Source organism: Procambarus clarkii, chromosome 74 (assembly GCF_040958095.1).
Source record: "Procambarus clarkii isolate CNS0578487 chromosome 74, FALCON_Pclarkii_2.0, whole genome shotgun sequence".
NCBI lineage: Eukaryota > Metazoa > Arthropoda > Malacostraca > Decapoda > Cambaridae > Procambarus > Procambarus clarkii.
Genome location: NC_091223.1, coordinates 9,747,228 through 9,819,316, shown reverse-complemented (window position 1 = coordinate 9,819,316; position 72,089 = coordinate 9,747,228). Strand labels below are relative to the sequence as shown.

The window sequence follows — 72,089 nt, the reverse complement described above, 5'->3', positions numbered from 1 at the left end:
ATATATGAACCTCTGATTTGTTCATTGCCCATGATGTTGCTATAATAAATAGCTGTCTTTAATGTCTATTTTTGTAGTCATGTAAACACTGTTATCTTCTTAAGTTGAAAGTTTAAAGTGGGTGTATAGTACTGCGCTTACTTGGGCTGTACGTAAGGGATCCTCCGTACCTGTGCCAGGAGGAAAATACAGAAGACCAAAGCAGCTAGAATGAAAGTCTTCATGTTGGTAGCGTACAGCTGGGACAGGAGGAGTGGGCTGCTACTGTCTCTACTGCTACTGCTGCAGGGGACTACACCGACGTGTAGCAGCAACAGGGGCTTGGAGCACAGTCCCAGAACGTCCGCTGACCGGCCAGGGACTAGATGCACTAACACCGTAGGTTGCTCGAAAGTCTTTTATACCAGATCAGGACATGCATATGAAAGCTCGTTGCATTAATCGGCAGGTGTTGGGTTCCGTGACACATGGTGCACAAGGCACACCCCTCGCCAAAACCCTCATTGGTTATTCAGGCAGTTGTCACGATGTGAAGGGAGTCCAATTTATCCACGCTTACTAAACAGAAGCAATTTTAGGAACCTATTCCCTCTCACCTAGTCATATATATATATATATATATATATATATATATATATATATATATATATATATATATATATATATATATATATATATATATATATATATATATATATGTCGTACCTAGTAGCCAGAACGCACTTCTCAGCCTATTATGCAAGGCCCGATTTGCCTAATAAGCCAAGTTTTCCTGAATTAATTGTTTTTCGACTACCTAACCTAACCTAACTTTTTCGGCTACCTAACCTATAAAGATAGGTTAGGATAGGTTAGGTAGGGTTGGTTAGGTTCGGTCATATATCTACGTTAATTTTAATTCCAATAAAATAAAATTGACCTCATACATAATGAAATTGGTAGCTTTATCTTTCCATAAGAAAAAAATTAGAGAAAATATATTAATTCAGGAAAACTTGGCTTATTAGGCAAATCGGGACTTGCATAGTAGGCTGAGAAGTGCGTTCTGGCTACTAGGTACGACATATATATATATATATATATATATATATATATATATATATGTCGTACCTAATAGCCAGAACGCACTTCTCAGCCTACTATTCTAGGCCCGATTTGCCTAATAAGCCAAGTTTTCATGAATTAATGTTTTTTCGTCTACCTAACCTACCGAACCTAACCTAACCTAGCTTTTTTTGGCTACCTAACCTAACCTTACCTATAAATATAGGTTAGGTTAGGTTAGGTAGGGTTGGTTAGGTTCGGTCATATATCTACGTTAATTTTAACTCCAATAAAAAAAAATTGACCTCATACATAGAGAAAAGGGTTGCTTTATCATTTCATAAGAAAAAAATTATAGTAAATATATTAATTCAGGAAAACTTGGCTTATTAGGCAAATCGGGCCTTGAATAGTAGGCTGAGAAGTGAGTTCTGGCTACTAGGTACGACATATATATATATATATATATATATATATATATATATATATATATATATATATATATATATATGTCGTACCTAGTAGCCAGAACTCACTTTTTGGCCTACTATTCAAGGCCCGATTTGCCTTATAAGCCAAGTTTTCCTGAATTAATATATTTTTTCTAATTTTTTTCTTATGAAATGATAAAGCTACCCATTTCATTATGTATGAGGTCAATTTTTTTTTATTGGAGTTAAAATTAACGCAGATATATGACCGAACCTAACCAACCCTACCTAACCTAACCTAACCTATCTTTATAGGTTAGGTTAGGTTAGGTAGCCAAAAAAAGCTAGGTTAGGTTAGGTTAGGTAAACGAAAAAACATTAATTCATGAAAACTTGGCTTATTAGGCAAATCGGGCCTTGAATAGTAGGCTGAGAAGTGCGTTCTGGCTATTAGGTACGACATATATATATATATATATATATATATATATATATATATATATATATATATATATATATATATGTCGTACCTAGTAGCCAGAACGCACTTCTCTGCCTACAATGCATGGCCCGATTTGCCTAATAAGCCAAGTTTTCAAGAAATAATTGTTTTTCGGCTACCTAACCTAACTTTTTCGGCTACCTAACCTAACCTAACCTATAAAGATAGGTTAGGTTAGGTTAGGTAGGGTTGGTTAGGTTCGGTCATATATCTACGTTAATTTTAACTCCAATAAAAAAAAATTGGCCTCATACATAATGAAATGGGTAGCTTTATCATTTCATAAGAAAAAATTTAGAGAAAATATATTAATTCAGGAAAACTTGGCTTATTAGGCAAATTGGGCCTTGCATAGTAGGCCGAGAAGTACGTTCTGGCTACTAGGTACGACATATATATATATATATATATATATATATATATATATATATATATATATATATATATATATATATATATATATATATATATGTATTATATGTTGTTGAATATGACAAAAAGGGACATATTTAACTATTCCTCACTCACTCCCGCATCCCCTCGTCCTCTCCAACAATCCCCCCCTTCCCCATCCCTTTGTCCTCCCCACTCTACCGTGTCCTCGACCTTCTAATAATTTCCCACTCCACTGTTCCCTCGTCTTCCCCACAATCTTCCACTTCCCCGTCCCCCTCGTTCTCCCTACCATTCCCCCACTTTCCCATCTTCTCGTCTTCCCTACCATCCCCCACACCCCTGTCCTCTTATCCTCCCCACCATTTTCCACTACACTGTCTCCTCGACCCCACCATCCCCAACTCCCCTGTCCCCTCGTCCTTCCCACCATTACCCCCTCCCTTGTCTCCTCGTCCTTCCCATTATCCTCCCCTCCTGTCCTCTCGTCCTCCCCACCATTCCCCACTCCGTCGTCCGATGCATTCCCAAATGATCTAATGTTTCCATCAGAAAATTGGGAACATCAAATGATCTGATGTTCCGATCACTTAAATTTAAGAAAAACAGTTAAAAAAGAAATGAAAATTAATGAAAAAAAAAAATAAACTATACTCACAAAATGAACTGTATGATAAACAACACAGCTCAATTCGAATGCAATTTCACACAAAATAAATGAATCACAATGAAAAGAAATAGAAATCTATGAAAATTTAATTTATCAATGAAATTGGAAACATTGAAATGGAATCAAAACATATTTAGTACAACGTGTTTTGCTCTTACGTGCAAAAGATGGCGCTGTTTCTTAAAAATGAATGTGTTTACCTGGCATAGGTGTGGCATCTATACTTTTACTTATGAAATGAACGGTATGGTAAGCATCACAACTCAATTCCAACACAATGTCACACAAAATAATTAAATCAGAATGAAAATAAATCGAAATTATTTGAAAATTAAATCGTACCTATTAGCCAGAATTGAAATCATTTGAAAATTAAATTTATCAATGAAATCGGAAACATTGAATTGGAATCATAACATATGTAGTATATCGTGTTGCTAATATGTGCAACAGATGGCACTGTTTTTCAAAAAAGCGTGCTTTTACCTGTCACAGGTGTGGCATCTATATAGCAGGTATATAAAAATACGAACGTATTCGAATGGAATATTGTGTTAAAATTTCAAGCAATCAGTGAAGAACTTTCGGAGATTACAGCCTGTTGTGCTTTTACGTCCAACAGATGGCGCTGTTATAAAAAAAGCATGTTTTTTTCGTGTCACTGCTAAGGCATGTATATATATATATATATATATATATATATATATATATATATATATATATATATATATATATATATATATATATATATATATATATATGTGTGTGTGTATATCACGAAAATAAACACGTGATTAAGAATGTGACAATGTCAGACCACGAAGGAAAACTGAAACAGGAAATTTCCTTAAGTACTTTCGTATATTAAATACATCTTCAGAAGGTCATTTTACAGATCGAGTGATGGGTATAAATAGGCAGGAGAGAGTGGTGAAGTAAGGTGAGGTACAATACTTGGACAACGCAGAAGGCCCATTGGCCCATCAGATGCACCCAATTGGCCCATCCGATGTAGCCCAATGGCCCATCTGATACAGCAGACATACAAGCATAATACATAGGTAATTATAACATAAAGAGGTAAATATATACAATAAATTAGTGAGACAAATGTTTTTCAATGATTCTACTTAAATCGCCCTTTAGCTGATCTATTAGAAATGGATCTAAGTTATATAGACCACTGCTAATATTCAAATTACTTTCTTTGGTGATCTGTATCAAAGCGGATTCAATTATGTTTCTGTTATAGGTGCTTTTACAATTTGTTATTGAAGACGCACTCTCCCAATCAATTTGGTGAGCTTTTTCTGACAAATTTGTCAGAAAATATATATATATTTCCTCCTATATATATATATAATTCCTCCTGTTTTGCGGGTGAATTCCGTGGGACTAGCATTCTCGTGCAAGGCTGGTTATCCGGCCATTGAGTTGGTGATGTGCGACATGCTTCGTGTCCCGGTGGAGGCTGTATATGGAGTTGAGCTTGTTACGGCCCACCGGAGGTGGAGTATCCGGACTTCCTCCGGCGGAACGAAGGGCGTTCGTTGCAGTTGCCGGATGGCGCCGGCTCCGTTACGGTCTCGGACCGAAGTGGGGCCCTGACATATGTCAGTGTGCACAGTGCGCCCCTGGTGATGATGTGGCGATTCCGGGTGCTTCGCGCTCTACGTCGCTGGTGGTGGCTGATGTCCATGTGTCTGCTGTTGACGATGGTTGTGCGTCTTGACTCTCAAACCGTTAGAGGTGGGGGGGAAGTGGGGTGAACGTTGCCCCCCCCACCCACCAAGTGAGACAGTGCGCCACTGTCTTTAGGCCTCCCCCTCCTTGTGACGTCATGGGACGCCTGAGGGTGAGTGAGGCCTGTGATTGGGTTAGGCACCTCTGCTCCGAGCTGATTTTGGCGCGAACAGCTGTTATTGTAGGCGGCACCATGGTGGTGTGCCGGCTTCCTTCTGATTGGTCAAGACAAAGTAGGGGGGAGATATGGGCATTTTGAGTTTCCCTAGCCCGCGAAATCGGTAGTTTGAGCTGGGTAGCAGGTGGAGGAGGACGTAGATGGGTGGAGGTGGGAGTCTCCCATCTCCACCCACGTTAATCACGGACGTTACCATGTTGTCCAGCAGGTATGGCACTCCTGCCATCCCGGGTTGTGTCTAGGCCCAATTTTCGTGAAATTTGGGGCTGATGAGGTACGGAAGGACCAGTAAAATAGCCTCAGAGACAGTGGGCACCCATGAGGCAGCTGGCAGAGCCTCATGGTGTAACAGGTGGTTCAAATAACCTGTCTAGTGTGGATGGACAATTGGTGGAATCAGGGCAGTGTAATTGTGGTGAGATTACAGGCCCCTGTTGGACTTTGAATTCCGCCAGGCGGCGTCAGTGTGGTGACGCCGCCGGCCATTGTCACCCGAGTGTACGAGCGAGCATGCTGAGGATGGGGTGTAAAGTGATCTCCCCAAACACGTGTGTATGCTAGTGGGCGCCAACCAGCCGCCCGCGGGGCCACCCGCGCCACCCACTTTGGCCAGCAGCCTGGAGGGGGGGGCACCCACCCAGGTCCCCCGCGCGGCCAAACCCCCAGCTCAGCCGGGTGGCGTGCTATGACGTCATGCGCTACCTGTGGTCACTCCTTAGGGCCACGTGGTTAGGCCACCTTCCCCTGGACATTCTAGGGCCACACCTCGCACGAGGAGCGAGCTAGGTGTTTACAGCCAGAGAGGTAGTGACCAGGAAAAGGATTGTGGTGAATACCAGGAGCCGTGAGTACTTTTAAAAGTGTTACAAGTGAGGGAGCAGCTGAGTGACAGCTGTCAGTGGCACGTCCAGGTGACTGGTAGGGCGGTACCTGGAGATGGATGTTGTACACGGTACCACACTGTAGTATAAAGTTGTATATAAGTGTGTAGACTGACTCGAGTATGTAACCGGTCAGTGTAGAGATTACCATGTAAATGATCCAGTTGTCGATTCTATATAATCGGTCAGACTGGATTAGTGCGATGGAAGTACCAGCATGTAAAATTCAGCTCCTGCAGATGTCTGATATCAGGTACCTGTGTAAAAATGTCGTCAACATACCTGCAGTATATGGCCGGTTTCAAGTTCATGTCGACTAAGACTTTTTGCTCGATGGTACCCATGTAGAAGTTTGCAAATAGGACACCTAGGGGAACAAAAAAAACGGCCAGCCTACTCATGAGAAACTCTCCAGACACAAAGCAGAACGCTTTAAAAGAGACCAACGTCGTCTATGCCTTCAAATGCCCTCTTGGGGACTGTAAGCCTCAAAAAACTCAGTATATAGGCAAGACAACAACATCTCTTTCCAGGCGTTTAATGATGCATAAGCTACAGGGCTCCATTAAGGAACATATAGTCTCTTCCCACAACCAAACCATCACCAGAGAAATCTTAGCAAACAACACAGAAATCATCGATAGATACAGCGATAGCAGGCGGCTTGACATCTGCGAGGCACTACACATCAAGAAGTCAACACCAGCAATCAACAGCCAATTAATGCACAGCTATATTCTACCCACTTCAAGACTCCACTCCAATATAGAAGCATCAAGAAATATGGGCCAATAGGCCCTTTGCAGTTACTTCCATTCTTCCCTTTAACTTACAAAATATTATACCCATTGTTTCGTGTTCTGTCATGTGTTGAAAGTTTGCTTTCACCTCATCCAAAACTGTTGTAACATATCACCTCATCCAAATGCAGGTATAAAATCGAAGATGTTTAAACTCTGTTCAGTTATAGTTGTGTGTGTGTAAACAAAAGTCTTTGAAAATGTAATAAGTTTTACGAAACGCGCTCAAGTGTCGCGTCAGACTAGAAATAAAAATGAATTTTGGAGAATTGATTTTTGAATTACCATCAACGGTGAAAAGAAACGTAAGAAAGATCGAGAAAATTCGTGAAGAATTATTAATCTTACTTTTTCGGTCATATTTAATAATATATATATATATATATATATATATATATATATATATATATATATATATATATATATATATATATATATATATATATATATATATATATATATATATATATATATATATATATATATATATATATATATATATATATATATATATATATATTTATATATATATATATATATATATATATATATATATATATATATATATATATATATATATATATATATATATATATATATATATATATATTAGTATATTTTGGTAGCAGTCTTTCCTGTAGACATATATTATTAAATATGACCGAAAAAGTAAGATTAATAATTCTAACACGATTTTTCTCGATCTTTCGTACGTTTCTTTTCACTGTTGGTGGTAATTCAAAAATCAATTCTCCAAAATTCATTTTTATTTCTAGTCTGACGCGACACTTGAGGGCGTTTCGTAAAACTTATTACATTTTCAAAGACTTTAGTTTACACATACACAACTGAATAGAACTTACACATCTTCGATTTGTTTATATCTACATTTGAGTGAGGTGGATGGGGTGAGGTGGTATTAATAGGGTATTAAATTCCTAAACACAAGACAGAACACAAAACAATGGGTATTGAATGGAAGTGATTGTAGAAAGCCTATTGGTCCATATTTCTTGATGCTTCTATATTGGAGCGGAGTCTTGAGGTGGGTAGAATATAGTTGTGCATTAATTGGCTGTTGATTGCTGGCGTTGACTTCTTGATGTGTAGTGCCTCGCAGCTGTCAAGCCGCCTGCTATCGCTGTATATTCAGGACCCGGTCGGTCGACATAACCGTGTCGACCGACCGGGTCCTGAAAGATATTGTTAATAGAAACGTTATCCCTACAGACAAAAATCAGAGGGTACAACTGACGATTTACTATAAAACCAGAAAAACGGCCAGCCTACTCATGAGAAACTCTCCAGACACAAAGCAGAACGCTTTAAAAGAGACCAACGTCGTCTATTCCTTCAAATGCCCTCTTGGGGACTGTAAGCCCCAAAAAACCCAGTATATAGGCAAGACAACAACATCTCTTTCTAGGCGTTTAACGATGCATATGCAACAGGGCTCCATTAAGGAACATATAATCTCTTCCCACAACCAAACCATCGCCAGAGAAATCCTAGTAAACAACACAGAAATCATCGATAGATACAGCGATAGCAGGCGGCTTGACAGCTGCGAGGCACTACACATCAAGAAGTCAACACCAGCAATCAACAGCCAATTAATGCACAACTATATTCTACCCACCTCAAGACTCCGCTCCAATATAGAAGCATCAAGAAATATGGACCAATAGGCTTTCTACAATCACTTCCATTCAATACCCATTGTTTTGTGTTCTGTCTTGTGTTTAGGAATTTAATACCCTATTAATACCACCTCACCCCATCCACCTCACTCAAATGTAGATATAAACAAATCGAAGATGTGTAAGTTCTATTCAGTTGTGTATGTGTAAACTAAAGTCTTTGAAAATGTAATAAGTTTTACGAAACGCCCTCAAGTGTCGCGTCAGACTAGAAATAAAAATGAATTTTGGAGAATTGATTTTTGAATTACCACCAACAGTGAAAAGAAACGTACGAAAGATCGAGAAAAATCGTGTTAGAATTATTAATCTTACTTTTTCGGTCATATTTAATAATAATATATATATATATATATATATATATATATATATATATATATATATATATATATATATATATATATATGTTAAGATTTCTTTTGTGATGGTCTGGTTGTGAGAGGTGATTATATGTTCCTTTATGGAGCCCTGTTGTTTATGCATTGTAAATCGGCTGGAAAGAGATGTTGTTGTCTTGCCTATACACTGAGTTCTTTGGGGCTTACAGTCCCCAAATGGGCATTTGAAGGCATAGACGACGTTGGTTTCCTTCAAGGCGTTCTGCTTTGTGTCTGGAGAGTTTTTCATGACTAGGTTGGCTGTATTTTGGTTTTATAGTAAATCGTCAATTGTATTTTCTGATTTTTGTCTGTAAGGATAACTTTCCTATCAACAATATCTTTCAGGACTCTTTCCACCGTTTTATGAGCTGTCGAAAAGAAGTTCCTGTAAAATAGTCTAATAGTAGGTACATGTGTTGTGTTAGTTGACTCTTCAGAAGTTGCATGGCATTTTACCTTTCTTTTTATGATGTCTTCAACAAAACCATTAGAGAAGCCATTGTTGACTAGGACCTACCTTACCCTGCAGAGTTCTTCATCGACTTCCTTCCTTCCTGAGCTGTGGCTGAGAGCAGGGTCGACATAAGCGTTTACAACACTCCTCTTGTACCTGTCTGGGTAGTTACAATTGTCATTGAGACACATTATTATGTTTGTGTCCTTAGCGTAGACTGCAGTGTGGAAGCCTCCGCTCTTTTCCGTGACTGTTATATCTAGAAAGAGCAGCTTCCCATCCTTCTCCATCTCGAAAGTGAAACTCAACACAGAATTCTGCTCAAATGCCTCCTTCAGCTTCTGCAGACGTCTGACATCAGGTACCTGTGTAAAAATGTCATCAACATACCTGCAGTATATGGCATATTTCAAGTCCATGTCAACTAAGACCATCTGCTCGATAGTGTTCATGTAGAAGTTCGCAAACAGGACACCTAGGGGAGAACCCATGGTGACCCTGTCTACTTGCTTAAACGTGTGCCCATCTGGGCTCAAGAAGGGTGCCTCTTTAGTACAAGCTTGGAGTAGTTTCCTTAATCTCTTTTATGGTATGTCAAGAGAAGCCGGATCACGATACACTCTGTCCGCTATCATCCCGATTGTTTCATCCACAGTTACGTTGGTAAACAGTGATTTTACGTCCAACGAGGCTCTTATCCATGTTGCCCGTGTTCCCCACATTAAATCAACAAATTCTTTTGGAGTCTTCAGGCTGAAAGCACAAGGTACATACAAGGTACATGGTCAGCAAGCCATTGAGTTGCTTAGCCAGTCTGTACGTGGGTGTGTGTATCTGGCTGATGATTGGCCGAAGTGGGTTTCCAGGCTTGTGGGTCTTGACATTTCTATACGCATACCCAGGTTTGTATTCCCCAATAACCTTTGGCAGGTGGAGTCTGGATTTCTTGGCGTTAACAGTTTCGATTACTCTGTTTACCTTTGAGTTCAATTCGGCTGTAGTGTCCTGTACCTGTACCTTGGTCCTGTCCCAAAGCGGCCTGTACTCCCACTTTGAGCTCGGGGGGACAGTATGTTGCTTCTGTATTTGCCTCGAATCTTTCCTCCTTTTGCAATAAGTTCTGCCTGCAAGGTGTCTTTAGTGGTAACCTTCTTTTGCGTCTCGAAGTCGAATATGTCGTCCATTAGGATCTCCGACTCCACTTTCCAGGCCATCTCACTTGGTCTGGATATAACGTGACAGTTTATATTCAGATTTAGGAGAATGATTTGGTCCTCAGTGAGGTTGATTCCAGCTAGGTTCAAGAAGCCATCTCTGGGTCGTGGAATTGCTGTGGCTGTTGCTGAGCCACAGCAACCTTCCCCTGTCTCCCAGTCCTTCCCCACCATTCCCCTCGCCCTCCAAACCATTCCTCACTCCTCTGTCCCCTCGTCCTCCCAACCATTCCCCACTCCCCCATTCCCTCGTCTTCCCAACCTTTCCTCACTCCCTCGTCTCTTTTTCCTCCCTATCATCCCCCACTCCAGCATCCCCTCGTCCTCCTAACCATTCCCCACTCCACCATCCCCCTCATCCTCCCCACTATCTCCTACTCCCCCGTCCCCTCGTCCTCCCAACCATTTCCCTCTCCTCCATCCCTTCGTCTACCCCACTCCCCTGTACCCTTGTCCTCCCCACCATTCTCCATTCCCTTGTCCCCTCGTCCCCACCATTCCCAACTTCCCTGTCCCCTCGTCCTCCCCCATCATTACCCCCTCCCCTGTCCCCTCGGTCTCCACCATTCCCCACTCCCATCCCCTCGTCCTTTCCACCATTCCCCACTCCCTCATCTGATGATCAGATGATCTGATGTTCCCATCAGAAAATTGGGAACATCAATTCCCAATTCTGTTTAAGGCTATTTTGATTTATAGATGTATAAGTATATAGATTCATTTAAATATGCGCAGTTTGGGTATATTATATACGCATTTGCGTATTTAAATATACGCAATCCCTTCCCCCAATACTTTGGGGGAGGGATTTCTGGTCTGTATTTCATCTGGGAATTATGTATTGTGGGGCTGGGTTTTCATCTAGTAAATCGAGGCTCTTGGGCCACCAGCTGTGGGAGCGGTGCGTCTCACCTTGGAGTAATCTTACTGACATTGGGCCTTCTAACATTTTGATATTGTTCCACACCCTGATGGCTTGATGCTGTAGTCTGATGTTTAGTAGCTATATGTTCAGGAGTTCATGGAGCTCCTGGATTGTCTGATCATATTGTGGACGGTGTTTAGCTGCTCTCCTTAATGCCTTATTTTGCACTTCTTGTAGTTTTTGCATGTTAGTTTTCTTTAAGGTGTGTAGTGGTTCTCGGGGATATTCTAGATGCGGCGAAACTAGAGCCTTATATAGGTGTATGTGTATGTTTGTACTGAGGCTTCGGAATCTCCTCAGTTTTCCTAAGGCTGCTTTGGCTTTGTTTTGTCGGTCCCTTACGAAAATTTTGATCCCTGTTCTATTGATTGTGAATCCCAGTATTCTGCCAACCTCCGCATATTGTATAGGACGATTGTCAAGTATAATGGGATTCGGATTTCTTTTTGCAATGGGTATTATCTGGAGGGAAGGAAGGAATTATCAGGAGAAAGCGCCAAGCCATTATGAATATATAGCATGTATTATCTGGAACTTTTGTTTGTGCTAATATTCCATTGCTTCTTAAAGTTGTTTATGAATTCAATTGCTGCCTTGGTCTTGTTGGATAGTAGCGGCTTTGATGGTCTTGGTTTGCATATTATTTGGGTGACATCGTCAGCGTATGTGATGTATTCTCCATGCTGGGGTTGGGGTAGGTCAGTTGTATATATGTTGAATAGAGTGGGGGAGAGGCAGTTTCCTTATGGTACTCCACTTTTAAATTCTATGAAGTCACCCAAGCAGCTGCCGATATTAAGCCTAGCAGTTCTCTTCTCTATAAAGCTGCAGAGAGTAGCAGTAAATCTCTGTGGGAGTCCTAGCTCTTATATCTTATATTTCAGGCCTGTGTGCCAAACTTTGTCGAAGGATTTCTAAACGTCTCTAAGCACTATATTACACTGATCTCTTTTCGACATTACGTTAACTATATGCTCGTAGATCAGGGCTATAGCTGTATGGGTCCCTCTGCAGTTTCTAACCCATGTTATCTGGTGTTATACTTCGCTTCCTCTTCCATGTACTTCACACATCTCTGATTATTTTTTTTCGAATATTTTGCTTGATACTTCGAGGAGGGAAATTTGTCTGTAATTTTCAGTTTGTGTTGGAGGTTTTCCTGACTTGTGGATTAATCTGATTGTGGCATTCTTGAAGTATGTGGGGACTAGTCCAGATACAAGAGCTGCATTTACTATACATGTGTATTGATGGAGTGCAATCACTGGTAGGTAGGTTAATACCATCTTATTTATCCTGCTACTGAACCGACGCCTTGTTATTGAAACCTATTATTGTTTTATGGACCTCAGCAATAGGTATGTGTTTCATAAGGTGGCATTCATTGCGACTATTGTTAAGGTCTATTGTTTGCGTCGAGAGTAGTGTTGCAGGTCTGTTATCGACTTGAGTAGTAAAATATATAACGAAACAAGTATAACAAGGCTAGTAGGTGGGGCACAAGGACCTAGACTCGTTTTCGAAAGCACCATTAGGAAAGCGCTCACACACTCGGGATTAATAAAATACATGTTGTTCTGTAGAGTTTACTTGTCCAGAACAGTTTTTGTGTGTAAATGCTCAGTGCAGCACTCAAAAGGCCAATACCGGACCGATCTTGTGTGTATAACAGTCATATGCATGTGATAAAATAAAATTGAATAAATACATTTAACTTGATAAGAAAGTAGTTTTAATATATATATAATATATCAGATTGTGAATGTGATATTTAGGAAATACTTCATCAAAGTGATGATATAAACATTACATAAAACTATCAAATATGTCAGTTCACAGTTTGCAACGAAAATGCATTAGAAACGAATTTTTTTGTTACATAATAAGGAATTAACATTTGTGCATTTCATTAAACAAATCTGTGTGTCATAATATGGAATTAAAGATCTGGTTTTATTTATCTTGCTTTTAAGGTGTTAATGTTTACCTTTAACATTTGTTAATGTGTAGATTTACCATGTTTATATTTGTACTTCTAACATGTGTTAACATGTAATTTAATCATGAGTTAATGTTTCCTTTACAATGTATTAATGTGTACTTTTAACATTGTTCATGTGTACTTGTAACATATGTTAATATGATGCTTTTATATTTGTTAACGTATATTTTAACAAGTTTTAATGTGCACTTTGAACAGGTGCTGATATATACCTTTAAAATGTGTCAATGTGTGCTTTTAACATGTGTTAATGTGTATGGCCGAAGAAAACTATTAAAACAGCTAATTAACTATATTGTATCATTCATACTAATAAGTGACATTTGACTTCCGTATATTATGCTGATATTCCCTACTCTTATTGAAATTCCGGTTGTAATCACTGAAGATTTTCTATTTCTTGTTGTAGTCTTCTAAATTGTTTCACTTACTGTTGTAGTACTGTTAGCTGATAGCTATACTACCGTTCATTTTTGGTTGTACAACTCGAGGTCGTTGAGCTTGATACACTACACTTTTCAGGTTGAACTAGAACCAGATGTTGAGCCAGTTGTACCACCCGAGGTTATTGGACCCGTTGTACCACCAGAGGCTGTTGGACCCGTTGTACCACCAGAGGCTGTTGGACCCGTTGTACCACCAGAGGCTGTTGGACCCGTTGTACCACCAGAGGTTGTTGGACCCGTTATACTACCAGAGGATGTTGGGCCTGTTGTACCACCAGAGGTTGTTGGGCCTGGTGAAGTACCTATACTTGTTTGACCAGGTGTAGTACCAGGTACTGTTGTACCCTGTATAGAACCTGGGCTTGAAGAACCCGGTGCAGTTCCTGTGGTTGATAGAATGGGGAATGCTGAAACTGAAGTGGTACTCGGGATTGCTGGAGGCGGTGTGCTAACTGGGATTGTTGCCAGTGGTGTTTCCGTGGGAACGATTGTCTGGGTTGGTGGGGCTGGAGGTATAGTTACCATGGTTCCTCCCTTTTGGCTGATGCTCACCTGAACTACTGTGATTTCTTCCACTATAGTGGCTCTCAGAGTTCTTGCATCTATGACGATACTAATAATATCGGTAACAGTTGTTATCACCGTCGTCCGAAAGGTCTCATCGGGTATATATTGTTTAGTAATAATACTTTGTGTTATTGTAGTCGCTATGATCACCGCCGTTATCAGTTGCCCGTTCAATGAAGTTAATGCGTCAATGTTACCTAGTTTTATCACTAACTGAACTTGTGTGATGATCGTTGTAATCTTGATGATTTCATCTGCAGGGCTGCGTTTTCTTCTTCTTCCTCCTCCTATCGATGCGTTAACTGCGGCCACAAGGCTAGCCAGCTGACTCTGAAGGATTTGAAGATTTGTAATAGCGTTGTCTGTTTGATTTAAGGCGCTTAGGAGTTGGCTAAGTTGCGAAGTGAGACTCGCCAATGTTGCATTGACGGTTGAATTGTTGGCCGTAGTAGTTATTATGATGGCTGTAGTAGTTATGTTGGTACTCGGAGTAGTTGGGTTTGGTGCTGAGGTTGTTAACTGGCAACTGACCAAGGACTCCGGGGTGATTATCAGGGGCGAGATGGTAGGTACAATCACAGTGGTTCCTCCGAGTTGGCTGATCTGTGCCTGAACGGTGTTGATCTGGTCGACCGTACTGCTTCTCTGTGTATTAGCAGCAAATATAGCTTTGTTGACGCTGACTAGAGCAGACTGTGCGCTTGTTAGCAGGCCTGAATTGACTAACAACGACCGATTAACTGCGCATGATAATATCTGGGCTAATTTGGTCTGCGCCACAATTAGCTGGGGAAGGAAACCATTGGCAGAGGTAAAGTCACTATTTGCCAACGCGTCTGTTGTGTTGTCGATGATATATTGGATCAACAGAATTTCTTGTGAGGTGCTGCGTCTCCTCCTCCCTGCTCCAAGTATTGCGTTAATTGTGGTAATAATGTTATTAATTTGAACTTGAAGGGCTTGCAATGTTGTTAATATATTAGTTGTACCGTTTAGAGTGGAGAGTAACAGGTTGAGTTGCGAAGTGAGATTAGCCAGTAATGCTGTATTGTTCACTGTAGTTGTGGTGACTACAGTAGTTGGTGTATTTACTATAGTAGTCGTCGTGTTGGCTGAAGTAGTCGTTGGGTTGGCTGTTGTAGTCGTCGTGTTTGCTGCTGTAGTCGTCGTGTTGGCTGAAGTAGTCGTTGGGTTGGCTGTTGTAGTCGTCGTGTTTGCTGCTGTAGTCGTCGTGATGGCTGCTGTAGTCGTCGTGTTGGCTGCTGTAGTCGTCGTGATGGCTGCTGTAGTCGTCGTGTTGGCTGCTGTAGTCGGCGTGTTGGCTGTAGTTGTCGTGTTGGCTGCAGTAGTTATCACACTGGTTGCCAATGTTGTCACGTTGGTTGAAGTTGTTATAGTGTTTGTTGCAGTAGTTGAGTTTGCTGCAATAGTTGTATATGATCTTGAGGTTGTTGCATTTGACACTTGGGTCGTTGTCGAAGCTGTATCAGTCGAAAACGACAAAAAATTTAACGTTAGTAAGTACAAATTAAAACTGTACATATAAGTACTTTAAATAGGGATTATTAGATAATAATATTTCATTAAACAAAGCTTACAGAGATATTGATATGCACGTGAATGAATGTATTTATATCTAAAAGAGATCGTCTGTTGAATTGTTTGTTCGAGCTTAAGGGCCAGACACTTGGAGGTAGTTAACCTCACAAAACTTTACAGGGTGATTTATGTGTGTATGGCTGGTTTCTTAATTGGTTAGTGTCGACCCTAATGCCTCTCATTAAGTAGGACTGACTCCTATTGCGACTATCAACAACTATGAAGCCTGAAATATGGGTTTGATTATCCTTAGTGTTAATATTAGATATTTCTTCTGTTATCGACGTTGAATCAATGTATATAACATTGATTCAACATTGGAAAAAGAACATAATGAAGAAAAACAGGAAAGAGGAGGAGAGAACGTATGAGAGGGATGGAGATGAAACGTGAGACAAAGAAAATGGAAGGCAAGAGGAAAGGGAACGGAATAACTATTCTGTTCTCTCTCCCTGAGAGTCTAGTTTCTAACCAAACAAGGTTAGATGCCAGACTTTTGGGGCTAGCCTCTTGCTACTCTGTATAGTGAGTGGTGATTTTTAGTCATGTCGGGTGGGCAGGGTCGGCCCCTTTGCCTCCCGTGAAGGAGCCTCGGCCTCCACACCCCTATCCAAAAGTCTATATAAATGTTCAGCCAAAAGTACGTAGAATTTAGCATTCATTTAAATATTTGTGTATTCATGCATTAACATGCAAAACGAATGTTCAGGCGACCGATTTGCATTCCCGGTACGACCTTTCGATTATGGTGATGTAGATAATGTGTAGTGAAAATAATTGTATTCATAGCGGGATATGTGTTGAAGAAGAGGCGAAGCTTGTAAGTTGAGATGGTTATGGCACGAAAATGTTTGCAGTGATGAAGACAGTGTTGTAAAAACTGTTAAAATGATGTGGGGGAGATGTGGAAGGTGTGTGACAAGGATGACGCAGAGAGGTATGTCAGAAGAGATGGGAAGAGTATGTGTGGTGGGGGGAGGGGGGGGAGAGGATGATGGCTAGGGTAGGTGTGGGGAAGACTTGGGAGAATGTGTGGGAGAGGCCTGGGCACAGGTACTACCCGGGTGCTGCCGGGTACCCCGTCCAGAACCAGAGATAAATGTTTTAGCAATTTCACTGGGCATCACATCCTGATATGTTTATGTTATTAGTTATGAAATATTTGTTTTGAATATATTTGTGACACAATAGTCCGAAAAATTTCATTTTAAAACAATTCAGTGACAAAGAAAAATATTGGTTTTATGTAGAAATTTTTGTTCAGGTGAGAACAACATATAAATTATTTACCGATTTCATATCCTGAAGCCAACACACAAACGCACACATACAAACACACACACATATACACACACACACATACACACACACACAGTACCTAAGTACCCTGGAGTACCTAACTACAGTACCGGGAGTACCTAAGCAACAGGACACAGCGAGTCACCGTGAAGGGTGAGGCCTCGGAGTGGCGGGGAGTCACCAGTGGAGTCCCAAAGGGATCAGTCCTTGGACCTTTACTGTTTCGGATATACGTAAATGATCTCCCAAAAGGAATTGATACGTTCGTCTCGAAATTTGCTGATGATGCAAAAATTATGAGGAGGATCAAGACAGAGGAGGATAGTATGAGGCTACAAGAAGACCTAGACAAACCGAAGGAATGGTCCGACAAATGGCTGCTAAAGTACAACCCAAGTAAATGTAAGGTAATGAAACTTGGAGGAGGAACAAGGAGGCCAGTCACTGGATACTGAATGGGAGATGAAGTCCTTCACGAAGCGGAAAGAGAAAAAAATCTAGGAGTTGATATCACGCTAAACCTGTCTCATGAAGCCCACATCAAAAGAATAACATCAGTGGCCTATACGAGGCTGGCTAACATCAGAACTGCTCTCAAAAACCTGTGTAAGGAATCCTTCAGAACCTTGTATACCACATACGTAAGGCCAATCCAATCCGCGCCTCGAGCCCGCATCTAGTCAAGCACAAGACGAGGCTGGAAAAAGTTCAGAGGTATGCCACTAGGCTAGTCCCAGAACTAAGAGGCCTGAGTTATGAGGACAGACTAAGAGAACTGCACCTCACGTCACTGGAATGCAGAATAGCTAGAGAAGACATGATCACCACATACAAAATTCTTAGGGGAATTAACAGGGGTGGGCAACGATGGATTATTTAACACGGGTGGCACACGCACAAGGGCACACAGGTGGAAGCTGAGTACCCAAATGAGCCACAGAGACATTAGAAAGAACTTTTTCAGTGTCAGAGTAGATAGTAAATGGAATGCACTAGGAAGTGATGTGGTGGAGGCTAACTCTTGACGGTTGAGAGGCGGGACCAAAGAGCTGAAGCTCACTCATATAAGCAAGCACAACTAGGTGAGTACAACTAGATGAGTACACACACACACACACACACACACACACACACACACACACACACACGCACACACACACACACACACACACACACACACACACACACACACACACACACACACACACACACACACACACACACACACACACACACACACACACACACAATTTTTTTCAGTGTCAGAGTAGTAGACAAATGGAATGCATTAGGCAGTGATGTGGTGAAGGCTGACTCCATACACAGCTTCAAGTGTAGATATGATTGAGCCCAATAGTCTCAGGAACCTGTACACCTGTTGATTGACGGTTGAGAGGCGGGACCAAAGAGCCAGAGCTCAGCCCCGCAAGCATAATTGGGTAGGTACACACACACACACACACACACACACACACACACACACACACACACACACACACACACACACACACACACACACACACACACACACACACACACACACATACACACATTCAGGAAAATTTGATGAGATAAGAATATTTCTAACACGAATACCATGGGACACAGAACTCAGTGGAAAGTATGTACAAGGCATTATGGACTACAACCCCCCCAGATGTGCCAGGAGACAGAAAAAGGTTTTCCCGGCCCAGAAAGAAAAAACTGAAAAACAAAAGGGGAATCCATGGTTTAATAAGGCACGCAAGGGAGCAACACAGCTAAGCACAAGGGCATAGAGAAACTACAGAAATAACAAGACACCAGTGAGTAAAGAGAGAGAGAGAGAGAGAGAGAGAGAGAGAGAGAGAGAGAGAGAGAGAGAGAGAGAGAGAGAGAGAGAGAGAGAGAGAGAGAGAGAGAGAGAGAGAGAGAGAGAGAGAGAGAGAGAGAGAGAGAGAGAGAGAGAGAGAGAGAGAGAGAGAGAGAGAGAGAGAGAGAGAGAGAGAGAGAGAGAGAGAGAGAGAGAAATCAGAGAGCTTGAAATGGGTACCTCAGTACCTAGTGTGAGAAGAGAAGATGAGAGGCAGTTTGAAAATGACAGCAAATAAAGCCGAGACAGAAGCAAAACTGCTATAGTCACATCAGTAGGGAAACAACAGTGAAAGAACAGGCGATGAAACTTAAAAAGGGAGAGGATGGGTGCACAGAGAATGACAAAGAGGTGTGTGAAGAACTCAACAAGAGATTCCAGTAGGTCTTAATCACAATAGAGCAAGGAGACGTCCATGAACTAAGATTGGTGGTGATAAACCAAGCAGACTTGGAAGATATTGAAATTACTAGAGATAAGGTGGGGAAATATTTGCTTGATCTAGAAGTTACTAAGGCTGTTGGACCTGATGAAATTTCTCCATGGATGCTAAAAGAGGGGGGGCAGAAGCACTTTATGTGTCACTATCTATGGTCTATAACTAGTGACTGGAAATGTGAGATGTACCAGAGAGTTGGAAGACGGCTAATGTAAATCCAATCTACTAAAAGGGGGATAGGCAGGAGGCTCTTAACTACAGGTCGGTGTCCTTAACTTCTATACCATGCAATGTGATGGAGAAGATCGCGAGAAAAAGCCTGGTAGCACATCTGGAGAGAAGAGGCTGTGTAACACGTCACCAGCATGGGTTCAGGGAAGGCATGTCGGGTCTAAAAGGTTTAATATAATTCTATGACCAAAAAACTAACATTAAGCAAAATGAGAAGGAGGGGCAGACTGCATTTTCTTGGACTGTCGGAAAGCTTTTGACACCATACCCCATAAGAGATAGTTGCATAAGTTGGAGAAACAAGCTGGAGTAAGTGGTAGGGAGCATAAGAATAAGGGAGCATCTAAGAAACAGGAAGCAGAGGGTTACTGTAACGTGTGAGACCTCAGACTGGCATGATGTCACCAGTGGAGTCCCGTTATGTATTCGAACCTATCCTATTTTTTATATACGTTAATGATCTTTCATAACAGATGGAATGCATTAGGCAGTGATGTGGTGGAGGCATACTCCATACAGAGTTTTAAATGAAGATATGATAAAGCCCAGTAAGCTCAGGAATCTGTACACCAGTTTATTGACAGTTGAGAGGCGGGATCAAAGAGCCAAAGCTCAACCACCGGCCAGCACATATAGGAGAGTACAACTATGTGAGTACAGTGAGTATACCTTTGATACAGTACTACGTAGATGGGTACTATGTAAACTTGAGAGGCTGGCGGGAGTAGGCGGAAACGCACTATCATGGGTAAGGAATTACCTAGCAGATAGGTGTCAGTGACATTGAGGGGCGAGGAGTCCGACTGGCATAGTGTAACATGCGGAGTGCCTCAAGGATCGTTGCTGGGACCCATTCTATTTCTTATTTATGTAATAACTTGATTACAGGAGTTGAGACTTTTAGGTTGATGTTTGCAGATGATGCAAAACTAATGAAGAGGGTTGAGACAGATGAGGATTGCAAGATTCTCCAGGACGACTTGAACATGTTGAAGAGCTGGTCCGAGAAATGGCTGCGTGAGTTCAACACTAACAAGTGCAAGGTGATGGAAATGAGAACAGGAGCCTTGAGACCGAAAGGTCAATACACATAGCAGAGAGACTATCTCCCTGTAACAACTAGAAGAAGAGACCTGGGAGTGGACATAACACTAAACCTAAATCCATAGGCTCATATAACGAAAGCCACAACAGAATGATGTCCGCCGCATACGCTGGCAAAAGTCAGAATAAGAGACACTTGAATAAGGGGGACACTTATCTACAAATTCGCTACCATTAGAATAAATATGTTACAGAAATAATAAAACTCCCAAAATCAAACGAGTGCTGTTATAAAGATTGCCTTCAAGAGTACTTTGAGAAGCTGCCGAAACTTTGGCAGTTGTACATGGTCTTCCAAGGTGGCTATTGAGGTTAATATCAGTTACTGAAGTCTAGATTCCAAACAGCAACCATGAAAAGTAAATATTTAATGTAAATCCGTTCACAGATGTTCAAGTATATGCTTAAGTGATGGTAATCGGATGTCTTACCTGGATAACAGCAGAGACACTTGGTTCCCTTGCAGCCCTTTTTGTTTATCAATCCTGTGCAGAGTTTCTTATTGTCGACACAGTGACCACCAAGAACATTGCAGGCGCTCAATGGCTTGCAAGCCTTGGCACAGCAGACGCACTTCTTCTTGGTGCAGCCCTTGGCTATCTGGCGCTCCTTCGTCCCGCACTTCTTCCTGCACACGCCCTTGTATTTCTTACAATTCTTTTTGGTTGTCAGTGCACAAGCTGTTTAGAAGATAATTATTACAAACTTATGTTCAATAATACTAAAAGAATATAAATATTTTGCTATCTCAGTATTGGCTTTCATATAAATTTAATCATTGTCTTTATTATTGTTACTATATATTATTATTTTCTCTAGAGCTATACGGAATTTGATAAAAGTAGGAGCATTATGTGAAAAAACACAAACAATTGCAGTACATAAAATGACGGGAATTAAAACTACAGAATTTTGCATTATTCCAGACTATCAATTCGTAGCCTATCCTCTCTCTATGAACCTGATCATAGATATACAGTCCCTAAATATAAAAGAGCATTGTCTGAGAAAGCTGATAGAATCGTAACTACATTTGCAGATGTGTCTTGAATGAATACCCTGTGATAGAGGTGACCAATGCACAATATTACATCACTGTTGGTAGATAAGAATATTTATAAGACAGAGGATTTGAGGATAAATAGTAGTGGACCCCAACAGATCCCAAGTAAACAGCAGGGGGACCGAAGAAGTGTACGTAAGGTCAAACATAAAGCTGTAAAGTGGCAAGAAGAATGATTATTAAGGTAAAAAGGAAAGCAGCAACAGTGACAAGTAGAGCGGAAGCAAATGAATGGCCGGCTCTACAATATGCAGCTCGAGCTCTGCTCGTCTCTGCGATCACAATAACCTGCTTGAGAGAGTCCTGGGTATTATACTAGAACATTGTTGTCAGAAGTAAGAGCGCTGAGCTCAGAGGACAGTTTAAGAGATCTGAATCAGACAAAACTAGAGTCGAGTCTCTCTCAGTACGTGACTTCCGGAAGGAGAAATTGTCGTAGTGATGACAAACAACTTTACAAATAAAATACTGTCACAACTACTTACTATAATTGAGAGTCCAGCAAATGGGTCATTATAATTATCTACTTAATGATAATTTTGGTTTCAATATTCTTGTTCCACATTGTATCACTTAACCTAAATTCCTTCTGATAGATCTAGTTTGAGGCCGATGTATATTTCAAATAAATTCATGTTACAGACTTAAAATATATTTTTGAGCAGGTTTTGTATCTCTCCATAGAACAGACATCAGTCATCATATGTATCTGTGCAAATAAAGTTAACTACAAATAAATCTTGAGCAAGTTTCACTTTCAAGTATTAGACTAATAGCTGAGACATCCAGAAAAAGCTAACATCTCTTATCCTAAGCTAATTATTAAAAAGTATTATAATCGCGAGATTATATTACTATCCCACATATAGTGGAGAGACACACTACACACAGACATCACAATAGCGTGATGCATCATATGAACAAATCCACAAGGGCTATGGCGAGGGTTCGAACCCTCGTCACAGCCCTTGTGGATTTGTTCATAGTGGAGAGATAATGGATAGATGGATTGAATCACCAGGCACAAAATGTAGAGGCAAAGGTTTTATTGTTAAAAGCAACTATCATGCTAATAACTTCCTGCTCCTTCCATTCCAACAAAATGAACAAATCAAACATTGAAAACAAATAGACACTTACGTAAGAGGCAACACTCGCACGACTTCCCCTTGCACTTGACAGCGACAACTTTAGTCTTGCAGGTCTTTTTCTTCTGACACTTCCCGCCGGCTTGAGTACACTTTTTGTGAGGTTTGCACTTTCTTTTGGAGTCAAAATCGTCACCATGACTCTCACCCGAAGCTGGATAACCTTTCCTCCCGTCAGACTGCTTCCCTTCCTCCTTTACTGCCGGCTCGTCACCTTTCTTACCCGCCTTGGATTTACTTTTCTTGGGCTTTTTATTGTTTTTATTAGAGTTCTTGCTGCTTTTAACTTTAGTTTTATTCTTCTTGGTATTTTTGTGTTTCTTGCGTTTGTCCTTATTTATGGTTTTAAGGTTTTTCTTAGTTTTTTTGTTACTTTTCATCTGGTTCTTGCTAGCTTTGTTTTGCTTCTTTTTGTGTTTATTCCCCTTTACTTTAATGCCTTTAACTTTCTTAGCTTTCTTCCCATTCATCATATTCCTTTGTTTATTTGACGCAGGCTTCTCATTTTGATTTTTTCGGGGTTTTGTTTTCTTTGAGTTTGTTTTCATTGTTTTTTTATTTTTTTTCTGTTTTCGGCCGCCTGTCTTTCGATTTTTGTGTTTCGACTCTTTTAAGTTTTTTCTTGATTTCTTCTTTTGTTTTTTCTCTGTACTGACTTTTCGTCCCTTAACGATCTTTTTGTCAGTGGGAACTTCTTTATCAGTCTTGTCACGTCCCTTAGCAGCCTTCTTGACAGTGAAAACCTTTTTGCCATTCTTGACGCGACCATCTTTCTTCTTCTTCTGCCGCCGATGTTTGCCACGTTGGAGTTTATCGTTATTCTTGCCTCCGCGATCTTTCTTTCCGCTCTTGGTGCGACTAGTTTTTTTCTTACTCCTGATGGGTTGATCTACACTATTCTTTATGCCTTTCTTGCTTCCTCGACGTTTTTCTCCTATCCTTTTGATAGAACTTTTCCTCCTCTGCCCTTCATGACGCTTTTGTCCATTCTTGGTACGAAAACTGGTTTTCTGTTTTTTAGTTCGATTTTTTAACGATTTCTTAACATTTTTAGTTTCTTTTTTCTTGGAAGGAACAGGTTTTCCTCCATTCTTGTCTCGGCGACCTGTTCCTACTTCTTCAATTCTGCCGTGACCAACACTTTTCCCGCCATGTTTGTCAGTACCTGTATCTCTTCTTCTCTGAGTCAGCAGGTCTTGACCATTTACCTCCTGACGATTTGCTACATTTCTTTCCCCATGCACCTGTTCCTGCAGAGTGAAAATACTTTGAACAAAACATATTATATATATATATATATATATATATATATATATATATATATATATATATATATATATATATATATATATATATATATATATATATATATATATATATATTAGTATATTTTGGTAGTAGTCTTTCCTGTAGACATATATTATTAAATATGACCGAAAAAGTAAGATTAATAATTCTAACACGAATTTTCTCAATCTTTCGTACATTTCTTTTCACTGTTGGAGGTAAATCAAAAATCAATTCTCCAAAATTCATTTTTATTTCTAGTCTGATGCGACACGAGCGCGTTTCGTAAAACTTATTACATTTTCAAAGACTTTAGTTCACATATACACAACTGAATAGAACTTACGCATCTCCGATTTTATATCTACATTTGAGTGAGGTGGAAGGGGTGATGTGGCATTAACACAAGACAGAACAAGATGTGGCATTAATAGGATGTGGCCACAACAATATTCTACCCCCCTCAAGACTCCGCTCCAATATAGAAGCATCAAGAAATATGGACCAATAGGCTTTCTACAAACACTTCTATTCAATATCCATTGTTTCGTGTTCTGTCTTGTGTTGATGAAATTAATACCCTATTAATACCACCTCTTGTTCTGTCTTGTGTTGATGAAATTATTACCCTATTAATGCCACATCTTGTTCTGTCTTGTGTTAATGCCACATCACCCCTTCCACCTCACTCAAATGTAGATATAAAATCGGAGATGCGTAAGTTCTATTCAGTTGTGTATTTGTGAACTAAAGTCTTTGAAAATGTAATAAGTTTTACGAAACGCGCTCGTGTCGCGTCAGACTAGAAATAAAAATGAATTTTGGAGAATTGATTTTTGATTTACCTCCAACAGTGAAAAGAAATGTACGAAAGATTGAGAAAATTCGTGTTAGAATTATTAATCTTACTTTTTCGGTCATATTTAATAATATATATATATATATATATATATATATATATATATATTATATATATATATATATATATATATATATATATATATATATATATATATATATATATATATATATATATATGAATTATTTCATTGTGTCTGAATGTATGTGCTTATTATGTTTTTTCATAAGCTTAATCTCTCAAATATATCAAAAGATAAACCAAATATATATATATGTATATATATATATATATATATATATATATATATATATATATATATATATATATATATATATATATATATATATATATATATATATATATATATATATATATATATATATATATATATATATATATATATATATATATATATATATATATCAATCCTTCCACGGAGGAAGAATTGAGACAGGAATTTCCTTAAGTACTTTTGTATTTGATAAAAAATCTTCAGAGGAATGGACTTACATAGATTTATATATATGGGGAAAAGACGTGAGGTGAAGTACAATGTCATTAATGAGATGAAGGAATATTAATAAGGTATTAGTGAGAAAAATGTGTATCAGTGATCCTACTCAAATCGCCCTTTAACTAATTAATCAAAAATGCATCTAAATTATACAACCACTGCTAATGTTCAAATTATATGATTTTGTGATATGTATTAAAGCAGAATCAATTATGTTCCAATTGAAAATGATTTTACAATTCGTTACTGAAGAAGCCTTCTCCCAATAAATTTGCTGAGAACTTTCTGACATATGAACAAACAAAGCATTATATAATTGGCCATGTCTTACAGAGTGTATATGTGACAAAATTCAAAATTTTAAATCTTTAGATGTTCCCCCTACATAGAACCTATTACAGTTTTACAGGGTGTTTTGTAAATGACGCAATTATCATTACGAGGGCTATTTCTAACTAATAATTTTCCAACAGTATTTTCGTAATTAAACTATACATGTATATAAAAAAGTTTCAAAGCCTTGACAATATTTTCGAACCTAGAAAAATATAGTAAACATAATACATTTTTTTGGGTGAATTTTCTCACTGCATATAACATTATAATATGTATGACGTTCTTTGTTATGGCAAACTTCGAAAAAACTCGGTGGATAACAAAGCTTGAGATCAATAGAATCAATACTCTTGAACTCTTCATCCAAAATTTTTGGAGTAACAACACGAAGAGCTCTTAGATAGAGGAAAAATAGATTGTTTCACATTGTATCTATGCCCTGAGAAATAATGAACATAACATAAATTATTCGTAGGCTTTCTGTAAATACTGAATTTTAGTGAAAAATCTTCCCTATGAATAAGAATATCTGAGAATGGCAAACATTTGTCAATTTCAATCTAGATAGTAACTTATAGAGATGACTTGGTCATCACGTTTAGCTACAAATTCGTCTGAACTTATATTTGCAGGCAATATTTACAAGATATTATCAATATATATATATATAAATATATATATGGCCTACATTGCCGACATTACGGATGAAAAAGCCCTGATAAAACTGGACTTCAAAAATGCTTTCAATCTGGTTAGAAGGGATGCAGTACTCAGTGCGGTTCATCGCCTTTTTCCTTCCCTCTACCCGTTTGTAAACTCATGCTACAGCAAGAATCTAACTCTGCTATTCGGGGAACATGAAAGTGAATCACAAGAAGGTGTCAAACTGGGTGACCCCCCCCCCCCTTGCTCCTTTTCTTTTCTTTTCTGCCTAGTCATCAAGGAAGTCACCGATAACCTGTCCAGTGAGCTCAATATTTGGTTTTTGGACGATGGTACTCTAGCCGGCTCCCCAGCCTCACTCTTGGACGACATAAGAATAATTCAGGAGCAAGGAGCAAGCCTAGGCCTCACCCTGAACTCTTCCAAGTGTGAAATAACCTCCACCAACCAGCACATAATAGAGAAAATAAAGGTTGTTTTGCCTGACATTCATACAACCAACCCTGAGGACAGCACACTCCTAGGTGCTCCTCTTGGAAGGAATGCCATCGACGGGGTCCTTGGTAAGAAGATCACTGACCTGAAGAGGATGAACGAGAGGATTGATGACATCGATGCTCATGATGCACTTTACCTCATCACCAGATGCTTGTCTCTCCCCAGGATGACCTACTTTCTAAGACGTTCGCCATCTTTCAACAATATTAAATTAGAAGAGTACAACAGCTTGCTGAAATCAACGCTAGAAAAAGCCCTCAACATTTCCCTCAGCGACTCACAGTGGAAACAGGTCTCCCTTCCTGTCAGACTCGGGGGCCTTGGCATGCGCACAGCAACACAAATTGTTGTACCAGCGTTCCTGTCCTCTTCAGTGGGGTCTGACAACTTGGTGAAGGAAATCCTACCTGAACACCTAGTTCAACAGGCAGGGGTACATGATAAATGGCTCACAAACTGCTCAACCAAATGGGTCTATCTCGCAGGACCAGCACCTCCAACCACCGCCTTCTGAAGCCCATAAGCAATCCAGCTGGGATCGCCCCATTGCCGACCAAGAAGCTGCGACTTTGCTAGAAGCTGCGACAACACCACATGACACTGCCTGACTTAGAGCTGTAGCAGCGCCCCATGCAGGTGACTTCCTATTAGCAACCCCAATATCAGCAACCGGCACCCGTCTCACACCGCAGCCCTTCCAATTTGCGTGGCTCTCCGCCTCGCTGCCCCAATTCACACCGAATACAGATGTATTTGCGGCGAGGCAGAGGCCGACAGGTACAGACAGCATGGCCTTCTCTGCTAAAGGACAGGAGGATGGCATGCAAGACACGGCGAGGTTCACGACCTTATTAATTGAAGCCTTACCACCGCCGGTTGTCCAGCAGAGAGAGAGCCCCGTTACCTAATGTCCCGCAACTCTGATGAGCCTGTCAGTCGCCCAGACGGAATCACGGTGAACCCCTGGAAGAATGGTAGACAGTTGGTGTGGGACTGCACTTGCGTCTCAACTGAAGTCAACACCTATGTTGACTTCAGTGCTACACAAGCAGGAGGTGCTGCCAATCACCGGGAAGCAGCCAAGTCACGTAAATACAGAGACCTTGAGCACCACTACAATTTTGTCCCCATTGCCTCAGAGACACTTGGTGCCTGGGGTAAAAGTGCTGCTAGTTTTTTTTAAGGAGTTGGGGTCCAAGCTAATTGAAACAACTAGATACCCTAGAGCTGCCAGGTTTCTCTTTCAGCGCCTTAGTGTGGCGATCCAGAGAGGAAATGCTCACTGCATCCATGGTTCCTGCCCGCCATCTGAGGAGCTGGAGGAGCTATATAACCTGTGACAAATAGCCTTGAGATGTTACTACTGCTCGGCTTAGACTCGGTTACAAGTATCTCTGGGAATTCTCATTATCTGCTGATGTAGACCTGACCAAATGTAAACTGTGTCAACAAAATTATTCGCACACCCTCCGTCACTATGTGATGGAGTGCGAAAAGATACGTGAATTTAGAGACAACTCTATAACCAATGTTCCAGCGATGTGTCAATATTTCATTCAAAATGATCTGCTACCAGAAATTTTAGCCAAATATCCCCAGTTTGCTAACTGTAGGTAGTAACTAAGTGATTGTAACCTATCCACCGCTGCCCACTGGATGGGGGCGGTGTGCAGGACAAACATATAAATTTTGACACTAGCTCTCCACATATGTCAGTTGCTTAATTTAGAACCTGTACTTGAGGTCGATCTCGAACCCATTGTTGATGTGATGACTTATATTGAATTTTGTAACTAGCTCATCAAGATTGTAACTTGCTTAGCTAAATGAATTGTGGGGTTCAATCCCTGAGCCCATTATGTGCCTCTGTAACCTTTTCCACTACCGCCCACAAGATGGGTATGAGGTGCATAATAAATGAACTAAACTAACTAACCCTGCATGTAACCAATGTTGTAACTTTTGTTTGTGTAATGACATTTTCAAATAAAATTAGATATATACACACATACCAAAAGAATAGGGGTGGTAGGAGAAGAAAATATCAAAGTGTTCAGTGAGGATCAACAAGGTCTTCTCTGAGTACTCTTTATTTTCTTCTCCGAGGCTACGGGTGCCTACAATTGCACCAGAGGTGGTACCCCTTCTTTTATATATATATATATATATATATATATATATATATATATATATATATATATATATATATGTCGTACCTAGTAGCCAGAACTCACTTCTCAGCCTACTATTCAAGGCCCGATTTGCCTAATAAGCCAAGTTTTCCTGAATTAATATATTTACTATAATTTTTTTCTTATGAAATGATAAAGCAACCCTTTTCTCTATGTATGAGGTCAATTTTTTTTTATTGGAGTTAAAATTAACGTAGATATGTGCCCGAACCTAACCAACCCTACCTAACCTATATTTATAGGTAAGGTTAGGTTAGGTAGCCAAAAAAAGCTAGGTTAGGTTAGGTTAGGTAGGTTAGGTAGACGAAAAAACATTAATTCATGAAAACTTGGCTTATTAGGCAAATCGGGCCTTGAATAGTAGGATGAGAAGGGCGTTCTGGCTATTAGGTACGACATATACATATATATATATATATATATATATATATATATATATATATATATATATATGTCGTACCTAATAGCCAGAACGCACTTCTCAGCCTACTATTCAAGGCCCGATTTGCCTAATAAGCCAAGTTTTCATGAATTAATGTTTTTTCGTCTACCTAACCTACCTAACCTAACCTAAGCTAGCTTTTTTGGCTACCTAACCTAACCTTACCTATAAATATAGGTTAGGTTAGGTCAGGTAGGGTTGGTTAGGTTCGGTCATATATCTACGTTAATTTTAACTCCAATAAAAAAAAATTGACCTCATACATAGAGAAAAGGGTTGCTTTATCATTTCATAAGAAAAAAATTATAGTAAATATATTAATTCAGGAAAACTTGGCTTATTAGGCAAATCGGGCCTTGAATAGTAGGCTGAGAAGTGAGTTCTGGCTACTAGGTACGACATATATATATATATATATATATATATATATATATATATATATATATATATATATATTATATATATATATATTATATATATATATATATATATATATATATATATATATATATATATATATATATATATATATATATATATATTATATATATTTAAATATATATTATATATATATATATATATATATATATATATATATATATATATATATATATATATTATATATATTTAAATATATATTATATATATATATATATATATATATATATATATATATATATATATATATATATATATATATATATATATAAATATATACTTAGCTGCTACTATCACAAATAATAATTGGTCATATTACATGTGTGAGCGTTGCAACGCTTAAGGCAATTGTGTGCTCAGAACCTGCCACACACCTTAAACACCAGGTCTGAATTTCTTCTAAGATAACCTCTGGTGATTTAGGTATGTTATTAACAGAGCATACCTGGTTCACCAGAGGTTATCTCAGGGGGAGTGAATTGTCCTTGTGTCGCGACAGGACCGCTGCTATAGACGGTCTTAGCTCAACCCGGTCTCTCGTGTAATGTGTATCATTAGAATACGTTACCTTAGAAGACTGGCTTGGGTTTGTGCATTTCTGGTTAGGTTAGTACTTTGTATTTTGTGCGTTGTAGCAAATCAAGAGAACTGGCTGTTCCGCAAGTTCCTGTACTTTATTTCAGCTTTTGAACTTTTCAAGCTTTAGATTTAGGATATTTTCTCATATTTGTACCTACTACTTTTATTAAAGGTAGTGGCATTTGTAAGTACTAAACTCTAAACATTGCTGATGCGTTTTGAAGTGTTTGTCATATGACTCTCCAGCAATTAACTCCAATTCATTCAAAATACAGGCATCATCTTGTTTAATTAACTATGAATATTACTCATAATTGTTCTTTGTTTATCTTCCCCTATTCTTCTTTTATCACTACTGCCCAATACACCGGCCTGTGAGGTTCATACCGACAGTACTCTTCATAACATAATATTGCATTTAATGTGGGTTACACGTACGAGATCATACATACCTGCACCAGAAGGAAAATACAGAAGACTAAAGCAGATAAAATTATGCTTTTCATGTTGGAAATGTGCAGCTGATACTGCAGGTGTGATGCAACTCTTGACTCTGCTGTGCAGGAGTACACTGGCGTGTAGCTAAGTGGTCAAGTCCCACCGACAAATGGCAACAACAGGGGTTGGGAGCTCAGTCTCTCCGGTGAATGGCAGCAATTGAGGCTGGGAACGCAGTTCCAGAACGTTCAATGGCTGGCCAACGACGAGATGCACTGACACTGTAGGTACTGTGGGAAGATCTTTTATACTGGATCAGATCATTCATATGCAGATTAGTGGCTTTGATTAACAGGTGTTGTGTTCTGTGACGCAGACGGAACACATAGTACTCCCATCGGTTAGGGCCCTAATTGTTTATTCAGCCCGTTGTTACGATGTAAATATCGTTCAATTTATATGCGTTTACTATATATAAGTAATTTTCGTAATCTATTCCATATGAGCTAACCTATAAAAACAGACTACACATTTTAACAGAAAATGTACATTAGCAATGCTTTAAATTTAAAAAAAAACATTCAGTTTATACGATGTATATCGAATGTTCAAGTACAGCCTCATTTAGTATAAAATCGTTTATATTACTATTTTGACTTAACACTTACTTTCCATGTTAACATACTGTTAGACTGAATAGATTTTATTTATTAACCAACAGCTCCTCAACTTCACGTAGAAATTAACAATACATTCTATCATGTTAACTTTTTTCCTTGGAAGCGTTAAAATTAAATAATTTTTCTCAAAACTTTAAAATACGAAATATATTTTTTCGTGTTCTGTTAGTCAATGATCAGTACCGAAGAAGGTTAGGTAAAAACAGTGCTTCTTATCGACAGGTCAGTTTCAGGGTGATCAGAACGTCAACGTACATTACCACATATTTGAAACACGTACTAAATATACATGTGAAGATGCTTTAGTCTCCTGTGTTATATATGTTTTAGTTAAAACGGCTTGAAAGGCCAATTTGAATAATTAATTGAGTATTCCTGACCTTTAATAACCGTGGAGCTAAAAATACATATACTCACCTAGTGCGTAGATGAGTACGTGAAAATAGGAACTGTTCTCCCTTAAGTTTGTATATTTATTTAATAAACTACATATTACTTTTTAATTAATTTTCAGAATTTAATATCGATTTGCTGAAATTATAATGTGTGGAAAAGAATACATCAGTTGCTCTACAATTTTGTGCACAAGAACACAGCAGCTGCTTTACAATTCCTTCATTGATACGAATTTTAATGAAGCACTTTATCGTTTTCATGCCTATTTTCCAGTTCTCCTTCAAGATTCGCAAGATATATAAATAGAAAATGTGGCCCATTTGTGGATATAATATGGCCAAGATGCTTTTCAGAATACTTTATTAGACTATGCCAATAAATTTTAGTTTAAAATCGGGATAAAAAGAGTTCAGTTGAAAAAAGTACAGACATTTATCAGGATTGAATGTGAGGTTGTATTCTGCACTATATCTTTCTCAAAGTTTTCTTAATTAGCGTAAGGTTTCACATAGGAGATGAAATGAATCCTAGCGCTTTCGTTTTTCTCTCCTATGTGGATAGTTATACATAACTAAATCATGTGTTTTTGTTATTATTCTTGCTTTATAAATTTTTCAATGAGACTAGAGTCAAGCTCAACAGGGTTTTCTTTCCCCGCTGTTTGTTTTGCCCTGTGATTACTTGTGTTGGTGACATCAATGACTTTACTACAATGGTTTACTACATTAACAGTATTCTCATTTTGATTGTGATCTTTTAGTTGTTAACTGGTAAGTTTTGTGAAAACCTACATTAACTAATGATTTGTTATTGCTAATTAGTACATAATTTATATATAAGAAACTTATTGACTTTTGGAAACATATATTATTGATTTGACAACCTTATTTTTAAGAGAGGTTAGACGAAACGGCAATTTAAAAGGTAATTCCTGGTATTTAAGTATATATGAAAAATCTTCATTAATTTATTCAATGAATGCACATATAATTAATGTTGTAATGATGTGACTTGGTGGATATAACGCATGTGAATATCTGGGTCGTGTAATGTCACCAGAGTTATCCAGTACATATGTGACCGAGGTCATGAGAGGGGTCACGAAAATGTTGCTAGATAGGGAACATAGTCCTCCCGAATGGTCACAACGGACAGAAAATGATGTACTAAATTTCCCGAACCTAGTATAATCTAGCGTAACCTAAGACCCACGCATAAAAAACAAACTTGAATGTTAGCGAGCCGCTATGATATATATTACACCATGTATTGTCCGTTGGGAATTTTGATGTCAAAATGCGATGACGTCAAGATTATAGAGAACAGGTTGAGATAAAGGTATAAATCAAGCGTATATATATACCTAATATTTGGGTGTTGGGAGCATGTTTGGGTGTTTGATATAAGAAGAATAACATTCTTTCAGAAAAAGAGTAAAGTTTGTAATTATCAAAAGATAGCCATTTTGATATATAATTAATAACTTTTATTATTATTTCAGAGATAGCAAAGAGTGATAACGAGCAATGCAGACTACTTGAACGTTGTATTGAGGTTTGTGAGATAAGAATGTTAAAAGGTGATTATGGACAGAAGTAATGTTATGAGAGCGGAGAGAAAAGGCATCACTATATGTGAAATATTTGTAAATATTTAAATGATGGAAATGGTCAAGATAGTTCATACCTGGAGCATGTGAGTGCTAAAACAATTACTTGTTCAAACAAAGTTGAGAGAAGAGTCAGCACAGGAAGGAAAGTGGCTGTGGCAATAGCAAACCTATTTAGTAAAAACAAATAAGAATGAGCACAGCCATAGGTGTGCATAAAAGAATGGTGATGTCAGCTCTTATAATAGCGGTAGTGGATGGTAGTGTTCAGTGAATGCTTTTTAGTTTGTTTTCCAGTATTATCTTGCCGGAGTGTTAACTCCAAGACTTCTCCGTAGTCTTTTAATTTACATGACATAGTCTACAGCGGAAACATCCAACCGTTTCTCTCTTCTGCAGCAGCTAAATTTGCGTCGGGACTTAGATGGTGAGAAAGTTGAATTTGGCAACAAAGAAAGTAGAATTTTAGTTGTTGAGTATTCTTTAGTGCGTTATATGAATAAGGCCTTCTTTTCCAGGGATTTAAGAAATATAATTAAGGTATGATATCTGTCGGAAAATCCGACACCATTTAATATATCATACAGACAGATAATAATTGCTGCTGTATTACCAACAAGTTACCCATAGAAAACGTAACTTGTAGTGGAATTACCGTCTAAAGAAAACGGGATATCATCACCACACACTATTATAATTCACCACCTATTATGGTGGGAATTATTCTTAAATACATTAGTCTTTGGGATTTACCATCATAAAAACATCTCATATAAATTAACTTAATTATCAATATTAAAGTAGAGTAAATGTGACCCTTCTATCACTTTCCGTCATCTGGACAATGTAAGCCAGGCGTCAGTGAGGAAGGAGGGGCAGCCATTGTGTGTCACCTCCGAGACGTGTGAAGCAAATTCGGCTCCTATCATATCTGGACAATGTCGGCCAGTAGCGTCAATAGTATGGAGTGTTAGACATTGCCATTGTTGAGACTAGACCAGAGGCTCACACGGGAGCAAATTCGGCTCTTGTTAATTTTACTTGGACGTAGTGTTATGGAAACCAAAGGTGTACCATCTCCAACACGCTGTCATCAAATCAAGTTAAGTGTTCTTTCCGAAACCCATTATCTATCATTAGTGGCCATTAATGTCATTGGGTAGGGTTAGCCGGTTAGAGCCTCAAACTAAAGGTAATTAAGCCAGGTCTTCATGTTCCATGTATAGTGTTTTCTCTGATATAGCTTGTCATATATAGAACCTGGCTTCACAGCTAGCGCCCTTTTGACAGGTCAAGACGAGGAAGCATGCTTTGTACATTAGTTACCAGGGTGATGGAAGCTACCTCAAAGAGGGAAAATGTGGTGTCTACATCCTGGTTATACCTGCTGTACAAATAAGATAAGGAACCTCTTCAATGTATGTAGTCTAATACTGTAGTTTGATTGGCTGCATATATATAAATTTAATTAATATAAACCCCCCTAATGTGTAGAGGATCGATTTGTGAGATTGAGATTATTGCAGAAATACAGTCCACTTAACATCATATAAATTGCTATCGAAGTATATAAATTAACGTAAATATAAATTTATATAAATTAAATAAATATAAATCTCACAGGTCGGTTCCCACAATATCCTGACAAAAAGTGAGTGACATAGTAGGTAGAATGGATAATTTATTGTCAGGTAATGGGATCAAGGTCAGTGCCTGCCTCTCAATATTTGGAAACGATATTTGCCGAGGTAGGAGGGAGTTCTTGATAAAAAAAATAATATTAAATTATCAATAAACCAGGTGCCCTGAAAAGTGGGTTAACCTCCTGGTGAACATGTATACAAACGATAAGATCAACAATGTTACCTTTACTCAGATTGGTCACGCAGCCGGTGTTAGGTCACGCCTCCTGGACAACGTGGCTGCTTTGGGAGGCGTTCAATGTGCGGTTTCCACTGGATATGTTCCCGGGCAAATATGTACACTGATTTCATGTTACTGTAGTTGTTGTTTTTGTTTGTATTCTTGGCTTGTTGGGTGCTGTGCGAAGTGTCTTGTTATGTTTCTTGATATACTTTATGTTGTGTTTTATTCTCGGTCCTTCAGGCCAGTGCATGTATATTGTTGTGTTTGTACCTGTTTGTTTTCTGGTTTGCGTGGTTTGCTTGTTTATTATTATTGTTTATTTTGGCCTCGCCCTTTGTTTGTTGCGGGGTGGATGGTTTGGCGTGAGTGTTTTTATTCCTGTATTGTTTCTGTGCTGTACGTTTGCACTGGTGTTTTCATATTGCTTTACCTGTTGTACGTGTTTGTTCTTTATGTTTTGTTTGGAATGTATTGTGATTGTCCTGTTGTGTTTCCTGTTATGCCTCTTGATGTATGTTTTATTTTATGAAGGTTTTGTTTTGTGATGTTACTGTGCTTGCTTGTTTGCCATTGTATTATGTTTTGTGCCTTGATGTATGCAGTATTTTTCTATGCATTTATCGTGTTTGTGTTTTGTTGTGCTGTGCTGTGAGCCCTTCTGGCCGGTGGTCTATTGTTTTAATTTGTTCTGTTCTGTTTTCTGTGTTGTTTTTATTGTATTTAATTTGCATGCTTTGCATGTAAAAAAAAAAAAAAAACAAAAAAAAAAAAAAAATTGGACGGTCGGGGATGGAACGCCAACCTGCGTGCAGCATGAAAGGCGCATACTTCGCTAAAAAGAGGAGGCCCAGAAACTGTAGTTTGCGCGAGCACATATACATGAGTACAAACATTCGGGATAATTAAACACAAGCTTGTACTGTCAACTTTACTTTGTAACAATTTTGTTAATGCTTAGTGCAGCACTCAAATGGCCAACACAAGGCCAGAATATTGTGTCCTATAGCTATGTATCAACGTAAATATACATTTATATATTTACCTTCATTAATAAATAACACTGGGCAAAGGGTAAGACAAATATATAATTTTCAGCAATCTCTTCGTTATTAATATTCAAGAAACAATTTGAAGCTTAGTTGTACTATGCTCTAAACTTAGTTTATTTTTGTATTTTTGTTAATATGTGTATTGCTAAAACATGGTAGCTTAAAAATTGACATGACAGTATAACTATGTCTGTCTAATCAGCTTGATAAGCCATTGTTCAGCAGCTGAACATACAATAAACTTGAACGGAAGCTTTCAGTATCTGAAAGTTGGGTGGGTGTGCAGCAAGACTAGTAACTGTGTGACTCACTATAGATGTAAAGTGCCTCGTATAGTGACTGTTGTGAGCCTCTTGTAATGTCACTTAATTGTGACACCTCTTTGTGTCACTTGTGACACAAAGATTATTGATGTGTGTAATTGTGTGGGTGATTAGATATGTATGTGTATGTATATGTGTATACGTATATATATATATATATATATATATATATATATATATATATATATATATATATATATATATATATATATATATATATATATATATATATATGTACATGTATGTATGAGGGTGTGTACATGTGTATACAACATTGATAATTTTGTAACTAGCGTCAAAAATTTTTATTTACTTAGCTAAACGAACTAGAGGGTTCAGTTCCTGAACTGATTATGTGCCTCTGTAATCCTTTACACCACCGCCCACGGGATGGGTATAGGGTGCATAATAAATGAAAGAAATTGAATTGAATTGATTCAGTATCTGTACAGCATTTCAATACTGCTTAATCGACTGTTTCCGTTGATCTCTTGACTTTGCCATTAACATGCCGCTCCGTTATTATGAGCGCGAGGTGCTGGATTATCAGACCAAGCTGTGTCTCAGACCACCTGGTTGTTGAAGCCACAGTATTTAAAACAGTTATTGTAACTAAAGTTACTGTTGCCAGAGTATTTATGACTATTGTACTGCTCAAGGTTGTAGATGTTTTCGTAGTTACAGCTGTTGTTGGAGGCGTGGTAATCATAACTGTTGTTCCCGAGGTCTTGGTAGCAACGATAGCTCTAATTATTGTTGCTCAATTTAAATGGCAGTGAAAGTTATGTCTTGTAGTTCCCGAGGCTGTTGTAGTCATGATAGTTATAGCTGGTGTTGTACCCGAGATCGATGTATCCATGGAAGTTATATTTGTTGTTGGACACGAGGTTGTTGTAGTCATTGTAGTTATAGTTGTTGTGCTCGAGGTTGTTGTAACCATTCAAGTTATAACTGATGTTGTAGCCATGATAATTATAGTTATTGTTGTAGCCATGGTAGTTATAATTATAGTAGTACCCGAGAATGTTATACCCATGGTAGTTATAGCTGTTGTAGCAATGGTAGTTATAAACATAGTTGTATCCAAGGTATTTATAGCTGTTGTAACTGGGGTTGTTTCTATGTTATTTATATAGCTGTTGTTGTACCCAAGGTTGTTGTTGCTATGGTAGTTATAGCTGTTGTTGCACCCGAGGTTGTTGTTGCCATGGTAGTTATAGCTGTTGTTGCACCCGAGGTTGTTGTTGCTATGGTAGTTATAGCTGTTGTTGTACCCGATATTGTTGTTGCTATGGTAGTTATAGCTGTTGTTGCACCCGAGGTTGTTGTTGCTATGGTAGTTATAGCTGTTGTTGTACCCGAGGTTGTTGTTGCTATGGTAGTTATAGCTGTTGTTGTACCCGAGATTGTTGTTGCTATGGTAGTTATAGCTGTTGTTGCACCCGAGGTTGTTGTTGCTATGGTAGTTATAGCTGTTGTTGTACCCGAGGTTGTTGTTGCTATGGTAGTTATAGCTGTTGTTGTACCCGAGGTTGTTGTTGCTATGGTAGTTATAGCTGTTGTTGTAACCGAGGTTGTTGTTGCTATGGTAGTTATAGCTGTTGTTGCACCCGAGGTTGTTGTTGCTATGGTAGTTATAGCTGTTGTTGCACCCGAGGTTGTTGAGCCTGATGCTGATATGTCCTCCCGCCTGTAATCACTTGATGGCTGTTGTTGTTCGTGTGTCTGTATTATCTTCCAGTAGCTCAGGCTGTAGTTGATGTAGTACTGGTAGTTGATGTATCGGAAGTCTATGTGCTGGTAGTTGATGTGTCGGTAGTCGATGTGCTGGTAGTTGATGTATCGGTAGTTGATGTGCTGGTAGTTGATGTATCGGTAGTCGATGTGCTGGTAGTTGATATATCGGTAGTCGATGTGCTGGTAGTTGATGTATCGGTAGTCGATGCGCTGGTAGTTGATGTATCGGTAGTCGATGTGCTGGTAGTTGATGTATCGGTAGTCGATGTGCTGGTAGTTGATGTATCGGTAGTCGATGCGCTGGTAGTTGATGTATCGGTAGTCGATGCGCTGGTAGTTGATGTAGTACTGGTAGTTGATGTATCGGTAGTCGATGTGGTGGTAGTTGATGTGTCGGTAGTCGATGTGCTGGTAGTTGATGTGTCGGTAGTCGATGTGCTGGTAGATAATGTATCGGTAGTCGATGTGCTGGTAGTCGATGTGCTGGTAGTTGATGTATCGGTAGTCGATGCGCTGGTAGTTGATGTATCGGTAGTCGATGCGCTGGTAGTTGATGTATCGGTAGTCGATGCGCTGGTAGTTGATGTATCGGTAGTCGATGTGCTGGTAATTGAAGTACTGGTAGTTGATGTACTGGTAGTTGATGTATCGGTAGGCGATGTGCTGGTAGTTGATGTACTGGTAGTCGGTGTGCTGGTAATTGATGTACTGGTAGTTGATGTATCGGTAGTTGATGTATCGGTAGGTGATGTGCTGGTAGTTGATGTACTGGTAGTTGATGTGCTGGTAGTTGAGGTGCTGGTAGCTGATGTACTCGTAGTTGATATTGTGCTAGCAGTCGATGTTGTAATAGCAGTTGATATTGTAGTAGTTGTTAAGGTTGTAGTAGACATTGAACCAGTGGTAGACGTCGTTGAAGTAGTAAATATTGTTGAGCCAGTAGTAGTAGATGTTGCTGAAGCAGAAGTTGATGTTGTTAAAGATGTAGTAGAAGTGGTTGCTGCACCTGATGGACTAGTTGATGTTCCCAACGAGGTTGAGCTAGTGGAAGTTACCGGGGTTGTTCCTGGACCTAAACTGGTTGTAGATGTTGTTCCAGATGAAGATACTCCCGAAGTAGACGTTGATGAATCTGTCGTAGAGCTCGAGGTCGTTGAGGAACCTGTTATCGCTGAGGTCGTCGTTGTACTGACTCCAGCAGTTGGCAGCGTTGGCGGCAGTGTTTGTACAAGCACTGTGATTCCTCCCAGTGAGCTGATCTCCTGTTCTAATGTCTTTAGTTGATTTATTATATTATTTCCAAGCACTTCTGCAGCGGTGATGGCAGCGTGGACGCTGGTAAAAGCTGATTGCACAGCTGATTGAAGGGTTGCATCGACGGTCGAGGTCCCTATGGATTGCTTTATTTGATTTAACGTGTTCACCGCTGCAATTATTTGCGGGATAAGACTTTCTAAAGTAACAAAGTCATGCTGATTTATTGCTGCTGTACAGTTGTCGATCACACTTTGAATGTCCTGTACGTCAGTTAGGGAACTACGCTTCTTCCGTCTCCCAAGTAGTGTGTTAATTGCAGCTGAAATATTAGCAATTTGAGCCTGGATGGTTCGCAGATGCGTAATCGTATTAATTGTGGTATTTAAGTTAGAGAGCAGTTGGTTGAGTTGTACATAGAGAGAAGCAAGTGTTGCATTTATGGTTGTTGTTGAGTTTGCTGCAGTAGTTGTCGTACTGGACTGTGTGGTTATTGTATTTGATCCTGTCGTTGTTGTACTTGATCCTGTCGTTGTTGTACTTGATCCTGTGGTTGTTGTACTTGATCCTGTCGTTGTTGTACTTGATCCTGTCGTTGTTGTACTTGATCCTGTCGTTGTTGTACTTGATCCTGTCGTTGTTGTATTTGATCCTGTCGTTGTTGTATTTGATCCTGAGGTTGTGCTTGATGCCGAAATAGTCGAGCTTAATCCTGTTAGTGTACTTGATATTGAAGAAGCAGTGTTTGATCCTGAAGATGTGGTGTTTGATCCAGATGATGTGGTGTTTGATCCTGAAGATGTGGTGTTTGATACTGAAGATGTGGTGTTTGATCCAGATGATGTGATGTTTGATCCAGAGGATGTGGTGTTTGATCCAGATGATGTGGTGTTTGATCCTGAAGATGTGGTGTTTGATACTGAAGATGTGGTGTTTGATCCAGAGGATGTGGTGTTTGATCCTGAAGATGTGGTGTTTGATCCAGATGATGTGGTGCTTGATCCAGATGATGTGATGTTTGATCCAGATGATGTGGTGTTTGATCCAGAGGGTGTGGTGTTTGATCCTGAAGATGTGGTGTTTGATCCTGAAGATGTGGTGTTTGATCCTGAAGATGTGGTGTTTGATCCTGAAGATGTGGTGTTTGATCCAGAGGATGTGGTGTTTGATCCTGAAGATGTGGTGTTTGATCCAGAGGGTGTGGTATTTGATCCAGATGATGTGGTGTTTGATCCAGATGATGTGGTGTTTGATCCAGAGGGTGTGGTGTTTGATCCTGAAGATGTGGTGTTTGATCCTGAAGATGTGGTGTTTGATCCAGAGGATGTGGTGTTTGATCCAGAGGATGTGGTGTTTGATCCAGAGGATGTGGTGTTTGATCCTGAAGATGTGGTGTTTGATCCAGAGGATGTGGTGTTTGATCCTGAAGATGTGGTGTTTGATCCAGAGGGTGTGGTGTTTGATCCAGATGATGTGGTGTTTGATCCTGGGAGAGTTCCGGTTGGGTTTGAGGTCGCGAGTGTCGTCGATACTAAAATTTTAAAGAATATTACAATATTAGATATTTATCATCTAGAAAAATCGTCAGTCAAGAAAGCCTCATGGTGAGACAGTTAATTTCAGTAACACGATCGACAACGCTAAGTTCGTTGTTGATCGTGTTACTGAAATTAGCTATCAAATTGGTAAAGATTTCTTAGGCTAATTCATCTTAACCCTTGCACTAAAACCCTCAAGAATTTCTTTATTGAAGGTCAACATTGTTCCAAATGAATAACTAGAACTGGAACTGAACTCAGAACGTATCATATTTATAATTTGTACCAAAAGAGACCACAACGGACACTCTCCTGCACCGTGGGAGATTACTCCCTTTCCAACTTTAATCCCTCCCTTTCGACCCAAGAAGCAAATCAGAGATCAGCCCAAGCCTCGTCTTGAGGCAAAGCTTAACGCCTTAAACCATATTGATGCTCTGTCCACAGAGCATTCTCTCTCTCAAATCATTATACAGTGATGGTTCCGTACACCGCACCACTGGCGCAGGTGGAAGTGCAGTTGTCCTGACAATGGGCGATGGCTTTTATTTTGAGTGGGGACGTCCGTATAAACAACTGGTCCTCTATCCTTCAGATCGAACTATTTGCCTTGCTTCTTGCACTGAAATGTGTAAAAGTCTCCAAACTTGATATATTAATTATAAGTGACTCTTTGTTATCAATAATTGCTCTCAACTCTTTAAGACATAACTGTAACATGCTAGTGTCCGAAGCTAGACACAAATAAAACAAAATTATTTATGATGGTAAGAGAGTCCATTTTATGTGGACTCCATCTCATGTTGGCTTCCGAATGTATGATAGAGCTGGTGAGTTAGCCAAAGAATCTGCCTTTAAAGGAGAAATTGAGTATTGAGTAAATACTCAATTGAAATTGAGAAATTGAGTAAATTTAAACAAAATTTTGTAGATCTGAGGCAAAGTGAAATCGACACCAGTAATTCCATATATCATCATACTATCATGTAAGAGGAGCCACACATCTATGGTTCATTCAATAAAATCAGCAGAAATCTAGATATTACTACTGCTCGGCTTAGACTCGGTTACAAGTATCTCTGGAAATTCTCCTTATCTGCTGATGTAGACCTGACCAAATGTAAACTGTGTCAACAAAATTATTCGCACACCCTCCGTCACTATGTGATGGGGTGCGAAAAAATACGTGAATTCAGAGACAATTCTATAACCAATGTTCCAACGATGTATAAATATTTCTTTCAAAATGATCTGCTACAGGAAATTCTAGCCAAATATCCCCAGTTTGTTAACTGTATTTAGTAACTAAGTGATTGTAACCTATCCACCGCTGCCCACTGGATGGGGGGGGGGGAGTGAAGGACAAACATATCAGTTGTGACACTAGCTCTCCACATATGTCAGTTGCTTAATTTAGACACTACTTGTAGTCGATCTCGAACCCATTGTTGATGTGACGACTTATATTGAATTGTGTAACTAGCTCATCAAAATTGTAACTTGCTTAGCTAAATGAATTATGGGGTTCAGTCCCTGAGCCCATTATGTGCCCCAGTAACCCTTTTCACTTCCGCACACAAGAAGGGTATGGGGTGCATAATAAATGAGCTAAACTAACTCTTGGTGAGACGTTCCGCTCCTTGCACGAATTATGTACAAGACTGAATTTCTTCCATTGGTTATTACCCATCATTCCTTCCATACATCTCACATGCTCTAATAATGTTCCATTTGTATTTTTTAAGACAAAATGATTTGTCTTGACGTGTGGGTTTACGTGTTATTGTCTTCAATAAAACAAGTTTGAAATAGACAATAAGTCTAGTGAAGGTGTCTTGTACTACCGATGGTGTTGAGTGAAGGTGTCGTAAAACACACAGTGTCGAGTAAAGGTGTCGTAAACCACACAAGGTGTCATGAGCTACACAACCCTCCCTTACGATTTCTGAAACCCAGTCAAAATTTGTGGCGAAGCTTGGTAGCGAGGGTCTTTCCACAAGGACTTGAACCTTAAGCTTCTCGTCTGCGAATTGAATACACTAACTCGTAAAATTATATTTTGAATATTGTAATATGTAATTACATGCACATGTAACTGTTAGTACGCGTTATGACAAGGCTTATGATGTTTGTTTTACGAAAGCTTTCTGCTGGTCACTTGTGTATTCTTCGAAATCGAAACCTTTGGAGACCCAAGTGTTTCATACAGCTATTCGGAATATTTTGGAAGAAAAAAAAGGAAAAAAATATCCGGCAAATACTGCAGTGAATGTTTAACCAGTTACAGCTTCATTAATTCCAAACTCACCAACAAGTTGAGTCACAACGTAAATCTCTTGAACATACATGTATATGAAAAGACAAGTTCGAATATATTGTATACAGGTAGTAATGTAGGTATTACCTGGATAACAACAGAGACATTTGGTTCCCTTGCAGCCATCCTTGTCGACCCGTCCTGTACAGGACTTCTTCTTGTCCACACAGAAGCCTCCGTTAGTCTTACAGTGGTCCGTGGGCTTGCAAGCCTTGGCACAGCAGACACACTTCTTCTTGGTGCAGCCCTTGGCTATCTGGCGCTCCTTCGTCCCGCACTTCTTCTTACACACGCCCTTGTATTTCTGGCACTTCTTTTTATGGCTCAATGCGCAAGCTGTTTAAAGGAGATATAATTACTTTTAAATCTGAAAGAATAACGTGAAGATTCCAATCAATACCTGGATTCTTTCAAATGTACCACAGCTGGGAAAGCTAGACACACAAACACAAGTTACAGAGATAAGATTCAAATGGAAATTCAGATATATATAAACGCAATGTTCAGGTGAATAGCTACATAATGAGGAGATATATATGGATACAATACATAACTTAGTCATAGAGTGTCAGTAAGATCATTAACTTAAGATCGGCAAGTATATATGATGGAATAGACGTATTTGATAGTGTAAGCGTATGTAGGCGAGTACACACACACACGTACAGTATATGAGTCCTGGAGTATAGAGAACCAGTATGGAGAGTTCGCTTCGCTAAACCCCCGTTAACAAAGTTGAAATGAGCCACTTGCGAAGAGAGATTAAGAGAACTGGGCAGGATTCATCAAGCACTAAGATGTAAATTTAATAATAATATACAATCACGAGCTCCGAAGCACTAAGAGGTCATCAGTAACAATAATAACATTTAGATCTCGTAAACAATTTAATAAAAACTGATGAAGTTGTCATGATCGAGGTAAGAGGTACAGATCTTGTTAGTGAACTTGTAAGTGTTTAATTAATCATGAACCTTAAGCACCGTTGGAGACAGGACACAGGAAGAGTGCAAAGCATTTCCGCAGCTAAGATATAGCCCGTCACTGTGAGAAATTACCCACTACTAAAAATACACCCCTTCCAACTGAGAAATACCTTCTTGCACAAAAACATATTCTCTGCCAATATGAAATTGTCCAAAAAAAAAGGCCTATCCCACAAAAATGTGAATACTTTTACGAAATTACAAAACCAAAATAACACGTTGCCTGTGAGTTGCCTGAGGTCGGCAGTATGCCGAGAACTTCTGGTAATTTTTTTTTAGCCAGAATAACAGTGAAATGTACACTAGCTATATCATCTATATTCATACTGCTATGTAGAAAGAGCGACAAATCTTCGGATCATCTCGTAACGTCGGAAAACCTCTAGACGTTACTACTGCTATGCTTAGACCCTGCTACAAATACCTCTGGAAGTTTGCTTAACTTATGCACAAAGAAATTACATTAACATGATGAATCTCATTCACGTTACTGTGATTATTTTATGCATTTGAAGTGTGCGTTGGGGGAGAACTCTTATACCACACCAGAGTGCAGGCAGGTATGTGTGAAACATTGATCATCAGCTCGAGGCCTCAAGACCCCTTGTGGATTCAGTTATCTCAGGTTACAATACTTAGAGCGTATTGTAGTTTAGTGGTTAAGGTGTGGACTTGGGAGAACCTACGTTATAGGTTCGAATCACTCTCATGGCTCCAACTGCTTTTCTCATTTCTTAACTTATTGAAGTCAATATGCCCAATTGTTAACTGTCAACAGAACAAATCACATACCCGCCATCACTATGTAACTGGATGTGAAAAATCCAAAAATATGAAGGTAACTCAATTACTAACGTTTAATAAATTTTCAAATATTGTTCAGAGAAGACATATTTACCCCAAAGCCAGGCTAGGTATCTCGAGCTTACCAATTTCATATAGTGCACACACGGTGTATAGGCTTGCTCTGCCGGCAAGACTGTTACCTGCTTATCTCATGACTATGCAGTAACGCAACTTTAGCTAATGTAAAGCACAACCTTTAAAGCACAACCCTCGTACCTTTATCACATATTAAAGGCAATTAAAACTGTATTAAGTGCACAACACACACTTGTTATGAGACTAACCCTCTTGCTAATCAATCTAAACTAACCAAAATTGTTAACAAGCTTTAATATCCAGCTCATCAATCGTGTTAATTACTTAGTTAAAGGAATATTAGGGAGTCAAGTTCGTGAGCCCATTAGGCACCTGTGTAACCTTTTCCTCTACCACACACAGGATGGGGTGCATAATAAATGAACTAAACTAAACTTACATGAGAGGCAACACTCGCAAGACGCTCCTTTGCACTTGCCAGCGGCAACTTGGGTCTTGCACGTGTTTTTCTTCTGGCACTTTCCACCGGCCTTGATGCATTTTTTCTGATGCTTGCACTTTCTCTTGGGACCTAAACCACTGTTCTCCCCCGAATAAGGATTAACTCTGCCACCAGCGGACTGTTCTGCCGTCTTCCCAGCAGACTTGACTGCTGCTTTGTTACCTTTTTTACCCTTTTCCTGTTGACCTTTGTTGGAATCGTTTTCCTTGTTGATTTTGGTTTTGTTTTTTCGTTCCTTTACATTCTTATGTTTCTTGAGTTTGTTTCTCTGTTGCATTATCGGCTTTCCAGTCTTTTTGCCTTGCGTTTTATTGTTTTTTGTGCGAACATTCTTATGCTTAAGGGCAGCGTGGATTAGCGTCTTCTTTTTCGTTTTTTCGTTTCTATTGCCTTTTTGCCTGTTGTTTTTTATCTTTTTAGCCATTTTTTTATGCTTTACATCATTGGCTGTTGGTGACTTATTTTGATTTCCTTTGGATTTTGCTTTGTTTCCTTTTCTCTGCTGATGGTTGTCATTCTTGTGTTGCTGGTTTTTCAACTGATTTATGTTCTTCCTAGAATTCTTCTTCCGTTTTCCCACATCGATGGCTTTCTGTCCCTTGATGTCGTTCTTGGCGGTGTGAACTCTTACTTTCTTGAGGCGGCCATCTACTTTCTGAGTCTTAACACGGCCAGTTCCTTGCTTAGTCTTGACGCGGCCACTTCCTTTCTTAGTCTTGACGCGACCAGTTCCTTTCTTAGTCTTGACGCGACCAGTTCCTTTCTTAGTCTTGACGCGACCAGTTCCTTTCTTAGTCTTGACACGACCAGTTCCTTTCTTAGTCTTGACGCGGCCACTTCCTTTCTTAGTCTTGACGTTGCCAGCTACTTTCGGAGTCTTAACGCGGCCAACTACTTTCGAAGTTTTAACTCGACCAGATCCTTTCTTAGTCTTGACACGGCCAGTTACTTTCTGAGTCTTGGCACGGCCAGTTACTTTCTGAGTCTTGACACGGCCAGTTACTTTCTGAGTCTTGACACGGCCAGTTCTTTTCTTAGTCTTGACGCGGCCAACTTTTTTCAGAGTCTTGTCACGGCCAACTTTTTTCAGAGTCTTGAAGCGATCTGCTCCTCTTTTATCCCGGGCGCGGCCAGCCCCTTTCTGAATCTTGACGCGGTCAGTTCCTTCTTGAGCTCTAACGTGGTCACTCTTTCCAACACTGACAACAGTGTCCGCATCCTTGCCACCCAAGCCACGTAGGTCTGGATTCCTCTCCTCTTGATCTTGTATATTTTTATTTCCGTGTACATTATCCTGTGAAAAAAATGCAATTTAGCGAATGAAAATTTATGTAATTTACAAAAATTGCATATATTATATAATCTATTAAATTTATAATGTTACTAAAACTAAGTTTTTTTTTACTGTACATAAATTATAAATATTTGTATCATAATCATAGGTATTTTATATTTATTTAACCGTTTCAGTCTTACTGAATAACAATTATCTATAAGAAAGACTTGTTGAAAATGAAAAACTCTTGACCCCTGAAGGATTTGAACCCAGTGAGCCTTGACCTCCCTGCCCCTTGGCGTGTCCAGTACTATAACAACTCGACCTCAGACTATATAAAAGTACTGGCAAGTTGTCTGACTTTTTAACCCCAATACCCGACAGCGCTCGTGACTATTATGGGCGTGCAAAATAAATATTTATACTCAGCTCCGCAGATGGAGGATTGAGTCGACTAGAAGAAAGTTGACTGGAGCTCCCGGTATGTACAATGACCAAGATGGTTGTGACGGTTTCATATGTTATTATTTTGACTTCATATTAATGATAATGAATGAGTCACTAAATGATTCTTCCAGAGCACCGGTTATATCGTAAGGGTTATTACCCCTAAACTAAGTACGTGGTGAATGATTTAATATATTGTTTATTAGTTACTATATTTGAAATAATATTATACTGAAGAGAATTGATTCTTGAGACTAGGCTACTGATAATTATTGTTGGTCATCACGTGAGAGGCAACGAACCAGTGCCTCGCTATCTTCTTGAGGTTATTTTGAGATGATTTCGGGGCTTAGCGTCCACGCGGCCCAGTCCTCGACCAAACCTCCATTTTGTTACACATCCTCAGGAAGCAGCCCATAGCAGCTGTCTCTCTCCCAGGTAACTATTTACTGCTAGGTGAACAGGCGCATCAGGTTGTAAAAAACTCTGCCCATTTGTTTCGGTCTCCGCCGGAGATCAAACCCGGAACCGTAGAACTACGAATGTCGAGCGCTGTCCACTCAGCCGTCAGGCCCAGTCCACTCAGCACTTGTCGATTGTCTATATATAAATGAATTGTGTGCTAATGTGGGACCTCTGGTCAGGTGCCTAGGAGCAGCGCTAGCATACCTGCACTCTATATCTTTTTTCTTCTTTTATATATATACATATATATATACATATATATATACATATATATATATATACTTATATATATATATATAAATATATATATATATATACATATATATATACATATATATATATATATATAACTGAAAACTCACACCCCAGAAGTGACTCGAACCCATACTCCCACAACTGGTATGTACAGGGACGCCTTAATCCGCTTGACCATCACGACCGGACAAAAGGAAGTGATAGCCGAGGCTATATGAACCACTTCCCCGCCGGCACTCGGATGGTAATCTTGGGCATAGCATTTTATCAAATCACCTCATTCTTTGGGGCACACGTGAGGAACACAAATGCAAACAAGCCTGAATGGTCCCCAGGACTATATACAACTGAAAACTCACACCCCAGAAGTGACTCGAACCCATACTCCCACAACTGGTATGTACAGGGACGCCTTAATCCGCTTGACCATCACGACCGGACAAAAGGAAGTGATAGCCGAGGCTATATGAACCACTTCCCCGCCGGCACTCGGATGGTAATCTTGGGCATAGCATTTTATCAAATCACCTCATTCTTTGGGGCACACGTGAGGAACACAAATGCAAACAAGCCTGAATGGTCCCCAGGACTATATACAACTGAAAACTCACACCCCAGAAGTGACTCGAACCCATACTCCCACAACTGGTATGTACAGGGACGCCTTAATCCGCTTGACCATCACGACCGGACAAAAGGAAGTGATAGCCGAGGCTATATGAACCACTTCCCCGCCGGCACTCGGATGGTAATCTTGGGCATAGCATTTTATCAAATCACCTCATTCTTTGGGGCACACGTGAGGAACACAAATGCAAACAAGCCTGAATGGTCCCCAGGACTATATACAACTGAAAACTCACACCCCAGAAGTGACTCGAACCCATACTCCCACAACTGGTATGTACAGGGACGCCTTAATCCGCTTGACCATCACGACCGGACAAAAGGAAGTGATAGCCGAGGCTATATGAACCACTTCCCCGCCGGCACTCGGATGGTAATCTTGGGCATAGCATTTTATCAAATCACCTCATTCTTTGGGGCACACGTGAGGAACACAAATGCAAACAAGCCTGAATGGTCCCCAGGACTATATACAACTGAAAACTCACACCCCAGAAGTGACTCGAACCCATACTCCCACAACTGGTATGTACAGGGACGCCTTAATCCGCTTGACCATCACGACCGGACAAAAGGAAGTGATAGCCGAGGCTATATGAACCACTTCCCCGCCGGCACTCGGATGGTAATCTTGGGCATAGCATTTTATCAAATCACCTCATTCTTTGGGGCACACGTGAGGAACACAAATGCAAACAAGCCTGAATGGTCCCTGTACATACCAGTTGTGGGAGTATGGGTTCGAGTCACTTCTGGGGTGTGAGTTTTCAGTTGTATATAGTCCTGGGGACCATTCAGGCTTGTTTGCATTTGTGTTCCTCACGTGTGCCCCAAAGAATGAGGTGATTTGATAAAATGCTATGCCCAAGATTACCATCCGAGTGCCGGCGGGGAAGTGGTTCATATAGCCTCGGCTATCACTTCCTTTTGTCCGGTCGTGATGGTCAAGCGGATTAAGGCGTCCCTGTACATACCAGTTGTGGGAGTATGGGTTCGAGTCACTTCTGGGGTGTGAGTTTTCAGTTGTATATAGTCCTGGGGACCATTCAGGCTTGTTTGCATATATATATATATATAAATATATATATATATATATATATATATATATATATATATATATATATATATATATATATATATTGGTAGCAGTCTTTCATGTAAACATATGTTATTAAATATGACCGAAAAAGTAAGATTAATAATTTTAACACGAATTTTCTAAATATTTCTTATGTTTCTTTTTACTGTCGATGGTAATTGAAAAATGAATTCTCCAAAATTCAGATTTATTTCCAGTCTGATGCGACACTTGAACGCGTTTCGTAATAACTTATTACATTTTCAAAGACTTTAGTTTACACACACACAACTATAACCTGCAAACACTAAAGAGAGTTTTACTATGCTATCATTTAAACAGCTTTCGTCTTATATACTCGCATTTGGGTGAGGTGATATGTTACAACAGTTTTGGATGAGGTGAACAAAACTTTCAACACAACACAGACCATACTTTCAACACAAGATGGAACACGGTGCAATGGGTATAGAATGGAAGTAACTGCAAAGGGGGTACAGGTGTTGTGTTAGTCTAATTGGGGGTACAGGTGATGTGTTAGTTGTCTCTTCAGAGGTTGCATTGCTTTTCACCTTCCTTCTTATGATGTCTTCAACGAAACCATTGGAGAAGCCGTTGTTGACTAGGACCTCCCTTACCCTACAGAGTTCTTCATCGACTTGCTTCCATCCTGAGCTGTGGCTGAGAGCACGGTCGACATAAGCGTTAACAATACTCCTCTTGTACCTGTCTAGGCAGTTACTGTTGGCATTGAGGCACATTCCGATGTTTGTTTCCTTAGTGTAGACTGCAGTGTGGAAATCTCCGCTCCTTTCCATGACTGTTACATCTAGAAAGGGCAGCTTCCCATCCTTCTCCATCTTGTAAGTGAAACGCAACACATAATTCCGCTCAAATGCCTCCTTCAGCTCCTGCAGATATCTAACATCAGGTACTTGTGTAAAAATGTCGTCAACATACCTGCAGTATATGGCCGGTTTGAAGTTCATGTCGACAAGGACCTTTTGTTCGATGGTTCCCATGTAGAAGCTCGCAAACATGACACCTAGGGGAGAACCCATGGCGACCCCATCTCAAATGTCCACTTGGGGACTAAGCCTCAAAGAACTCAGTATATAGGCAAGACAACAACATCTCTTTCCAGGCGATTAACGATGCGTAAGCAACAGGGCTCCATTAAGGAACATATAATCTCTTCTCACAACCAGACCATCACTAGAGAAGTCTTAACAAAAAACACAGAAATCATCAATAGATACAGCGATAGCAGGCGGCTTGATATCTGCGAGGCACTACACATCAAAAAGTCAACACCAGTAATCAACAGCCAATTAATGCACAACTATATTCTACCTACTTCAAGACTCCGCTCCAATATAGAAGCATCAAGAAATATTGGCCAATAGGTCCTTTGCAGTTACTTCCATTCTTCCCTTTAAACTTTCCCAATATTATACCCATTGTTTCGTGTTCTGTTTTGTGTTTTTACCTCATCCAAAACTGTTGTAACATATCACCTCACCCAAATGCAGGTATATAAAATGAAAGCTGTTTATATTATAGCATTGTAGGACTCTGTTTAGTGTTTGCAGGTTATAGTTGTGTGTGTGTAAAATAAAGTCTTTGAAAATGTAATAAGTTATTACGAAACGTGTTCAAGTGTCGCGTCAGACTTGAAATAAAAATGAATTTTGGAGAATTGATTTTTCAATTACCATCGACAGTGAAAAGAAACGTAAGAAATATTGAGAAAATTCGCGTTAGAATTATTATTCACACTTTTTCGGTCATATTTAATATATATATATATATATATATATATATATATATATATATATATATATATATGCAGAATAACCACATATGAAAAATAGAAAATGCTTAACGCGTTTTCGGCTAATTCGCCTTCATCAGAGCAAAGTAGAATCATTCTACTTTGCTCTGATGAAGGCGAATTAGCCGAAAACGCGTTAAGCATTTTCTATTTTTCATATGTGGTTATTCTGCATACTTGGATCAGTGTTTTTGTGATCATTGTTGCATATATATATATATATATATATATATATATATATATATATATATATATATATATATATAAATATATATATATATATATATATATATATATATATATATATATATATATATATATATATATAAATATATATATATATATATATATATATATATATATATATATATATATATATATATATATATATATATATAAATATATATATATAAATATATATATATATATATATATATATATATATATATATATATATATATATATATATATATATATATATATATATATATATATATATATATTTTAGTAACAGTCTTTCCTGTAGACATATATTATTAAATATGACCGAAAAAGTAAGATTAATAATTCTAACACGAATTTTCTCAATCTTTCTTATATTTCTTTTCACTGTTGATGGTAATCGAAAAATCAATTCTCCAAAATTCATTTTTATTTCTAGTCTGACGCGACACTTGAACGCGTTTCGTAATAACTTATTACATTTTCAAAGACTTTAGTTTACACACACACAACTATAACTTGCAAACACTAAACAGAGTTTAAACAGCTTTGATTTTATACCTGCATTTGGGTGAGGTGATATGTTACAACAGTTTTGGATGAGGTGAAAACAAACTTTCAACACAAGACAGAACACGAAACAATGGGTGTAATATTTTGTAAGTTAAAGGGAAGAATGGAAGTAACTGCAAAGGGCCTATTGGCCCAAATTTCTTGATGCTTCTATATTGGTGCGGAGTCTTGAAGTGGGTAGAATATAGTTGTGTATTAATTGGCTGTTGATTGCTGGTGTCAACTTCTTAATGTGTAGTGCCTCGCAGATATCAAGCCGCCTGCTATCGCTGTATCTATTGATGATTTCCGTGTTTTTTGTTAAGACTTCTCTGGTGATGGTCTGGTTGTGGGAAGAGATTATTTGTTCCTTAATGGAGCCCTGTTGCTTATGCATCGTTAATCGCTTGGAAAGAGACGTTGTTGTCTTGCCTATATACTGAATTCTTTGAAGCTTACAGTCCCCAAGTGGGCATTTGAAGGCATAGACGACATTGGGCTCTTTTAAAGCGTTCTGCTTTGTGTCTGGAGAGTTTCTCATGAGTAGATTGGCCGTTTTCTTGGTTTTATAGTAAATCGTCAATTGTATCTTCTGATTTTTGCCTGTTGGGATAACGTTTCTATTAACAATGCCTTTCAGGACCTTTTCCTCCGTTTTATGAGCTGTGGAAAAGAAGCTCCTGTAAAATAGTCTAATAGGGGGTATAGGTGTTGTGTTAGTTGTCTCTTCAGAGGTTGCATGGCGCTTCACCTTCCTTCTTATGATGTCTTCAACGAAACCATTTGGAGAAGTCGTTGTTGACTAGGACCTGCCTTACCCTACAGAGTTCTTCATCGGCTTGCTTCCATTCTGAGCTGTGGCTGAGAGCACGGTCGACATAAGCGTTAACGACACTCCTCTTGTACCTGTCTGGGCAGTCACTGTTGACATTGAGGCACATTCCTATGTTTGCTTCCTTAGCCAGAACTCACTTCTCAGCCTATATATATATATGTCGTACCTAGTAGCCAGAACGCACTTTTCGGCCTACTATGCAGGGCCTGATTTGCCTAATAAGCCAAGTTTTCCTGAATTAATATATTTTCTCTAATTTTTTTCTTTTGAAATGAAAAAGCTACCCATTTCATTATGTATGAGGTAAAAAAAAATTTATTGGAGTTAAAATTAACGTAGATATATGACCGAACCTAACCAACCCTACCTAACCTAACCTAACATATCTTTATTGGTTAGGTTAGGTTAGGTAGCCTAAAAAGTTAGGTTAGGTTAGGTTAGGTAGGTTAGGTTGCCGAAAAACAAATATTTCATGAAAACTTGGCTTATTAGGCAAATCGGGCCTTGCATAGTAGACTGAGAAGTGCGTTCTGGCTACTAGGTACGACATATATATATATATATATATATATATATATATATATATATATATATATATATATATATATATATATATATATATATGTCGTACCTAGTAGCCAGAACGCACTTCTCAGCCTACTATGCAAGGCCCGATTTGCCTAATAAGCCAAGTTTTCCTGAATTAATATATTTTCTCTAATTTTTTTTTATGAAATGATAATGCTACCTATTTCATTATGTATGAGGTCAATTTTATTTTATTGGAGTTAAAATTAATGTAGATATATGACCGAACCTAACCAACCCTACCTAACCTAACCTAACGTATCTTTATAGGTTAGGTTAGGTTAGGTAGCCGAAAAAGTTAGGTTCTTTCCAAACGAAAGCGTACTACATACACACAAACCTCCATATATATTTGAAGTTTGACTCCAGCCACCCAGCAGGTCCGAAGATTTCCCTGTCATATTCTCTAGGCCTCCACCTAAAGAGAATAAATAGCACGGATGAAATATTGCAGCCCCAGCTACGGGATCTCTGGGAGATGTTCAGTGTTAGGGGCTATTCAGACAAGACACTACATAAAGCCCAGTCTAAGCCGACAACATAAACCCGAGCGCAACTCCTCGATCCTCCGACTCCAAAACCAAACGATATGAGATAGATCCTCCTGACTTGGTTTTTCCAGGCTTAGCAACACATCTGAAGCAAAAAATGACCAGAGTGTTGTCCTGGATGAAAGGGACGTACGAAGAGCATCCCATCCTGGTTGAACTTCCCTGGAGATCCTCCTATGATCGCTTGGAAGAGAAATAAATATCTCAAGGACCACCTGGTCTGAGCAGGTTTTAAACAGGAGACCCAGCCTGCATAGTAAAGGAGCTAGTAATGCAGCAGAACTAGCCTCCCCTACCCTAATCTGCCGGTGGAACAAGTTTTTGGGTCCCCCCAAAAGATTTTCCTACAAGGCTTGAGGAGTGGTTAGACGAGACCCCACATGCCAGAGATAAGGACCCCACCATGCCAGAGATAAAGAACGCTTATAATGTCCCTAAGAACCTTCGTCCATACCTGTAACAGAAGTAAAATGCAGAAGACCAAGCCAGCAAAAATCAGAGCCTTCATGCTGGTGGCGTATTGCTGGGGCTGACAGAGTTTCCCGGGTCTTGTCTTGTCTGTGGTTCAGAGCTCGGTCCAACAACCTCCACTGCCGAACGCAAAAAAAAACTCTGATACGCAATTTAGGACCGAGGCTTTATACCAGAGTTGCACAGGTGTAACCAGTTGTGACGTAGGCTTGTTGCCGAAGCATAAAAATCTCTATGAGTGAAACAAATGTGTACATGGAGTGTACAACTACTGAACTGACAGTTTTGGCATTTATTTACCCAAATATATTTCTTAGGTATTCTGTGTTTTATTTTAATATAGCTATATCTATATAGAGATGACTCATATATTACAAGTTTAAAATACAAACAAAAATGATAAAAAAGGACCATATAATAAAAAAAAGAGCAAAAACAAAAAATTAATTGGTTTTGCCAATATCGAACAACAACAATTTGCCTCACACACACGCGTGGCGTCCCCATCATCCCACCACACAAAATACTAATTCAAATAAGTAACAAATAACTATATGACAACAAAAGGTAGATGGGAGTTGATTTTGGGGACATAGAGTGAGATGAACACCACCTCACCCGGACAACACTCATCTTGAAGAATGAGAATTCAAGGATGGAAAAGAAAAGTACAGTAGCGTCTCAGCATTTACCTATCAGTGACATTTGTGTGGTTATTATTTACACACACACACACACTACCAGGTGCCTGGTAGCCTGGTGGATAGCGCAGGACTTCTGTGGCGCGGGTTCAATTCCCGCACCAGGCAGAAACAAATGGGCAAAGTTTCTTTCACCCTGAAAGCCCCTGTTACCTAGCAGTAAATAGGTTCCTGGGAGTTAGTCAGCTGTCACGGGCTGCTTCCTGGTGTGTGTGTGTGTGTGTGTGTGTGGTGTGGAAAAAAAAGTAGTTAGTAAACAGTTGATTGACAGTTGAGGGGCGGGCCGAAAGAGCAAAGCTCAACCCCCGCAAACACAACTAGGTGAATACACACACACACACACACACACACAGGCTATTTACACAAGGGGCACACGCACAAGGGGACACAGGTGGAAACTGAGTGCCCAAATGAGCCACAGAGATATTAGAAAGAACATTTTAGTGTCAGAGTGGTTGACAAATGAAATGCATTAGGAAGTGATGTGGTGGAGGCTGACTCCATACACAGTTTCAAGTGTAGATATGATAGAGCCCAATAGGCTCAGGAATCTGTACACCTGTTGATTGACGGTTGAGAGGCGGGACCAAAGAGCCAGAGCTCAACCCCCGCAAACACAACTAGGTGAGTATAACTAGGTGAGTACACACAAGACGGCTAATGTGGTCCCAATAAACAAAAAGGGTGACAGACAAGAGGCACTGAACTACAGGCCAGTGTCCTTAACTTGTATACCAAGCAAGGTGATGGAGAAGATCGTGAGAAAATACCTAGTAACAAATCAGGAGAGAAGGGACATCGTAACAACCCTTCAACATGGGTTCAGGGAGGGTAAATCTTGCCTTACAGGCTTAATAGAATTCCACGACCAGGTGACAAAGATTAAGCAAGAAAGAGAAGGCCGGGCGGACAGCATTTTTTTTGGACTGTCGGAAAGCCTTTGACACAGTCCCCCATAAGAGGCTGGTAGATAAGCTGGAGAGACAGGCAGGAGTAACTGGTAAAGTGCTCTAGTGGTTAAGGGAATATCTAAGCAATAGGAAGCAGAGAGTTACAGTGAGGGGTGAGACCTCAGATATGCGTGAAGTCACTAGTGGAGTCCCACGGGGCTCTATATTCGGTCGTATTCTGTTTCTGATATACGTAAACGATCTCCCGGAGGGTATAAACTCATTCCTCTCAATGTTTGCTGACGATGCCAAACTTATGAGAAGGATTAAGACAGAGGAGGACTGCTTGAGGCTTCAAGAAGACCTAGACAAACTGAAGGAATGTCGAACAAATGGTTGTTATATTTTAACTCAAGCAAATGTAAAGTAATAAAGATAAGTGTAGGGAGCAGGAGGCCAGTTAGAAGGTATCATTTGGGAGATGAAATTCTTGAAGACTTGGCGGATGATATCATGCCAGACCTGTCCCCTGAAGCCCATATCAAGAGGATAACATCAGCAGCATATGCCAGGTTGGCCAACCTAAGAACGGCATTTAGAAACTTGTGTAAGGAATCTTTCAGAACTCTGTATACCATATATGTCAGACCAACCGTTGAGTATACAGCCCCAGCATGGAGTCCATATCTGGTCAAGAATAAGACTAAACTGGAAAAGGTTCAAAGGTTTGCCACCAGACTAGTACCCGGTCTGAAAGGAATGACCTACGAGAAAAGACTACGGGAATTAAACCTCACGTCGCTGGAAGATAGAAGAGTTAGGGGAAACATGATCACCACGTACAAGATTTTCAGAGGAATTGACAAGGTAGATAAAGACAGACTATTTAACACAAGAAGCACACGCACTAGGGGGCATAGGTGGAAATTGAGTTCCCAAATGTCAGAGATATTAGAAAGATTTTTTTTTAGTGTCAGAGTGGTTAACAAATAGAATGCATTAGGCAGTGATGGGGTGGAGGCAGACTCCATTCACAGTTGCATGTGTAGATATGATAGAGCCCAATAGGCTCAGGAACCTGTACACTAGTTGACTGACAATTGCGAGGCGGGACCAATGAGCCAGAGCTCAGCCCTCGTAAGCATAAATAGGTGAGTACACACTCGAGTCATTAATGCACACATCCCAGTGTCGGTCGTTCTCCAATAAATTCAGAGCTTGCCATGCATTTCGGAAAGTGGTATGTGTAACACCGTTGACAAATCTCAATTGCAGGAAAGACGTTAGACCGGGCACATTTACCAACAGCATGCGAAGAGAAGCATTCATCATGATTGGGATGCACGGTGTAGTCTGCCTCTCGTATTTTGTTTGAATGTGCCAGGAAGTTTGGCGAATCGTTCTTCTCGTTTGCGTCGTTCAAATGATTTTCTTCTCGCATTCCATGTGTGTGTGTAATACGTAGGCAGCTGTGCACTAAAGCACACGAATACAGCAGTGTTTTTGCAAACGCGTTATTTTGATAAAATGTGAAAAAGACAGTTAACGTTGTAGCCGGTGGGTTCATGGCTATTTTGTTGCACATTTGCAGCCGTTATATAAACACATTGTCCATTTTATTGCTTTCAAACCCAAAGCCAAAAAACAAAACAAAAAATACTAAATAAATATTTCAATTCAAAGGCAGACCAATCGACTCAGCTCAATCCTACGCCAATTGCACTGAAAAATAAGAACAGTTAAAAAAACGAAATGAAAAAGTTAAAAAAAGTCATCTATATTCGCTATATGAACAGTATGGTAAACAACACAACTCAATTCCACGGCAATGTTACACAAAATAATTAAATCAAAATGAAAATAAATCGAAATCAATTGAAATTAAATTTAACAACGCAGAAGGAAACTTTGAAATGGAATCGTAAAATATTTTGTATATCGTGTGTTGAGTTTATGTCCAACAGATGGCACTGTTTTTCAAAAATGCATGTTTTTACCTGTCACAGGTGTGGCATCTATATAGTAGGCAAATAAAAACGTGCGCATATTCGAATGGAACATTGTGTCAAAATTTCAAAGCAATCTGTGAAGAACTTTTGGAGATTTGTGATTTTGAACAAACGAATATTTACATTATATACTTATATACTAGCTGTACCCAGCCACAGCCACAACAACTTTCCCCTGTCTCCCAGTTCTCCTCACTATTCACCCCTCCGACGTCCCCTTGTCTTCCCAAGCATTCCTTACTTCCCTATCCCCTCGTCCTTCCAACCATTCCCCATTTCTCCATCCCCTCGTCCTCCCTACCATTACCCCCCCCCCCTCCACCGTCCCTTTGTCCTCCCCACTATCCCCCATTCCACCATCCCCTCGAACTCCTAACCAGTCCCCACTCCACCATCTCCCACTTCTCTGTCCCCTTGTCCTCCCTACCATTTCTCCTCCCTTGGCCCCTCATTCTTCCCATCATCCCCCACTCCCTGGTTCCCTTTTCCTTTCTACCATTCTCCATTCACCTGTCCCCTCGTCCCCACCATCCCCAACTTCTCCTTCCTCTCGTCCTACCCGCCATTACACCCTCCCCTGTTCCCTCGTCAGTACAACCATTCCCCACTTCCGTACAACCATATATATATATATATATATATATATATATATATATATATATATATATATATATATATATATATATATATATATATATATATATATATATATATATATGTCGTACCTAATAGCCAGAACGCACTTCTCAGCCAACTATGCATGGCCCGATTTGCCTAATAAGCCAAGTTTTCCTGAATTAATATATTTTTTCTAGTTTTTGTCTTATGAAATGATAAAGCTACCCATTTCATTATGTATGAGGTCAATTTTTTTTATTGGAGTTAAAATTAACGTAGATATATGACCGAACCTAACCAACCCTACCTAACCTAACCTAACCTATCTCTATCGGTTAGGTTAGGTTAGGTAGCAGAAAAAGTTAGGTTAGGTTAGGTTAGGTAGGTTAGGTCGTCGAAAAAACATTAATTCATGAAAACTTGACTTATTAGGCAAATCGGGCCATGCATAGTTGGCTGAGAAGTGCGTTCTGGCTATTAGGTACGACATATATATATATATATATATATATATATATATATATATATATATATATGTCGTACCTAATAGCCAGAACGCACTTCTCAGCCTACTATGCAAGGCCCGATTTGCCTAATAAGCCAAGTTTTCATGAATTAATTGTTTTTCGACTACCTAACCTACCTAACCTAACCTAACCTAACTTTTTCGGCTACCTAACCAAACCTAACCTATAAAGATAGGGTAGGTTAGGTTAGGTAGGGTTGGTTAGGTTCGGTCATATATCTACGTTAATTTTAACTCCAATAAAAAAAAATGACCTCATACATAATGAAATGGGTAGCTTTATCATTTCATAAGAAAAAAATTAGAAAAAATATATTAATTCAGGAAAACTTGGCTTATTAGGCAAATCGGGCCTTGAATAGTAGGCCAAAAAGTGAGTTCTGGCTACTAGGTACGACATATATATATACATATATATATATATATAAATATATATATATATATATATATATATATATATATATATATATATATATATATATATATGGTTGTACGGAATTGGGGAATGGTTGTACTGACGAGGGAACAGGGGAGGGTGTAATGGCGGGTATTTATATATATATAAATATATATATATATATATATATATATATATATATATATATATATATATATATATATATATATATATATATATATATATGTCGTACCTAGTAGCCAGAACGTACTTCTCAGCCTACTATGCAAGGCCCGATTTGCCTAATAAGCCAAGTTTTCATGAATTAATATATTTTCTCTAATTTTTTCTTATGAAATGATAAAGCTACCCATTTCATTATGTATGAGGTAAATTTTATTTTATTGGAGTTAAAATTAACGTAGATATATGACCGAACCTAACCAACCCTACCTAACCTAACCTAACCTATCTTTATAGGTTAGGTTAGGTTAGGTAGCCGAAAAAGTTAGGTCAGGTTAGGTTAGATTGGTTAGGTAGTCGAAAAAACATTAATTCATGAAAACTTGGCTTATTAGGCAAATCGGGCCTTGCATAGTAGGCTGAAAAGTGCGTTCTGGCTACTAGGTACGACATATATATATATATATATATATATGCGAACAAGCCTGAATGGTCCCCAGGACAATATGCAACTGAATAGTTATATATATATATATATATATATATATATATATATATATATATATATATATATATATATATATATATGTTACGGCCCTCTCGGGACGCAACGGGGTTCTTACTCTGATGTCGTTAGAGGAAGATATATATCCGACCCCAAGCCAGTAGAGGCTTTCAAGGGATGCGATCCGTGACGCAAGTAACTTAAAGGGAGTAGGGAAAGAAAGCTAAGAACTTAATATAATATAATGTTCACCTTCACCGTTTAATATATATAATAAAAGAGTACACAAGGGGGAGGGGTATTAACACTTTACAAAGGGGATCAACACTGTAGTCTTCTGCTGGAGACTATGGATCCTCGAAGCTAGGTGCTGAGTCCGCGGTGCTTTCTTCGTGGCCTCAAGACGTGTCCTCTGAGAACGCCGAGTCTACCCTGGCCACAGGTCAGCCACAACACAGGTCCACTGGGGGCACCGTCGTGGAGGCCGTCAACCACACGTCCAGCAGGTCTGCTGGCAGGTACTGAGCCACCAAGGCTGGCACGGCCACTCCACGAACGATAAAAGGGGTACGCCCTAGACAGGAGTCTCGTGTGATATCACCAATCACCCTCCTGTCCTCGATACCCCAGTGGATTATCGTCTCCAACCGTCGGTCCCGGGTAAATCCTTCCACTGCCACTCCACTGGCAGGCTTAACACACCACAGTGTTCTTCCGGGGGGACGACGTCACAACAGCTGCAGCAAACTGGACAGTATGGAGACTGGCTGCCTCGGGTAGACTGACTCCACCTTCAACACAGTGGTCCCAGGTCGGCTCTGTAAGCAGACACGTCATTAATAACCGGGACACTAATACACCACACTCACAGGCTCAGATACAAACGCCCGACATATCCACTCCATAGATGGCGCTGTCGTCGGAGCACCACCTCACCAGAGGTCAGGAGCGGCGGTGTTGAGCGCTGAACCAGACTGGAAACTGGTCCTCGAGGCCAGTACACGCTGTCCTCACTAGGTGTCGTCGTTCGTTTGGCGGGGGTTTCGGGAGCTGACCCACAGATGGCGTGTTTGTCACTGCTCCAGGCACGGACGCTGGATCCGGGTTCGTAACACCTCCCCACCAAAAGGAATTTGGTTTGGGGTTCTATAAAAAACACAAACCAAATTAGCAGGGCGACACAACTCCAAATGGACTTACTTATACTATGAACTGGAGTGATGAGGCTGTCTTGTCCACAGCACTTTTCTACTAGCCATTTCCGGCACAACGGGAACTTGCAGATAGAAGGCAATGATCTGCCTGACGTAATCTTCCACGTCTCCACTGCGATGTCAAGCAGGGGCGTCATCTCACATCTCTCGAGTACGGATTGGTTTCGACGCGATCTGGGGTGACTCGACACTTTCCTATGTCGTGGCACCGATGATGGCTGACCACAGACGGCATTTCTGGTGCCAGTCCGATGGTCCTTCAGGGAGACAGGAACCTGGAATACAGGGGTCTGATAATTCAGAGTGATAGCGACCGCGAGTAAAACAGTACTTACAGCATACTCTACTAGGTCCACACCTAGTCCCAACGGGGCTGTTCGTACGTCGCAGGTGGCATTCGCTCTGCCACCGTCAGGTCGACCAACGTTCCACATAACGCTGCATTGAGGCTCAGCAGTCACGCGGGGGGTGTCAACCTGTCGGAAACAGTCACTCACATTATCACATGTCGTACCTCCTGTATCATCTATTACCTCCCAGGTCCCTTCTTCAACTGCAACACTTGCAGTACAACTCTCCAATCCCTGGGACCTCTTCTCGATGTTCACGGGAGCCATCATCCTTCGGGTCGTCCACTGATCCTTACTGAGAACACAGAGAGCACATAGGAGAACAAAACAAAATACCGATAGGAAACATTTGGTAAGTCGAGGGATAAGTTTCCTGAGCTTGTCATGTCCATAGCCGGCACCATCCACTAGCCTGGCTTGGACCAAAGAGGGCACTAGACCTTTTGAACACACGTCACATACCTCTGACGTCTGGGGAATCTCTGGCTGGTTCACTACATGCTGTAACTTGCCATACCGCAAGCACACCTCAGCCTTCGCTCTGGACTCGTTGGTGTCCGTGGGTGTCTGCACACAAGGCCTCTCTTCAAGCTCAGGTACTTCTTCCATCGTAACCTCATGTTCCTTGTCGAGAGAATCAGGAGACACTGCTAGAACGTTCTCAATCTGTAGGCGAGAGGACAAATTAAACATAGTTACATCCGGGTCTGTCTTTACCTGGACATTACCATTGCCTGTTACTTCAGACCTTGCTGCTCCGGTAGACTCGTCCGCTATCTTGGGATGATTGGTGCTCCAATCAGTCACCAAGTCGTTGGCTAGTACCACGTCAATCCCAGCCACAGGGAGGGTATCGACTACTGCCAACTCGCATGTGCCGCTGAAATAAGGCGAGTCAAGATGTACTGGCACTAAGGGGGCGATGTACCGCGTCCTAGGAAACCCAACCAGGACAACCTTTTGTCGCCCCTCCACACTTACTCCCTCGGGTAACGAGCTCTTCACGATCAGGGACTGGGCTGCTCCACTATCTCTGAGCACTACAATTGATCTACCAGTATGATCACTCGTTACATACCCGGTTGAAGTGTGAGGGGCCAACAAACTTGGTCCTTCCTGCGTCGTCGTCGACTGGCTTCCTGCTGGTGGTGTAACACAGCTCATCAACATCACCTCCCTTCGTGCGCTGCCACCTCTTCTGCCTCGGCACCTAGCAGCTATGTGCCCCTTCTGCCCACAAGTCCAGCACACCATGTTCCTCCTCGGACTACGGTGTTTCGGACTACTAGGACTTGTTCTTCGAGGGCTACTTGGGGGAGTCTTCTTAACACTTTGTGGGACGGGTCTTTCTTCTTCTTCGTCGTGAGGTCTGTCAAACCGGCGCTGGTAATGCCTTGGGACGTACTTAGCAGACGGCCTATGAGTCAGGATGTACTCTTCAGCCATGGTGGCTGCCGCACTCAAGGTCTCTACCTGCTGTTCCTCTAGGTACGTCTTCAGGTCTCCAGACAAACAATCCTTGAAGTCCTCGAGCAGAATCAGCTGTTCGAGGTCTTCCTTGGTCTCCACCTTCCGAGAGGCACACCATTCTTGAAAAAGTCGCTCCTTGATGGTGGCGAATTCGGTGAAAGTGTGCTCTGAGGTCTTCTTCAGGTTTCGGAACTTCTGCCTGTACGCCTCAGGTACCAATTGGTACGCCATGAGCACCACTTTCTTCACCATATCGTAATCGCCGGAGTCGTCAAGGGATAACGTAGAGTAGGCGATTTGGGCCTTCCCAGTCAAAACTGACTGTATCATGATGGCCCAATTCTCCCTTGGCCACTCCAAAGAGGCAGCGACTTTCTCGAAGGCTGCGAAGAACTTCGAAACTTCTCTCTCGTTGAATTTGGGGACCATTTTGATATTCCTTACCGGATCGAAACCGCTTGCTCCAGTTTGTCTCTGTCCAGCACCTAATCGTAATACTTCTAGTTCATGCTGTCTCTGTCTTTCTTTTTCTTCTCTCTCTCGCTCTTCCCTTTCTCTTTCTCGTTCTTCTCTCTCTCTTTCTCGTTCTTCTCTCTCTCGTCTCTCTTCTCTTTCTCGTGCTTCTCTCTCTCGTTTCTCTTCTAATTCTAGACGCCTCATCGCCAATTCCTTTTCTTTCATCTCCATTTCTTTATTTTTCATCTCCACTTCTTTATCTTTTAATTCTCGTTCTACTTCTAACTTCTTCCACTCTATCTCGCGATTGATCTCTAGGGCACGCATTTTGACTGTTAGGAAGCTGATATTAAGCTCACCTGCATCACTGTCAACGTCACTGCCCTTATCTTCCTTTTCCGTGGAAGCTATTTCCTCACCTTCCCTTATACTAGGAGTCTCGCCTTCCTGTTTCTCTTCTGCCTTCAGGTGCCGGTGTACCTTGGACAAGATCTCCACACGGGAATCACTGGCACGGATCTTGATCTCCAGGTAGGCGCTCACTAGTACAAGTTCCGGTTTGCTCAGATACTTTAATCTGGCAAGACAGTCCACTCTGTTCAGAAAAGCCTGAACATCGTCCAGATCATCGATGGTAGCTTTGTCTGCCATTGTCACAGATGGAACACTTAGCACTTAACACACTGCTTACACGTTAGCACTTAACGCACCGAGCACTGTTCTACGCCAATATTGCACTTTATCGCACCAAACACTGCACTTGCCAATATTCACGTAATCACTTCGGGCACCACACTACCCAATATTGCACTGAGTCCAAGCGAACACTTCGCTCTACAATATTGCACTAAATCACCGAGCACCGCACTAGTCAATATTGCACTTAATCGCTTACTCACAGCGAGCACCGCACTGCACAATATCGCACTTAGTCACTGAGCACCGCACAGGACGTATAACGTCACAATCGTCACACAGGGGGAATTATTTACAGGGATTACGCCACTTCACCACCCCTGTCAAACATACTTAACAAGGGGACGGATCCCGCTGGGGATGCCAATTATGTTACGGCCCTCTCGGGACGCAACGGGGTTCTTACTCTGATGTCGTTAGAGGAAGATATATATCCGACCCCAAGCCAGTAGAGGCTTTCAAGGGATGCGATCCGTGACGCAAGTAACTTAAAGGGAGTAGGGAAAGAAAGCTAAGAACTTAATATAATATAATGTTCACCTTCACCGTTTAATATATATAATAAAAGAGTACACAAGGGGGAGGGGTATTAACACTTTACAAAGGGGATCAACACTGTAGTCTTCTGCTGGAGACTATGGATCCTCGAAGCTAGGTGCTGAGTCCGCGGTGCTTTCTTCGTGGCCTCAAGACGTGTCCTCTGAGAACGCCGAGTCTACCCTGGCCACAGGTCAGCCACAACACAGGTCCACTGGGGGCACCGTCGTGGAGGCCGTCAACCACACGTCCAGCAGGTCTGCTGGCAGGTACTGAGCCACCAAGGCTGGCACGGCCACTCCACGAACGATAAAAGGGGTACGCCCTAGACAGGAGTCTCGTGTGATATCACCAATCACCCTCCTGTCCTCGATACCCCAGTGGATTATCGTCTCCAACCGTCGGTCCCGGGTAAATCCTTCCACTGCCACTCCACTGGCAGGCTTAACACACCACAGTGTTCTTCCGGGGGGACGACGTCACAACAGCTGCAGCAAACTGGACAGTATGGAGACTGGCTGCCTCGGGTAGACTGACTCCACCTTCAACACAGTGGTCCCAGGTCGGCTCTGTAAGCAGACACGTCATTAATAACCGGGACACTAATACACCACACTCACAGGCTCAGATACAAACGCCCGACATATCCACTCCATAGATGGCGCTGTCGTCGGAGCACCACCTCACCAGAGGTCAGGAGCGGCGGTGTTGAGCGCTGAACCAGACTGGAAACTGGTCCTCGAGGCCAGTACACGCTGTCCTCACTAGGTGTCGTCGTTCGTTTGGCGGGGGTTTCGGGAGCTGACCCACAGATGGCGTGTTTGTCACTGCTCCAGGCACGGACGCTGGATCCGGGTTCGTAACAATATATATATATATATATATATATATATATATATATATATATATATATATAACAGTGATCACAAAGTAATCAAATTTAGCATAGAATGGAATAGACCTGAAGGAGAAAATTCTGTTAAAGTGCCAGATTTTCGAAAAGCTGATTTTAATAGCCTAAGAAATTTTTGGGGTCAAATAGATTGGAAAGTCTTGGGTATGGGGTGTGGGCCGGTATTAGAGCGAGACATGAACCCATATATATATATATATATATATATATATATATATATATATATATATATATATATATATATATATATATATATATATATATATATATATATATATATATATATATATATATATATATATATATATATATATTATTAAATATGACCGAAAAAGTAAGATTAATAATTCTAACACGAATTTCCTCAATCTTTCGTACATTACGCTTCACTGTTGGAGGTAAATCAAAAATCACTTCTCCAAAATTCATTTTTATTTCTAGTCTGACGCGACACGGGCGCGTTTCGTAAAACTTATTACATTTTCAAAGACTTCACAAATACACAACTGATTAGAACTTACGTCTCTCTGATATTATATCTACATTTGAGTGAGGTGGGAAGGGTGATGTGAAAAACCAGAAAAACGGCCAGCCTACTCATGAGAAACTCTCCAGACACAAAACAGAACGCTTTAAAAGAGACTAACGTCGTCTATGCCTTCAAATGCCCACTTGGGGACTGTAAGCTCCAAAAAACCCAGTATATAGGCAAGACAACAACATCTCTTTCTAGGCGTTTAACGATGCATAAGCAACAGGGCTCCATTAAGGAACATATAATCTCTTCCCACAAGCAAACCATCGCCAGAGAAATCCTAGTAAACAACACAGAAATCATCGATAGATACAGCGATAGCAGGCGGCTTGACGTTTGCGAGGCACTACACATCAAGAAGTCAACACCAGCAATCAACAGCCAATTATTGCACAACTATATTCTACCCACCTCAAGACTCCGCTCCAATATAGAAGCATCAAGAAATATGGACCAATAGGCTTTCTACAAACACTTCTATTCAATACCCATTGTTTCTGTTCTGTCTTGTGTTGATACTTTTAATACCCTATTAATATCCCCTCCTGTTCTGTCTTGTGTTATGCCACATCACCCTTCCCACCTAACTCAAATGTAGATATAATATCAGAGAGACGTAAGTTCTAATCAGTTGTGTATTTGTGAAGTCTTTGAAAATGTAATAAGTTTTACGAAACGCGCCCGTGTCGCGTCAGACTAGAAATAAAAATGAATTTTGGAGAAGTGATTTTTGATTTACCTCCAACAGTGAAGCGTAATGTACGAAAGATTGAGAAAATTCGTGTTAGAATTATTAATCTTACTTTTTCGGTCATATTTAATAATATATGTCTACAGGAAAGACTGCTACCAAAATATATATATATATATATATATATATATATATATATATATATATATATATATATATATGATATATATATCATATATATATATATATGATATATATATCATATATATATATATATATATGATATATATATCATATATATATATATATATATATATGATATATATATATATATATATATATATATATATATATATATATATATATATATATATATATATGTCGTACCTAGTAGCCAGAACGCACTTCTCAGCCTACTATGCAAGGCCGGATTTGCCTAATAAGCCAAGTTTTCCTGAATTAATATATTTTCTCTAATTTTTTTCTTATAAAATGATAAAGCTACCCATTTCATTATATTTGAGGTCAATTTTTTTTATTGGAGATAAAATTAACGTAGATATATGACCGAACCTAACCAACCCAACCTAACCTAACCTAACCTATTTTTATAGGTTAGGTTAGGTTAGGTAGCAGAAAAAGCTAGGTTAGGTTAGGTTAGGTAGGTTAGGTAGTCGAAAAACAATTAAATCATGAAAACTTGGCTTATTAGGCAAATCGGGCCTTGCATAGTAGGGTGAGAAGTGCGTTCTGGCTATTAGGTACGATATATATATATATATATATATATATATATATATATATATATATATATATATATATATATATATATATATATATATATATATATATATATGCGTCCTATACTCCCAGGAACAACGCAACTGGTCACTTCTGAAGTAGTGAAGAGTCACTTCTGGGGTGTGAGTTTTCAGTTGCATATTGTCCTGGGGACCATTCAGGCTTGTTCGCATTTGTGTTCCTCACGTGTGCCCCAAAGAATGAGGTGATTTGGTAAAATGCTATGCCCAAGATTACCATCCGAGTGCCGGCGGTGGGGTGGTTCAAATAGCTTCGGCTATCACCTCATTATGTCCAGCCGTGATGGTCAAGTGGATTAAGGTGTCTTGTACATACCAGTTGCGTTGCTCCTGGGAGTATGGGTTCGAGTCACTTCTGGGGTGTGAGTTTTCAGTTGCATATTGTCCTGGGGACCATTCAGGCTTGTTCGCATTTGTGTTCCTCACGTGTGCCCCAAAGAATGAGGTGATTTGGTAAAATGCTATGCCCAAGATTACCATCCGAGTGCCGGCGGTGGGGTGGTTCAAATAGCTTCGGCTATCACCTCATTATGTCCAGCCGTGATGGTCAAGTGGATTAAGGTGTCTTGTACATACCAGTTGCGTTGCTCCTGGGAGTATGGGTTCGAGTCACTTCTGGGGTGTGAGTTTTCAGTTGCATATTGTCCTGGGGACCATTCAGGCTTGTTCGCATTTGTGTTCCTCACGTGTGCCCCAAAGAATGAGGTGATTTGGTAAAATGCTATGCCCAAGATTACCATCCGAGTGCCGGCGGTGGGGTGGTTCAAATAGCTTCGGCTATCACCTCATTATGTCCAGCCGTGATGGTCAAGTGGATTAAGGTGTCTTGTACATACCAGTTGCGTTGCTCCTGGGAGTATGGGTTCGAGTCACTTCTGGGGTGTGAGTTTTCAGTTGCATATTGTCCTGGGGACCATTCAGGCTTGTTCGCATATATATATATATATATATATATATATATATATATATATATATATATATATATATATATATATATATATATATATATATATATGGGTTCATGTCTCACTCTAAGACAGGCCCACACCCCATACCCAAGACTTTCCAATCTATTTGACCCAAAAAATTTCTTAGGCTATTAAAATCAGCTTTTCGAAAATCTGGCACTTTAACAGAATTTTCTCCTACAGGTCTATTCCATTCTATGCTAAATCTGATTACTTTGTGATCACTGTTCCCTAGCTCATTCCCTATTTCGATGTCATTAATTTGTGTTTCCCTGTTAGTTAACACTAAATCTAAAATATTATTTTCCCGCGTTGGTTCCTTAATGTGTTGCGTAAGAAAGCAATCGTCAATTAATTCTAGAAAATCTTCTGCTTCACTATTCCCTGTTTTGTTCACCCAGTTTATTCCACTAAAATTAAAGTCACCCATGACATAAATACTGTTAGATCTAGATGCTCTAGATATTTCATCCCATAGATGCTTTGCTTCCATTCTGTCTAAATTTGGTGGCCTATATATAACTCCTGTTATAATATTATTTGCTTTTTCGTTTAATTCTATCCAAATAGTTTCTGTGTGTGGCTCAGTTTTGATTCCCTCTTTGAGACTACATTTCAAATTGTCCCTAACATATATGGCTACTCCCCCTCCTCGTCTAATATATCTATCTGTGTGAAATAGTTTAAATCCATTAATCTGATATTCAGCTAATAGTTCTCTATTTTCTACATTCATCCACGTTTCGGTAAGTGCAATAATATCTATTTTTTCTGAGCAGACAAGAGCATTTAATTCATTAATTTTATTTCTTAGACTTCTACTGTTAGTGTAATATATCCTAAGTGAATTGTTATTTTGAGGCCCTTTTCTTTCCCTGATCACTTTGCCAATTCTTTTCTCCCACGAACACATACTTTTATTACCTCCTTCCTCCAAATCAAATCCCATACCACAATCTACTAACAGTTTAAACCCAAACAAACACCTCTAACCACTGGTTCCAACGAGTTCGCAACAGTAACAACCCCAGCCCTCGATAGATGCACCCCATCACGAGCATGCATTTCATTTCTTCCATAGAAGCGTTCCCAGTTGTCTATGAAAGATATTGCATTTGATTTGCAATATCTTTCCAGCCGGCAATTGACACCAAGTGCCCTCGACATCCATTCATTTCCCACTCCCTTTCTTGGAAGAATGCCACATATGATCGGGATTCCTCCCTTGCTCCTAACTAATTCAATGGCTGTCCTAAATCTCTGTATTAGTTCCTCACTCCTAACTCGCCCAACATCATTACCCCCCTGCACTAATACAAATAATGGGTTTGTTCCCATTTCCCGTCATAATATCATTCATGTTTTCAACAATATCACCAATTCCAGCTCCCGGATAGCAAACCCTTAATCTGTTCCTCCTATCTCTGGCACAAATCGTTCTGTCTAAATACCTCACCTGGGAATCTCCCACAACCAAAATTCGCTTCGGTACCGCCCTAACTTTCTGAGCAGCCTGAGGGGCCTGTGCTCCGCCGTTCCTCGCTGATTTCTTCGCTGCAGGCACACTACAGCACTCGTCCTCCAACACGGCAAATGAATTTGCCGTCCTTAGGGCGTCTGTAGGCGGCCTTGTCAAGGTCTTCTTAAGACCCCTGTCTTTCACTACTCTCCACGATGAGGTCTCGTCAACACTGGTCTCCTCCTTCGTTTCCTCTTGAAGTCTCAGCCGTCGTACCTCCTCCCACAGGGAGTCCATCTCTGCTCTCAGAGCTCCAACCAAACTCACCAAATCATTTACTAATCCTTCCATTATTGCAATAATAATGTTACTCCAGAGCTCCAGCTAACACAACCTCTCACTGTGACAGCACCTGACTGACTCAACTCCACGGAAACATCAAATTTATCCTAGAACACGTCGACACCACAATGAATTTTATCAACACCACAATGTA

General features: G+C 39.9%; 4 protein-coding genes across 4 annotated transcripts in view; 2 read left to right on the top strand and 2 right to left on the bottom strand.

Moving 5' to 3' along the window:
* LOC138356801 (axoneme-associated protein mst101(2)-like) overlaps positions 1-224 on the bottom strand; it is a 7,852-nt gene extending 7,628 nt beyond the window's left edge. Inside the window, exon 1 of the mRNA XM_069313122.1 lies at positions 171-224. Within this exon, the coding sequence (XP_069169223.1) occupies positions 171-224 (54 nt within the window). The remainder of the gene's footprint in view (positions 1-170) is intronic.
* A 27,908-nt stretch (positions 225-28,132) lies between these two features.
* LOC138356800 (uncharacterized) lies at positions 28,133-40,258 on the top strand. The gene is made up of 7 exons (XM_069313121.1): positions 28,133-28,313; positions 33,892-33,944; positions 34,360-34,539; positions 35,623-35,650; positions 38,033-38,232; positions 38,391-38,925; positions 38,979-40,258. Exons 1-7 carry the CDS (start codon positions 28,133-28,135, stop codon positions 40,256-40,258), a joined length of 2,457 nt encoding a protein of 818 aa, XP_069169222.1.
* A 411-nt stretch (positions 40,259-40,669) lies between these two features.
* On the top strand, positions 40,670-41,836 carry LOC138356799 (uncharacterized). Its single transcript, XM_069313120.1, has one exon. It carries the CDS (start codon positions 40,670-40,672, stop codon positions 41,834-41,836), a length of 1,167 nt encoding a protein of 388 aa, XP_069169221.1.
* A 728-nt stretch (positions 41,837-42,564) lies between these two features.
* On the bottom strand, positions 42,565-63,656 carry LOC138356798 (axoneme-associated protein mst101(2)-like). The gene is made up of 5 exons (XM_069313119.1): positions 63,576-63,656; positions 46,391-47,747; positions 44,171-44,419; positions 43,707-43,789; positions 42,565-42,618 (listed from the first exon to the last, which is right to left on the bottom strand). The coding sequence occupies exons 1-5, from the start codon at positions 63,654-63,656 to the stop codon at positions 42,565-42,567; spliced, it is 1,824 nt and encodes a 607-aa protein (XP_069169220.1).
* Positions 63,657-72,089: the final 8,433 nt, after the last annotated feature.

What these genes read in the sequence shown, in the direction of transcription:
- LOC138356798 (XM_069313119.1), bottom strand. Translation starts at nt 63,656, where the DNA reads ATGGAAGAAGTACCTGAGCTTGAAGAGAGGCCTTGTGTGCAGACACCC. An exon ending in ATGTCTCTGTTGTTATCCAG is followed by an intron (nt 43,790 to 44,170) that starts GTAATACCTACA and finishes TTCAATTCGCAG; the next exon opens with ACGAGAAGCTTAAGGTTCAA. An exon ending in TTGACTGGGTTTCAGAAATC is followed by an intron (nt 42,619 to 43,706) that starts GTAAGGGAGGGT and finishes TCTCCTTTAAAG; the next exon opens with GCAGATTCTTTGGCTAACTC.
- LOC138356799 (XM_069313120.1), top strand. Translation starts at nt 40,670, where the DNA reads ATGGTTGTTGTTGAGTTTGCTGCAGTAGTTGTCGTACTGGACTGTGTG.
- LOC138356800 (XM_069313121.1), top strand. Translation starts at nt 28,133, where the DNA reads ATGTCCCGCAACTCTGATGAGCCTGTCAGTCGCCCAGACGGAATCACG. An exon ending in TACTTGAACGTTGTATTGAG is followed by an intron (nt 33,945 to 34,359) that starts GTTTGTGAGATA and finishes TACATGACATAG; the next exon opens with TCTACAGCGGAAACATCCAA. An exon ending in ATTTAAGAAATATAATTAAG is followed by an intron (nt 34,540 to 35,622) that starts GTATGATATCTG and finishes TAAATCTCACAG; the next exon opens with GTCGGTTCCCACAATATCCT.